This window comes from Pinus tabuliformis, chromosome 9, assembly GCF_031772625.1.
Source record: "Pinus tabuliformis cultivar Carrire ecotype Pingquan chromosome 9, CPIR1, whole genome shotgun sequence".
Taxonomy (NCBI): Eukaryota; Viridiplantae; Streptophyta; class Pinopsida; order Pinales; family Pinaceae; genus Pinus; species Pinus tabuliformis.
Genome location: NC_142307.1, coordinates 847,059,091 through 847,131,179, shown reverse-complemented (window position 1 = coordinate 847,131,179; position 72,089 = coordinate 847,059,091). Strand labels below are relative to the sequence as shown.

General features: G+C 35.3%; 1 protein-coding gene and 1 pseudogene across 1 annotated transcript; both read left to right on the top strand.

The window, feature by feature from the left end:
* The first annotated feature begins 43,476 nt into the window (after positions 1-43,476).
* On the top strand, positions 43,477-45,594 carry LOC149151433 (uncharacterized). Its single transcript, XM_089445793.1, has 2 exons — positions 43,477-43,641; positions 45,233-45,594. The coding sequence occupies exons 1-2, from the start codon at positions 43,492-43,494 to the stop codon at positions 45,428-45,430; spliced, it is 348 nt and encodes a 115-aa protein (XP_089301919.1). The 5' UTR covers positions 43,477-43,491; the 3' UTR covers positions 45,431-45,594.
* An 8,888-nt stretch (positions 45,595-54,482) lies between these two features.
* LOC149151432 (vacuolar-processing enzyme-like) lies at positions 54,483-59,068 on the top strand (annotated as a pseudogene).
* The last annotated feature ends 13,021 nt before the right edge of the window (positions 59,069-72,089 follow it).

Below are 72,089 nucleotides of genomic sequence, written 5' to 3'. Positions count from 1 at the left end.
ATATATTACATATATATTATATTAAAGTGATTATCAAAGAAGCCATTAGAATGATAGATAAATGTTTATAAGTTACAGGATTCAATGACATCATCTTTTACAACTAATTGTATCTAAATATAACATAACTATGATAGATTTAGACTAGTTTAATTTTCCCTTTAAATAGGTTATATTCCATGTGAATACCATGGGTCATTTTTTTTATATTTTTTATAGGGTTATTTTTATTTTGTTGTGCCGAGAGGCATGTCATGTTTAATATTTAACATGAGGGTAGCTCTTGCGTAAACATATACAAATTTAACATGTCATGTTTAACATTTAACATTTTCAATCTAATGCCGACCCTATTTAAAAATCAATCTAACTAGTATTATTATGTGTAAACACAATATGAATTTAAAATATAAAGAGGTTTAAGAACACTCAAAAAAGAGGTATGGTAAATAAATAAAGATATAAATAAACTATTTAGGTACAAAAACTAAAAAAAGAGGTTTTATTTAGGTGAAGCCTATGGGTCATATGCCATGGGACAAATTATTATTAATACCATGGGCCAAATACCATATTTATAAAAGGGATATTATAAATAAATAAATATAAAAGAGGTATAAAGTGGTATGGTAAATAAATAAAAATATATAAAATAGGATTAGAAAATAGGTTTTATTGTCTCCTTCCTTCTCCTATTGTGTCATCTCTACATCCTTCAATCCTATCCCAAGTTGTCCTTAAGGTGGGATGTTAGGATATTCCGACACATAGGAAGTACAAGTGTGTTTTTTTAGTATGTACTTTTTGTAACTTACAATCCAACGGTCATGATATGTTCTAGACATGAAGTGATCTGACAATTCATTCTCTCCTCAGTATTATTGACACTTGATCCATGACTTAACACCCGATTGGTCAATGATTTATTTAAAGATCATGGAGGGTCATTTGTTAGGTGACCATTTATGAGTGAAGCTTATGTAAATTTTCTTTATTTTACATTAATAAATTGCCTGAAGAGGTCGCTTTGGTTGAGGCTGTGGATTGTTTCCCTCTTTGAGGGATTTAACCACGTCAAAATACGTACTGATCTGTGATCTATTTGTGAGTGGTTTCCTTTGGTATTCTATATAAGGAACTTACTTTGTAAATTCCTACATGGTATCAGAGCTATTTGAGAGCCGCATCCGTTGGTGATCCAAATCTGAAGTCAGTACAACTACATCCAACTGTCGTTTCCTAGGTCTACTATTTCTGACCGCTTTTGGGCTGAGAGGACAACTCTATTGTGTTAGGAGCATCTGTTCTAGTGAGAAATCCCTTTTGTTTCACACGAAAAGATTTCTGGTAGACCTAACTACGTCATTTTTAAGATCTGAAGGTATACAGTGTTTATTTGTAGTTATAGTTATTTATCTTTATGTTTATTTCAGTTTATAGTCATCTATAAATTTTTTTTACCAAATATATACCTTTCATTTCTACGTATGCTCTTTGCTCTGTGACTTTGTGCGATCTAGGTAAACCAAAAACAAAAAGAAATGATTTTTGTCATGCATATGCTCTTTTCTACGCGCCTTAGTGGGATATCAGAAAAGAAGAAACATTGAGAAAAATATATAGTTTTCGGCCAAATCTAACTTTAGGTCGAAAGGCTTAGATACTTTTGCTTGTTCTTTTGGTTTGTATGGTTTTTTTTTTTTGTACGAAAAATGGGGGTTTTGAAGTAAACACGCACTCCAAAGTTTAAGTGAGAAAAAAAAAATAAAAAAAACCTCTTTCCTCCTTTCCAAAAATTACTAACCTTTTAAACCAGCTCACTTGGTGTAAAGTTACTTTATGAGAATAGTGTTGGATTCAAGTCATTCTTTTTGTTGAGTTACTTTTTCAAAAATCACATGTAACTTATGTTTTAAAGTTACTTTATGTAAAAGTGTTCTCGCCCATTATAAAAATTGAGTCACTTATAAATCTAAAGTCACTTTATCTTTTATTATCTTTTATTTAAGTTATAGTTTAGTAGATAGTTCATAAAGTACCATTGTAAAAATGATTTTCACTTATTTATAAAAGTGGGTCACATAAAGTAATATTTTTTTAAAAGTGAGCTAATTAAATTAAGTTTGGAAAGGGGAGAGATTTTTTTTTTTTAAATATAACATTATCATTCACTTCCCAACATTCACGTAGTTCATCGACATCTTCAACAACTTTTCTTAAAAAATCCATAACTTCTTCATCTGGAAACCGTTTTCAGAATCGATTTTTTTAATCGGTCTAATTTTTCAAGACCTTTCCATTGCAACACTTAGTTTCAATATCTATAGCTTCAAATTATTTTAAAATGGAAAGTTTATGCCTAGTTATTCTTGATGGCACCAACTACTTCCAATAACTATCCTACATTGTAGATTTACTTTGAAGTAAATTTATTTAGAGAATAGCCTTAAGTCAAGAGTTTAAACCTCAAGATGAAGATAAGAAATCCAAATGGGAAAATAAGCAAGATCAAGCATGTGGGTTGATAGGGATGTATATTTCTCCAGACCATAGATTCCATATCACAAAAATTGACACCATTGATGAACAATGAAACAAATCAATAAAGTTTTTGGAATTAAAAATGAAATTAGAGCCCATAAACTCGAAAATGAGTTGCTTACGTTGGACCCCAATCATTTTTCTTCCATCGAAGACTTTTTGTGCAAGTTTAATACCCTTAGACTTCTCTTGGAAGGTGTTAAGGTTAATAAAGAAGATGGTAACCTTATCTGTTCTATTCTTACTAAGTTAAGACGAGCCTACTTCGTGTTTGTTTCTACCTTCCATTATACTAGAGAAGCCTTTTTTTCTCAAGGACAAGACTACAAGTCCCCCTCTTTTGATGTCTTTGGTGATTCTTTAATAAAAGAGAGAAAAATATATTACATCTTGATGTTCTTAATAATAGAAGCTCTTTTAAGAAAGCCTTAGCAGACCAACAACAACCAAGTTTAAATAATCCTAAGAAGCAACATCCCAAAAAGAATGGTCCTAAACCAAACAAGGGTCCTAAACAATTTCAGTCTCATAATGAAAAATCAACTCAACAAAATGATAAGGCAACTAAAAACAAAGGGAAGATGATTGATAGACATTGCAACTTTTGTAATCATGATGGCCACTATAATCAAAATGCTTTAAGAAGATGGAATCCTTGGAATAAACAATGAAGAAGCATAATATCCATTTGGAGCACTCTTCAACTTCAACTTCATCTTCATCTTCAGGAATAACACTTTCTGCATATGGTTTTCAAGCATCGCAGTCTGGTTACATTAAATGTATCTTCTTCTTCTCATTCTGATGAGCAGCTCATTGATTCTTGAGCTTCTTATCACATGGCCAAAAACAAAGCCATGTTTTCTTCCTTAAATGATTGTAACACCAAAAATATATATGTTGGTGATGATAGATCTCTTAGTGTTGTAGGGACTGAAACTATTCATCTAGACAATGGCCAATTTAATGATGTATTATGTGTTCCTACCTTACCCTGCAATCTTCTATCTGTATATCAGATAACTCATTCAGGTGAAGGTAAAATCATTGAATTTTCACCTCATGATGTTGTAATTAAGGACCTAAGATATCCTAGATAGATTTTAGCTACTGGCATTGCTGATGATTCTACACGATTGTATAATTTTAACAACTTTGGGTCATCAACTCTTCCCTCGGTATTTGTTGCTCATAATGATGAAGTGAGAAAACTTTGGCATGAGTGATTTGGTCACTTAAACTATCGCTCCCTTAAAAATCTATGTAAAGAAAATATGGTGACAGGTCTTCCTATGGTATCTTGTAGAGATGGTGTTTTTTCTGGATGTGTACTCAGAAAACATCATCGAGATAGTTTTGAGAAACGTGCCTCTTGGCAAGCCTCAGCCCCTTTACAGCTTGTGCATAGTGATTTATGTGGTCCACTTCTAGTTGTTTCATTCTCTGGCTACAAGTATTTCTTAACCTTCATTGATGATTTTTCCAGACGCACTTGGGTATACTTATTAAAACTCAAGAGTGAAGTCTTTAACATGTTCTTGGCCTTTAAGGCCTTTGTTGAGAAATAATCTAGACATCAAGTTCTTTAGCTAAGATTTGATAATGGCGAAGAATATGTTAACAACATATTCATCAACTTTTGCACTGAGCATAGAATTCAATTACAACATACTGTTCCATATACTCCACAACAAAATGGTGTAGTTGAAAGGAAGAATCACACCTTAAAGGAAATGGCTAATTGTATGCTTTAATCTAAGGGACTTAGTCTTAATTTTTGGGCAAAAGAAAATAATTGTGTCAATTACATAGTAAATCGGAGTTCTACAAAGGTTTTAAAGAATATCACTCCAAAAGAAGCATGGAGCTCAATTAAACCAGATGTAAGTCACTTTCGTGTTTTTGGAAGTGAAGCATGGGCTCATATTCCAGATGAGAAACATAAAGCCTTAGAACCTAAGAGTGAAAAATGTATTTTTGTTGGATATTCTGAAGATGTCAAAGGATATATCAACCTAAATCCAAAAATGTTATCATTAGAAGAGTTGTAAAGGCTACTGAAAATATATCAGCCTACAAGCCTAGTTTGGGGAATGTGCCACCTCTCTCTATCCCTTCTACTTATGAAAATATTCCTTCTTTAGATGATGAAAGTGAGTATGGCAATTTTCCCCAACCTTCTCGGGATCCTCCTTCAACTCCTCAGCTTCCAAAAAGGGCCCGCGCTACTCGAGATGCAGCAGATGCTCTTGCAAGTGATCCAACAGATCATCGGCATGCACTTTCTCAATTCGATAGAGCCTCTTCTTTAATGGCTCAAAATTTATCGAATTATGATCCTGACACCTTTATAGAAGCTTCTAACTATCCAGATTAGGACGCAAATATGAATGAAGAATATCATTCACTATTGGCAAATGATACATGGGACTTTGTTCCTCTTCGAAAGGGACGAAAACTTGTTAGGTGCAAATGGGTTTACAAAACCAAATTTGGACCAGATGGAAAATTTGATAAACATAAAGCTCATTGTTGCTAAAGTTTTTCCACAATTTGAAGACATTTACTATACTAAAACCTTCTCCCATATTTCCAAAATTAACTCTATCCACCTTATTCTTTCCCTTGCTACCTCTTTCAAATGGGATGTCCATCAGATGGATGTTAAATCTGCCTTCTTGCATGGGGGCTTGCATGAAGAAATCTATATGGAACAACCTTTTGGCTTTATACAAACAGACTCCAGCCTTGTATATCAGCTTAAGAAATCCCTTTATGGTCTCAAGCAAGCCCCTTGGGCTTGGTATGCCAAAATGGATAGCTTTATTTTAGATACTGGCTTTTCTAGGTTTCATTCTAACGAGACTGTCTACACCAAGAAAGAGGGTAAGTATGTTATCATATTTGTTTGTTATGTTGATGATCTTATCCTTACTGGTAGTGATCCCATCCTTATAAACCATGTGAAGTCCAGCCTTAAAAAGCAGTTTGAAATGACAGAATTAGGACACTTGCATCATTTTCTTGGTCTTCAAGTATTGCAATCCAAAAAAGGTATTTTGCCTTTCCTAGTCCAAGTATGCATGTGATATTCTACGCCAATTACACATGGAAGCCTATAAGCCAACCCCTTCTCCCTTTTAGTATGGATCCAAACTTTCAATCACTTGTACTTCCCCTGAAGTTGCTGCAACCTTATACTGTCAGCTTGCTGGAAAATTTTTGTATTTGACCCATACCCATCCCAACCTTTCCTTTGATGTTGGCCTTGTTGCTCGTTTTATGCAAAACCCACATGAAAGTAATTGGAAAGAAGCTAAAAGAATACTTTGTTATGTTCAAGGTACAATTCAATTTGGGATTCATTATAGTGCAAAAGTATCTCCTCTATTGGTTGCTTTCACTAATTCTGATTGGGCTGGTGACCCTAATGATCAGAAGTCTACTATAGGTTATGTCTTCACTCTTAGTTCTGGACCTATTACATGGGCTTGCAAGAAACAAAGTGTGATTTCTCTTTGTTCAACAAAAGTAGATTATTGTGGCACCATTGAAGCTAGTAAGGAATCTTTGTGGCTTCGTCAGATCATGTCATAGCTTGGTTTTCAACAACAACATCCGACTACACTTTGATGTGATAATCAAAGTGTCATTCAAATATGAAAAGATCTAGTCCAACATCAGCACAACAAACACATTGAACTACACATGCACTTCATCAGAAAGCTCATTCATGACCATGTTCTTAAAGTGATATATTGTTCAACTGATGATCAAGTTGTAGACATATTTACAAAGGCTCTCATAGAGGCGAAGTTTACTAAATTTTGATTTATGGTTGGATTTCAGGAAGTTGTCACTAAGGGGGGATAGGCTCTAACGTCTCCTTCCTTCTCCTATTGTGTCATCTTTGTACATCCTTCAATCCTATCCCAGGTTGTTCTTAAGGGGGGATGTTAGGATATTCTGACACATAGGAAATACTTAAGTACAACTTGGTCTAGTGTATAGTTAGGTAAAGTGTGTTTCTTTAGCATGTACTTTTTGTAACTTACAATCCGACGGTCATGATATGTTCTATACATGAAGTGATCTGAAGGTCATTCTCTCCTCAGTATTACTGACACTTGATCTGTGGCTTAACACCCGATTGGTCCATGAACTCTATTTAAAGAGCATGGAGGGTCATTTGTTAGGTGACCGTTTATGAGAGAAGCTCATGTAAATTTTCTTTCTTTTACATTAAGAAATTGCTTGAAGTGGCTATGTTAGCTCAGGCTGCGAACTATTTCCATCTTTGAGGTTTTAACAACGTCAAGCATACTGGTGTACTAATCTGTGATGCATTTGTGAGCAATGTCCTTTGGTTTTCTATCTAAGGAACTTAACCTGTAAATTTGTTATATTATAATATATACTAATATATCATGATATATATTAACTTTAGATATATGCGGGAGAGAAGAATAAAGACATAGAGTGATAGAGGTGGAGAGATAGGGGGTGACAAGGGAGAGATAGAGATAAAATGAAGGAGAGGGGAGAGGAGGAATGAAAAGAAAGAGATAGAGAGAGGAGTGAGAGAGGTGTAGAAGGGTAAGCGGGGGTGAGGGAAACACAAAGATGGAGGGTGGACAGAAAGAGAAGGAGAGAGGGAGGGAGATAGTACGAGGATTAGATGAGAGAGAGAGAGAGAGATGGGGGAAGAGAGGGGAAGCTAGGAGAGAAAGGAAAAGAGAGGAAGGATGAGATATAGGACTTGAGAGAGAGGAGGAGAGAGGGAGGGATAGAGATATGGAGTTGGAGAGGAAGATAGGGAGGGAAGAAAAAAGACATAGAGAGTAAGAAGTGGAGAGAGAGAGGGAGTGACAAGGGAGAGATGGAGAGAGATAGTGTACATTTATGGGTGAGATAAAGATACAAAGAAGAAGAGATAGAGATAAGGGGGGAGAAAGAGAGAGAAGGAGAGAGGAAGGTATATAGTAACATAGAGAGAGAGATAGAGAGAGAGTGGAGGGATGGGGCGGAAGACGAGATACATGACTTGAGAGGGAGGATTGGAGGTCAACGAGAGAGAGAGAGATGGCAAGAGAGAGAGGGAGGTAGGAGAGAGAGTGAGAGAGAGGAAGGAAAAGAGAGAGGACTTGAGAGAGAAGGAGAGACGATGAGAGAGGGAGGGATAGAGAGATGGAGTTGGAAGGGTGGATAGGAAGGGAAGAAGAAATACATGGAGAGTGAGAAGTGGAGAGAGAGAGGGAGTGATGAGGGAGAGATGGAGAGAGAGTGTGTATGTTTGGGGGTGGGATAAATGTACAAAGAAGGAGATATGGAGATAATGGGGGAGAGAAGAAGAGAGGGAAGGATATAGTAAAAGAGTTGGAGAGAGAGAGAGAGAGAGAGAGAGAGAGAGAGAGTGGATGTGAGAGAGTGGAGAGAGGGAGGGAAAGAGAGATGGATTTGGAGGGGAAGAGAGAGGGAGGTAAGAAGAAATAAATAGAGAGAGAAAGGTGGAGCGAGAGGGGGGGGTTGATAAGGAAGAGGGAGAGAGGACAACAAGAGGGAAGAGAGATAGAAGTGGGGGAGAGGAAAAGAAGGGGAAAAGAGAGAGGGAGAGTAGGAGGGAGGGATAGATAGATAGATTTGAGAAAGAGAGTGCATGTTTTGGGAGTGATATAGAGAGACAAAGGGAGATATAGAAAGGACAACATCAGTGAAGAGAGATAAAAGAGGGGAGAGGAAGAGAAGGGGAAGAGAGGGAGAGATGAAAGAAGGAGGGAAGAGAGATAGAAGTGGGGGAGAGGAAGAGAAGGGGATGAGAGAGAGAGAGGGAGAGGAGGAGGGTGGAATAGATAGATAGATTGGAGAAAGAGATTTTATGTTTTGGGGGTGATATAGAGAGACAGAGGGAGAAAGAGATATAGATGGAATGTGAAGAAAGGGAAGAAGGGAGAGATAGAGAGAGGGAGGGAGGGGTAGAGAGATTAATAGATATGGAGCGAGAGAGCATGTGTGTTCGGGGGGTAGAGAGACAAAGAAGGTGAGATGGAGGGAGAAATAGATATAGATGGAGGGGGGAGAGAGAGAGAAGAAGATTTATTACACTAGATGCATTGATTTCAATGTAGATTATTTATAATCCTATTTGATTGTTTGCACTAAACGCATTCATTTTAGAGAAAATGATGATTTCTAATCCTAGTTGATTGCTTAAACTAGATGCACTGATTTTAGTGTAGATGTTGGTTTCAAATCCTATTTTCTTACTTGCGCTAGATGCATTAATTTGAGTATATATGTTGATTTCTGATCATATCTGATTTCTTGAATTAGATGCATTGATTTTAGTGTAAATGTTGTTTCTAATGTTATTTGATTGCTTGCACTAGATGCATTGATTTCAATGTAGATGTTGATTTCTGATTTGATATAATTGGATGTATGATGGCACATTAATTTTAAAGTGATTGGATTAACATTGTGTATTGATTTCAGTGTAAGCACAAAAAATTATTGACAATATACATTGATTTGTGTGTTATAGTAATTCAACTTATTAATATTGGAGAGCAAGAGAGATAAGGTACATTGATTTTTGTGTTATAGTAATTCAACCTACTAAAATTGGAGAGCAAGAGACATAAGGTATGATGTTTACTACAACAACTCGAACTAAAGATTTAAATGGGTCACAATTTCAAATGTCATTTTCATATAATCGATATGAAAAGATGACAAAAGTAATAAGGGTGACAATAAGAATAGTAGAAGAAAATATTAATCACAATGAAGACTATTTGTAATTGACTACATTATTATTATTCACATTTTCTATCATTCAACACTATTACATTGTGACTTTGCATTCAAAATTTTTATTTGATCATTTTTCATCATTAAAGTTATTAATAATATTTATCATCTCAACAAAATGAGGTAACTAAGAAAATTTAAAATTAAAATGACCAGATTAATATGAGACATAGTTAACATATTTTAAATGATTATATTAATATTAGATGGATTTACATATTATTGATCAAACTAATCATATCCTCGATAGATTTTCCTTGGTTGTACACTATCGAAACCAGCCTAGATCCATCTTAACTCTGGATCTATCAAGCGTTGAAAGGGATCAAATATCTTGAGGTGCAAACCTCTTTTTTGATTGCAAACCTTGAGGAAATGTTTGCACCTCCAGAGATTTGATCCTTCGTAGGTGCTTGATAGATCCGAAGTTAAGATGGATCTAGGCTGGTTATTTTTGGTTTTACATTAAGTTGCACATCTCTACCATATTTTAATTTTATTTTTACTAAGTCAAAATGTTTACACTACGTTACTTTATGTTACACATCTCTAGCATACTTGTTTGAGCACCTCTCAACCTAATAAAAATCAGTAATTTTGTTATATATATATATATATATTGTATTCAAAAGATAGAGTCCAAAAGCTACGAGCACTAAATTAACTATTTTACTTTAACTATTAATTTATTTTATAAATTTTATTTTTATGTTTTTATAGTTTGACCTCAAAATGTTAAACAACACAAGGCATTACAATATCTCTACCATATTGAGCTAGAGTGGCTCTCGGTACAATTATTAACTATTAATTTCATTTTTTTTGTTACGTAATTTGACTATTAGAGAACAATATCATAAACAAAACTATAGATTAATAAATTTACTATTTTATCTAAATTGAAAATAAATCTTTAGATAAATATTTAAATAATTTTTCGTTATAATTAAATATATATTATATATTAAATAAAATAACAATCTCCATTCACATAGTTCTAAAATTTTAAAAATCCATATTCACATATAATATAATATTCACATATTACATATTAATAATATAATTACTTTAAATTTATTTTAATTAAAATAATAATAAATAACAATTAGATGAATTATCTCTAATGTAATTTCTTAGAAAAATAAAATAAAAATGAAAAATTTAATTAGATATCATTTTTGGGATTCAACTGTGTTAAGTAAGTCATTCATGTATAACCATTTCCATGAGAGGTAGTCGTAACTAACTAATTTCTCATAATTTTTGAATAGTTCACTTACCACTCATTATATCAGGTGATTGTGGAGAAAACTCCATAGTTAAGCGCGCTTGAGCTACAGGCGATCTGGGATGGGTGACCTCCCTGGAAATCCTGGTTATTGGGTGAAAGCCCCAGAAGTGATGATTGACGCTATGTGATTCATTTCACTATTTTCAATCCCACTTCTTCACCCCCTTGAGCATCACCCGATGCAAGTGTTAAGTGAACTATTCAAAAATCATGAGAAATTAGTCAGTTACAACTACCTGTCATGGAAATGGTCATACATGAATGACTTACTTAACGCAGTTGAATCCCAAAAATGATATCTAATATAATACACTATAAACCCTTTAATACTAAAAAAATTCAATACCTAATATAATTACTTTTAATTTAGATTAAAATGTTCATATTTTTTATACCTTTAAATTTAATAAAACACAGATATTCAAAAGAAAATAATCGGTTTACAGTCCATAAATTCAAAGTTAACATTTATTTACGAAACGGGTTTTTAATACAAACCGCATGATATCCAACCATTTTATTTATCAAATTCAATGCTATCATCTAAAATTTCAGCTAATCCATAATGGTAAGTGAACCCGATTTCCAACAATTTTCTTGACGAGAAGGTCACACCATTAAGAACATTGTCTTTGATAAGAAATCTGCATTTCAAATTGCCAAATAAGTGAATGAATTTCTAAGAATATCTATTTAGAAATGGAATAAAAAAAATAAACAAAATATGAAGTAATTGATTACTTGAGTGGGAGGGAGAATTCTCGCATAGGGATGCTCCATCAAGAATATGTGAGCATTACAAGCATCCTCAGTGTGGACTAATAAAATGGAGCCCATAATATCATGAAGCTCTCTTAACCATTCAAAATGGTCAGCGTTGTCTGAGAGCTGTGAACATTAGTATAAGATTAAATAAAATGGCCATTGTTATGTTTATGGCAGATCTCAAGATTATGCTCTTACCCATTGGATACTAAGAATCAAAATTTTCAGCATTGATACAGAGATGTGATTTGTGACTTTAACATAAGATAGGATGAAATAAGATGAAATGAATATTTTTATGTTAATTGCAGATTTCGTGTATCTTATATAGTCGAGGTTTATTCTACAGTTGAGAGACTTATTCTACAACCACTATGATGTGTATCTCTGTCAGCCCATCATCAAAGTTGAAATTTTGATTATGTCCGCCAAAATAAAAATTATAGAAAATTTAAAAATAAAAAAATTAAATAGCTATAAAAAACATTTAAATAATATAGGCTCATAAAACAATTTGCATGTGAAGAAATTGGATCCTCTCGGCTCATGTCAAATAAGTATTTAAAATGAATCTATACTAGTTGATATGAAACAAAACTATACTTATACCCATAATATCCTAAACTCAAAGAAATAAAACACTCCATAAGAGAAACACCAAGCCATGAAAACTTACCAAAAGAAGATCAAATCTCTAATGAAAGCATACCATACCTATGATCAATGGCAACATTTGTTCAATGCTGGTCGGAAGTGTGGGTGTAAGAAAAGGTCATGCAACTATAATTGGCGATATCATCACTACTTCAATACCATGATCCTCTTACCCATATTGAAGAGTTGCTTTCTCTGCTAATGTTTTGGCTACATAATACATCTTTAAATCAAGTGATTCATTACTCTTTATTGTTTTGACCAAGTAAAAATTTATTTATTTTTTAAAGAGATTTGTATTTCAATGTAATGTTGAGAGGCTCATTCTATAGTCTAGTATGCAGAGTATGAGGGTTATGTGCGATTCTATTCATATTTATCCTTTGGGGATTATGATGATTATATGTTATTCCAATAAATACTTGTCTTTTTAAAATCAGCCTAAATTTATCCAACTCTAAATCTACCATGAACAAAAAAAAATTCCTTCCAAATTCCTATTTGCAAGAGTCGTGGGCCGATTCAAGCTAACCAACTTGCAGAGTTGTCAGAAAAGAAAATTATATGTCATTATAATGAATAAAGGCCCAAGGCCAAGAAATCAGGAGCATTGAAAGGAGATATACTTGAGCACGATAAGATCTGAAAAATTAAAGGAAAGCCATGTTTTAACTGTTTTTTCGTTATAGTTTTATTTAATTTTACTTGGGCTAGGTAAAGGTTATTTCTGTAATTTAGAAAGAGAATTTATAGAGAGGTATTTTGCAATTGTTCCATAACTCTTCATAATTATGTTAGTGGAGAATTTCACTATAACACAAAGGGGGTTTTAAGACAATTTTTGGGTAAATTGTCTTAACTTAAGACAAAAAAAAACTTGTGTATTGTCATTAAGCAGGCATCCCAAACTAAACTGTCTTAAAATATTGTCTCTATAAAGAAAATAGTTTGGATTAAAGGCATATTGTCTTTAAAGATACAATGTCTTTGATCCTGACTATTGTCTCTTTAGAGATATTAAAAATTACATTCAAAGATAATACAACATCACTTTTGTCTCTTTAGAGATAATATAAAATAATGAATCTAGAAAAATATTTCAACATTGAAATAAACCAATATTAAAAGTATTTAATTAAAATAAAACTACAATATCATTGATTAATTCATATTAGGACACAATGGAATCGAACCACCAACCTCCTGCTTATAAAGCACATTCTCTTCCATTGAGCTAGCACCCTTCAAAAAATCATGTGAGAGTTATGGTAGTCCTTGAAATCGCATATATAGGCATTGATTTTAAAACCAACAATTGCACTGAAAGGTGAAAAGGAACGCTGATAGAAGTGGGAACGTGGATGCCAATAAGCAAGTGAAATATATGGAAAGTGAAATACAATCGAAATTTGAGTTTCTATATATCTTCTAAAGCATGTAGCAAGGAGGTTAAATTTAAGAAGAAAGTTACACTAACATAAATGTCCTAGAACATTGGAAATCTTTACAGGCACAAAGTATATCAGTGTCTCACAAAATCCCAAAAAAATGGAAATTTTGTAGAGATGTTACACAAATCCAAAGGAACAATGGAAATCATGTGTTTACTAATGTTGGGGATGTCCAATCCCCCTTGATCACTTGGTAAAGTGAAATTACAAAAAACTCAAAGACACCATATCAATCCTTTTTACCCCACCTTGCTTGCCCATAAAAGTTTTAGAGTACTTGTTTCAACATTTTACAGGCTACTTGAGAAGAAAAAAATACACGTAAACCAATATGACCCATTAATAGAAATTTATCAACAATTGCAATATTCTTGGAATGTAGTATGTCAATATTACTCCAGGCTTGAATTTTTCATTTTTTTAAAACTTGGCTATTATCCATCTCCAACAATCAACAGTTGAAAAACTATTTACCGAAGGACCTGCCCAAATAATAAATAGTCTCCCAAAGATTCATAAGCTTTCATTTATGATTCAGCGAAGTAATGGATTCATCGTTGCCAAAACAAAACCTTGTTTTTTCCTTTCTAACAACTGCTCTTGCTCCTTTTGCAAAAATGTCCGAGCAAAAATTAGTACCCTCCATAAACTGTTGAATCAACGAATGTGTTAAATTTGAGCCATCTACAAAGTGGAAATTTGGGTATATTACAATACATATCCTGAAATTTGATATCATATGAATAACTTACATAAGAGAAATAATGAAAATCTTTTACAAGTGAAGTTTCGATGGTCGAATGTCAATCTCTAACACCTTTATTAGAGGTAATAATACTTCAATATTTTTTCCAAAGAATATCTAATACTCAAATAATGAGGTGGAGATTACAAGTTACCTTTAAACTAGCATTCATCACTCATTCCAACCACTGAAATGGTCTATATATCAATGCATGTTTTTTACATGGTAAAAGTGGTCAACTTTTAGGAGCTCTTTCTGGTGGACAAATTCTTGGACTAGCCCAGTGATATTACAAGGGTGTGAAAGGCTTCACCTAACACTCAACTCCATTGCATGCATCCCATCAACATCTAGCACCATTTTGTGATATTTCTTCAAGAAGGTATCCAATCTTGCAAAGGCTAAATACTTCCCTAAGATTGTATCTAGGTACAACAAATCTTGTTGCTCTTTGCTTTTTCGTTCGACAAACAAAAGAAAAGAAACAAAATTTTGGAAAACTATCTTCTACAATGGTAATTGTGTCCTCTGACTCTAGGTAACAAGATACTATAAATAAAAGAGAACAGTGGGGCATGAAAAAAGATCACAATAGTGCTTGCCAACAGCAAGGCTGACACTACCAAGAAAATACAATTTTACATTACCCGTATCTTCTCAGAACGACTGGTTAGCATTTGATCCTAAATCTAGCAAGGTCAAGGATAATATTTTTGTTAATTTAGTGTTGATGATCTTCCAATTCTTGGAGTATACATTGTATATGCAAGAGGCTATAGATTAGGAATCAATCAATTTTCCTTGTAAGAGGGAATTCCATACATATATTTGTCTCCTATTTTAGTATTGCCAAAAATCCCCACAAGAACACATTCCATCCTTGAAATGATGATACCAACTGACATCCCTCACAATAAGTTCTTGCCCTGCAATTTTAGAAATGAGTTTGGAAGTAGTATGACAATCACCACAAATGAAAAGATTCTTGATGATTCGAATAGACATTCTCCTAGGAATACTAATAAGCCCAAACACAATCGCCAGTTTCTCACTATGATAGGATAAAAAATGTTCTTTCTACTCATCCTCTACATCATGCAAAACAAAGTTTGTATTGGGCACATACCTTTCCTCCTTCATCAACTTGGTTAATTCCTCCAACTTCTCATAGATCACTTTTATTTGTGGATGCCTTCTATCTTTGACAGTGAAACTATGCACCCTACCTTTGACCTCAATCCAACTGACTCTTGGTTACTTTTTTCAATCCTTTCTCTTTCATCTTTTTCCTCACATTTGCGAGACAATCCCACTTTCTAGTTGCAACATATATATTAGACAAAATCACATATGCTAGAGCATCTTGTGGTTCCAACTTGAGAATATGTTTTGTTGCTTGTTTCCCTAAATCCAAATTTCCATGGATTCTACAGGAAGACAACAAGGTCTGCCATACCAAATTATTTGGTTCAAACAACATTTTATTTATTAAATCTTCAACCTCATTCAATTTCACATTCTTTCTAATGTCACATCTTATCTGCTACATGGCTATAAGGTATGGTCACAATGAGCTCAGATTGTGCGCTCGATAATCTAACTGAAGCAAACTTCAGTTGTGTGCATTGTAATGTTGAGACTCGAGAGCAATGGATGGAACAATATCAAATGTCTGATGATGTGATGGAGTAGTGAATTAACACTAGTAACAGAAAACACCCTATAATGTTAAAAATCATCAAAAGTTTGACAAAATAGAACCCACACACAACAAGTCAACTTGGAGGGGGGCCTAGAATGCAAGTCACTTGTACTGATGGCATGGAATGAGGGAATCATGAGAGTGGGTCTAGGCATAAGCACAGTGCAAGCAATAACAAGGATAACTAAGAAGCTCATGAATGAACCCATCTAAAAATGAATGATGACGAGGATAGGCAAGAAGGTCATAAATGAATCCATGTGAAAACCAAAATTTTGTATTACATTATTTAAATTCAAGATCTAATATGTGACTACATAAAGCCTCCAGGATTGTATGCAAGAAAATGCCCTGGGATTTTTATGAACCATTTTATAATGCAAAAAAGCTTGCAAAAGATTGCTACATATGCTCACCTGCATTCTTTTTATTGTCTCCAACTCCTCAGTTCCTCTGCATCATCGTGCTTCATCCTGGATCTTTCATTAAATGGAGACAATCTAAGCAAGAAATTTATTATATCGAATTAAAACTTTGGAAATTCATTGGAATATATATGTTGTTACATGTACCTTTAACTTTTGCTCTGTGCTATGTTTTCCACAATATGCTTTATGTTGAACCCTTCCACCATGAGTACTCATAGTCATGTAAAACCCAGAGTCTCTTGCACATAAGGGATGAAAAGTACTTTGGTAGTGGCCAAAATTGCACTGTGAAACCACAAAATATTTCTGTCAGTTAGTGCAGAAACAAAATATAGATTCTGTGAGAATTACCAAGGATAGAATAATCTACTAACCCAGAAAGTGTTATTATAAGTTTCAAACTTTCATATACATTGAATCCTAACCTTCAAACAGGCACCTTGCCGATGAAAAATATTGCATGGAAACATATATCATTCTCTAAAAAGTATTTCCTAAATTTCATAACATACCAATCATTAATTTTAACATTGCACAGATCCACCTTCATCAATATGTTAATGACCAAACCATTCAGTGAGATGCTAATAGAGGTCTCTAACAACATCCCACTAGACAGAATCCAGATGCAACAATCATGCACAGAACAAGTAAAACAAAATAGTTCAACATGCTCAAACTTATATGCATTACTGGTAGTGAAGCAACATCTCAATTTAAACATACCAGCCCTTCAACAAGCTCCATTTGACCCCTCCTGAACGTATTCTCCAACAGCCACTATAGGTTCACAAAGGAAATGAAGATACCGTAAGGGAGAAAATATATTTTTCCTCACACGATAAAATCATAAATAAGATTTTGTATAATTAACTACTTGCATTCTTCTGAAGTGAACACCATTCAATCAGATATTTTTACCTCAACACAAAATACATGACGCCACTGACCATCAATAGTCCTCTTGAAAGCACCACTCAAACCACCACATAGAGCAGAGTTCACACCACAACCAGGCATACCATGGCTAGCTACAGTTGGACTCCTCATGCCTTGGAGTTGGTATTGCCAGCTTAAAACTTCACATGGATGAAAATACCATCCTCCAAAATAATTCCCTAAAATACCATAGCAATCTTGGTGAATTTCTATGTGTAATATAATGTTGACATGGAAATTTTAAAATACCCAGTATAATCCATTGTAAAAATACTGCAGTAAATAGAGAGATAAAAATAAAATAGAGAAACGAATAGTTAGATTACCCTGCAGTAACTACAAACACAAATCTTGTTTGAGCAAGTAGATTCTGGCAATCTACAAATATCGCAAAAAAGAGATTCTTCTCTTGGTGAGCTAGATGACACCTCATAATAATCAAAATGCCTTTTCAATGGAACTTTTGCAACAAGGGGCTAGGACATTGTCTCTTTAGCCCGAAACATTGTTTGAGACGAAGATCTTGGGTGTACAGTAGTAATGTTCCCTTTCAAATGTTTCTACAGTGATACTTTCATTGGCTGTGATGTAGAAAATATGTTAGAAAAAGCAGGTTTCACATTATTCCAGTCATCCAAGTGTGAACACTTTCTAGGATAGCTAACTTGATGCAGACTGTGCTCTTTAAATGCATCTCCAATTCCATCCTTCCTCGATGAACTAATCCTAGGAGAAGTTGCAGTTGATGCCATGGCTACAACTAAGATAACTTTTACTTCCTTATGCCTCCTCTCTTTCCTACGTTGCTTCTTAGCTTCTCTTTCTTGATTGAGGTAATCATTCACTAGCAATGCATCACATCTTTTCTTCCACACTGCCTACTACTCTTCAGAAAAATTCATTATCACCTGAGAATTAAATTCTGTGTAAATATATTCATGGCAGTATTATTATCAAAACAGACAGGAAAAGAGATATTAAATCAAGATATTCACTAATCTAGAAAAGAATGGATGTGAAGGGTCCAACTAGACCAAGCGTGATTTTCCCTTGCATTTTCAAGAAGGTTGTTTTGTAAGAATATAATTTCTCCTTCTCTGTCATCTTCTAGTGCCATGTCTAAAACTTCTGTATTACCCGCCTCAAAAATATGCTTCCAGTAAGAATATTTTTAGATCATTTTAGCATTAGACAAGATAGAAACAACAATTTATTTCTTGGAATATGGTATTCCACAAATGAAATTTTCTTTGGTTATTCCATCTCCTGGTTGTTCTGCTCCAAAAAAGCCGAGATAACAAAATTTAGTAAGCAAACATGTAAAACATGATATTGTTAAAAAACAATGAAATAGCATGAAAAAAAAATGTAGACTCTATCAGTGCAGTACGTTATTTGGTCTCCTTTTGAAAGGACCAGACCCTTTTGAAGTTTCAATAATCTCCTCTGTATGTAGGGATGCACATAACACTCGGGTGCCCCCCTTCCACATCTGCATTTTGGTGATAGAAATTCTAGTGTCTTTGAAGTAATGTCTTGTTCTCCACAAATTAGTGGGAGAAAATACCAAAGACTTACATTTACTAGGAAGCTACAAAATAGAACAATAATAATTGATGATGATGTACCAGGAAGCTGCAAAATCTCCAACAAACTCAATTATAATTTAAGCATGAGTGCTTGCTCACTTCATACTAGTCTCTATTGGTACACCATCCTCATTACAGTTTTTTGCTTAATCTCCTACTAAATTTGAACCAACAATATATCTTTCCATTAATTCATTTAGCTCTTCCCGAGTTGAGCATCCATTCAAAGAAATGTAAGTACAATATATTTCAGTATTCCCCGACTATGCAAGCTCCATATGTTGAGACACCTTCATAGCCTATACTTTGAAGGAAGCATGCTTTCAATTACTGCGCTTTTCAACAATAGAATTGTTGATTCCCACTGGAACATCTGACACACAACAAAAGCTTCACTAAACATACCCATATTCATAAATATAGGATGTGCATATGATCACCCAATGGCTATGGTGTCTTTGACACTCTCATCAAAATCCTGGATAACTTGTTATCTATCATAGAGAAGAATCAATTTATTAATTTTACCATTACCAAGGTTGATGTTTTTTTCCTAGTAAAACATACCTTCAGCTTCAGTAGGATACCCTTTTAAATTATCCTTCGGTTTTGTTGTCATAGGCCCTACTTGTTGTTGCATTCCCTTATTATCACCCAGATACATGGTATGCATCAAAAATCTATTATTGCATGCAAGAAGTAGACATAATTATTGTTGTTGAAATTTACAAAACCCCAAGTAAATACCTAAGAGAGTTTGTAATTTATCATTTCAACAATGATATATAGATGCTACAAATAGGAAAAATAAAACACAGATGATGGAAAGTAAATGAAATGTAAAACAAAATATATCCTCTTTGATGTATATGAAAATAATATATTGCAGACAAGTTTTATAAAGATATAAGCAACAAAAGAATCTGGCCCTAGCAATCGGCATAACCCCACCTCCCCCCCCCCCCCCCAAACCAAAGAGCCAAAGAGCTAAATTGTGTTAATTTTTCATTCCTTCATACGTTAGTATTTAGTTAAAAAACCTTAAAGCAATGTCAACAATGATTCAAATGATGATAACTTGAAGCAATTTCTTCAATAATTCAAATAGTGATACTATGAACCATGAAATTAAGTGTGGCAAGTCCTACTTATAAAAATAACATTGTATACATGCATCATAATGCGCATCCCAACATAACAGTATGTAGCTAATAATCAGTCAACAGTGGAAATAGCCTACAAAATAACCACATACTTCAAGTTTGGGAATATTTCTGGAACCCAAATTCATAATTATCTCAAACCCAAAACCTAGAAGGAAATATGCCACAATATACTTCAATAATACATGTCGAAAAGTCACATTATGGCAATTTTTCTAAATCCTAACTATTACCAAAAGCCTTAACATAAACTAGTTTTAAGGAAAATATGAAAACAACTTCTAGGAGTGAAGAGATTGATTAAAAGGAAGTGTAAAGAGGACAGAAAATGAACCTGCATATTACAGAAATCCCCAAATGAAACACCTATTCACATTCTGCATCGTCCAAACTTTATACCCACAAGATGCATCTGAACAAATAGTTTCAGGTCCTCCTTGTCATGACCATTCAGTGTGCATCCCACTCTTATTTCATTCCATGAAACAACATCTCGAGAAAACATTCTGTGCAAATAGAAGTGCCTTCTCTATTTCCCCTAGGATTCAAAATGTTGTAAAGATCAAAATGGGGCATCCCTTTCAAGAAAAAAGGTAATGTAAATGGGGCATCCCTTTCAAGAAAAAAGGAATCAACACTCAAAAATTTCACTTTATAGCCACTCCATGATGATATACAACACTAAATGATAGCCTTCCCACACACTTCTTTGTCTCACATATATAGGGACATGAACAAGGTAGTTGATGGCCTTTCAAAAAGGCATTGGGGTTGGAGCAGGGTGTTTGAACCATTTCAGTTTCTCAGCATGGGCATACAAATGATTTCATTCATGAACCTTAGCTATAAAATTCTCTATAGATAGATACTCTAACTTCTATAATGATGTATTTTTGTTTTTTAAAGCCATGAAAAGTTTGTTTTCTATTGTTGATATAGCTCATAGGTTTTGTGATAGTCGATAGCTTTCAGGGCTTGATTTTGAAAGGTCTAACATATGTCCTTTTAATTCAAGAAACAAATTTTTCTTTTTTTAATTAGCTCATTGATATGTAAGCCATGTATGCAAATTTGTCATGAGCCAAATGTGAGACCTCTCACCCAAAGTTAGGGAGGTTACAGATTCAACTCTCTTGATCCCCTAGCAATTAAGTAACCTTATTAGGGCCACTGCTTTACCGAATTTACCATCCATAGATCGTGGAAAAGTACTTTAAGGGTTTCCCACAAGGTGGTTTCTTAAGAAAAAAATACTTATGAGGTTTCTTTGGAAAAGAAAACAAATATGTGTATACATATCTAGATAGGTAGATAGGTAGGTAGGTAGATAGTGTTATACTCCTATACCAATAGGTGTCATATTTCATGATTGACTTGATGAGCTCTGTAATATGTTCATCCTTTCCTTGTAGTAAAAGTTTCCATATTATCAAAAAATCAAAAAATTAAAAAAATGAAAAGAGGGTATACCCTAAAAGAAAAATCAAAGGGTAAAAAGAATAAAATGGCCAAAAGAAAAAATGAGAAGAAATGAACCCCAAATAAAGAAAGACCAGGAAAGTGTGCAAGTCCAAAATGCCACTACTTTTTCATTTTCTGTAAATAAACATTGCGTGCAGATTGTTAATTTATGCCACAATTGATGAATGGCCAAACAACTTAATCTTGGCTAGTTCATGTTTGAATTTCCTGTTTTAGAGATATAGAATAAAATCTGACCAAACTATTTAATCTTGGCAGATAAGTAGATAGGTAGAAAAGCAAAGGAGCTCAACTGTTAAATCTGAGCCCTTGCATGTTATAAGGGCATATTTAGGTAGGCTTACCATGAAAAGAAAAGAAAAGATTATGAGGGTTTGCCAGTCCAAGTGCAACTAAAAGAAAGAAGAAAAAAAATGCTAGGCAAAGTAGGCAGGGTAGGTAGATTAGTGTTGCAGAATGATATCATTGATGGACTATGTCTCCAAAAGTGTTAATCTTTATTTCTATCACTGGTGCAAAGGTGGACATTGTGCTTGGAAGCAGCTTAAGCGAGGCAGATTTCATGACTAACTCCCCTTCATACTTTTCCCTAAAATTCATTCACTAACTTCCCCAAGGGTATTAAGATCTACTTAATATCACTCACAAATCACTCATCTCATTTCATAAACTCCTTTCCTTAAGTAAATCCCTACTTTACTTGGGAAAATTTATAACATCACCTCAAAACCCCTCTTGTTCATCCTAAACCTAAGTTTAAACTACAAAAGTCAAAATTGTTTGTTAAACTTAAGCGCTTATTATCATTTCATGAGTCATATTAACACTAACTTTTATTATATAAATCCTTTGCTATTTTCCCATCCCGTACTATGTAAATATATAACAAAAACCCTGCATTATTAATTTCCTACCCCCGGTTGAAATATAACCATAAACGTTTGTGAGGGATTAATAGATTTACTTGAAATTTATTAATAACCTAAACCTTCCTCGCGCGCTAATGGAGTTAATTAACCCCCGGTTAAATTAATAACCATCCCCCCCCCTCGACCAATCAAAATAGCCCCGATATGATTAAACATGGTTTAATATATCAAGTCCACAATGTTAACCTCATGCCATCTCTGAAGCCTGTCCGCTGTCAGATCTTTGCCCATCCATCTAATGGTCGACGATCATTTCGCGGCCACCATAACCCCCAAATGTTAACGTGTGGGGAACCGATGGTTTGCCTCCGTACCAAGGACACGCATCACTCATCCAACCTGATCGCTCGCCCTCCGCCCGAAACCACCCAGCCCCAAAAGCGGTGTGGGAAAAACCGCTTACCACCCCCTTCGGCTGACGTCATCTGCTGACATCCTCTGTCCTCTTGCTGGCGTCACCTGCCACATCACCTGCCTCTTACTTCTTCTTACGTCATCCGTCCTGCTTATCAAAAATTCCCGCCAAGCTTCATTTTTGTTGAATAAAAGGGGAAAAGGTCATTTTTGTTGTGTTTTGTTGCAAATGGTGCTCTGGGCATGATATCTACCGGGTTCACAGTTCATTCTTGATCGCCTCCGAACCAGAAAAGGCTCCATCGACAAGCCCCTCCACCTGTCAACCGACCCTCCAGTGTACGGTTTACTCCTCTTTTGACACGGGTATCTGTAAATTTTTCTCAATACATGGCTATCAGCGCATCAATTGCTAGGGCTTCTCAACAATCTCCATAGGAAGTTAGCATACCAGCCACAGAAAGAGCTAAGTGTTATGAATCAAAAGGCGCATAACAACCTCCAGTGCCCCGAAAAGAAGTGTTTTTCCATAGTTACACTGTTACCCTTGGAGAAAGGAAAGTTTTGGCAAAATGCTAGAGAACGGTGAGCAGGGGTCAGTTCAGCATTAAAGATCATCAAAACAAGTCAAAGAGTATCAGTTCAAGCGTTAAAGTGTATCAGGTCAGCAATAAAGAGTGTCAAAACAAAATTAAAAGCAGTAGATCAGAAATAAAGAGCACATTTAAACAGGCAGTCGGCGTAGAGCTACTACAGAAGACAGCTGCAAGTCGAACCCTAAAGGCCTGCCTTCAACACTACATCAGTTAGATATTTCTATTTTTCATGTAAACTATTTTAGGTTAAACCTAGATATTATCTCACAGCTGTTATGAGATATATCTTGTACACATCTTATTGTATAAATACCCCCTCCATTAGAGTAGTGAAAAAGTCTATGGTGTGGAGATTTCCTAGACTTTGCTGTAACATTGAATTTTTGGAATAAAGAGTTGTTGGAAACATCTGTTGTCTGGCCTACTGGATGAAGAATTGAAGTAGAGTACTTGTCAAAGAATTCTTGAATCAACCTCCCGATCAATAAGTCCCCTATATCTCTTGTTTTACAGTTTTCTTGTTTATTATATCATATGTGTTTCATAAGTTGAATAATAAAGAAAAAGGTTAATTTCAGAATTTGCTTGACTGCACTCTGTTTTCAGTCTTTATTACTCTCTTTGTTTTCTTCAGAATTAGAATAAACAGTGAACTCTTAATTGTTCCTGTTTCCTGATTCTTTCATGTTTTTTATTTGCTAAGGAATTCTTAATTGCTCCTTATCTGTAATCATCCATTTTCACTCTTTCAATATGTTGAAGGATTCTTAACTGCCCTTCACCCATTTGAGCCCATTCCATCTGCTTCAATCCTTCATTTGTTCCCTGTTTGACTACCTTGCTCTGTGAAGCCATCCTCTATTAAGAAACCAAATCCAGAAACCATCTTCTTTAACTCCATCATGCCCAATGGACTGAACTATTTTGTTTTACCTCACTGTTCTATGGAATCTCACCACCCAAACTCAAACAAAACCCTTAAACTTCATAACTAGCCTAATACCTTCAAAAAACAAATCTAAATCATAAAGAGAGAGCCCTCTTTGGATACAGATTGGCAAGATTTAGTATCTAAAAGATTGGTCTGTGGTTACCTCGGCATTATTCCCTTTCTTATAATTTTTGGGAAAAACCTGAGTGATAACATCATTGGAGACTCCGTTGGGACCTGAATAATTGTTTGTTACTATTGCTTATTTCACAAGCTACAGACGGAGCCTAAAGTTATCCAGGTATCCTTCGAAATGCTCTTGCTTTGCAATTGCAGAAGTAAATGAATGCTGCTTCAGTCTATCTCCGGTCTAGTTTATGGATTGAACAGTTGGTTTCAAATACTTGATCAGTTCTTCTTTTCAAAAAGTCTTTAGGAAAGTTCAAAACTCCCACATCTAAAGAACCTCCTAGAAGAGATTGTTAAAGTTGTATTATCAAAACTATTTCAAAGAAAAAACCAAAAACACACCTAGAAACTAGCTTCAGAAAGGATTCATTAAACCAGATCACATCCTGATCCAAATCCCCAACCTGTATTTGAAAATCCTAATATGATTTCTAGGATTCTTAGAAGACAAGAGAGTCAAAAAAATTCTGCTAGTTCACACCTTGACAGACATTTGCAGAACTCCATTCAATCTGAGCTTACCTCTAAAAGAACGCCAAACCTTTCTGTGATTACTACAGCTTCTCCAAGTTCACCATCAGCCCCTCCAACTACCCTTTCCACTCCTCCATCTACAACACACATTCCCATTGTTATCCCTACTCTTCCAGTTGTCACATCTATTTCTGCAACCATGGCAAACCGATATACTCCCCTAAAATTACCTGCTAATACAGGGGCCATGCCCCAGGACTCTCAAAGTAAAATCCCTTCTTTTGAAGGTACTAGCACTTGCACATCTCAACAACATATCAATAAAATGAAAAGCTATTTTGAAAGTTATGAGATTGATGATGATGATGTTAGAATGAAAGTATTTGTTCAAAGTTTAACTGGAGATGTTAGAACCTAGTTTAGAGCCCTCCTGGAAAACAGTATCAATGACCCACAAGCTCTTTATCTGAGCTTCTTGAACAGATGGGAAAAGAAGAAAGATCCTCTCCACATTTTATCAGAATAATAAAACCTAAGAAGAGGCACACAAGAAACTGTCCAAGATTACTGTACCAGATTCAATAATGTATACAATTCTATTCCTCATAATCTCAAACGTCCTCCAGATTTGGCCTTGATCAAATTCCCTGATGCATTTGATTCTAATATGGCATACCAACTTATGGAAAGAGCTCCTCGAAACTTAGAAGAGATGCAGAGTATAGCTGTCAGTGTTGAGGCCAACCTGATATCTAAACAATCTAGAGCCAGAGCTGAAAGGAGGACACCTTTCAAAGAAGAACCTTCTACCTTTGAATAGAAATTAGATGTCATTATTAAAGGAATGGACAGAATTGGAGATAGAGTGGAAACAATCGAGAGAAAATCCCCTTGGGATGGTCAACCAAGCAATACTAGGAGAAATCCAAATTTCAGGAAGAACCAAAATCCTAACACCGGAAAGGTAGGGCCTGACCAAAATATTAGGCCCCCATTTCAAGAAAATTACGTTCACTACAATAAAACCAGCGATTAGCGTCCCTTTTTACTTCTTTTTTTGCATCTAGAGCCCATTTTTGGTGCTATTTGCATCCATTTATCAAATATGGTGCAAAACTTGACACAAAATTTGCATCAAGTTTTGCACCAAATCTTACACCAAGTTTAGCACCAGGTATTGCAATAGGTTTTGCACCACGTTTTGCACCAAATTTTATGCCAAGTTTTGTGTCATCCTTTACACCAGGTTTTGTTCCAGGTTTTGCATCAAGTTTGGCACCTAATTTTGTTTGACATACTTTTGCATCGTCATTTGCATCCACTTTTTGCACCTACACTTGCATCAACTTTTGCATCGACTTTTGCATCCTTTTTTAAATCATTTTTTGCATCCATTTGTGCATCCCTTTTGCGCCAAGTTTTACATCGTGTTTTGTGTCTAGTTTTGCATAAAATTTTGCATCTACTTTTGTTGCATCCACTTTTCCCTCTTGTTTGGCATCCATATTTACATCCTCTTTTGCATCTATTATTGTACCCACTATTGCATCTAATATTTTTGTGCCACAATTAGCGCCTATTTTGGCACCTCCTTTTGCACCCACTTTTGATTATAATTTTGCATCCACGTTTGCATCCTCATTTGCGTCTAGGTTTTCATCAACTACTACATCTATTTTTGCATCCCTTTTTGTATCCAATTTTGGACCGGGATTTGCATCGGGTTTTGTGTCTCGTTTTGCATCTACTTTTGCATCGACTTCTATTGCATCCACTTTTGCACACAATTTTGCATCCACTGTTGCACCCATTTTAAATTTCACTTTTTGCATCCCTTTTTACATCTTCATTTGCATCATACTTTGATTCTTTTTTTGCATCTATCATTACATCCACTTTTGTTATGCCACAATTTGCACCATGTTTTGCACTCACTGTTGTATCCACGTTTGCTTCCAATTTTTCATCCATGTTCACATCCTCTTTTGCATCAAATATTGCATCTATTTTTGCATCCACTTTTATGTCAGGTTTATGCATTGGGTTTTGCATCTTGTTTTGTATCTACTTTTGCATCTACTTGCATTATATCCATTTTTTGCATCCAATTTTGTTTTGCCTGTTGCATCAATGTTTGCTTCCACTTTTACATCCATTTTTGCATCTTATTTTGCATATTTTTTGTCTATTGTTACATCCACTTTTGTTGCACCATATCTTGCGCCTACCATTGCAACCACATTTGCTTCCACGTTTGCATCCCCTATTGCATCCACTTTTGTTTCATCCATTTTTGCATATACTTTTGTTTCCGTTGTTGCATCCACATTTGTTTCACCACAATTTGTGCCAAGTTTTACACCTACCATTGGACCCATGTTTGCTTCCACTTTTTCCTTCATGTTTGCATCCAAGTTTGCATTGACAACTGCATCTTCTTTTGGATCCACTTTTGTGTCAGGTTTTTCATGTTGTTGTGCATCTACTTATGTTGTATCCACTTTTCATCCAATTTTACTTCTATTGTTGCCCCCATTTCTATGTTCGCTTTTGCATCCCTTTTCCAACACTCATCATATTTTCTGCATTGATGATATTCCTTATGGCATTGACAATTATGAACAATTGATGACAATGTCAATAATATTGACAATGATGAAAATGAAGATGATGGCGATGACATGAATTGTGATTATGATGATAAAGACGATAGTGGTTACAATGACAATGATGATGATGGCAATGATTATGATGATGACGATGCTAATGACGTTGGCGAATCTTCCCAATTTTAGATGTTGTCATTGTCATAATCATAAGCATTATCTTTGGTGTCATGATCATCATTTTCATCTAGGTCATCATCAAAAACAATAATGGCATGAATGATGATGATGCATGATTACAACAATGTCGATATAAATTACATTAATGATGATGATGGGGATGATAAAAATGACAATGACGATGATAATGGTGGTGATGATGATCATCATCGATCATCTGTCAAAAATAGAGTTGTTATTTCTCTTACGTATATCAATGTGTCCTAAACAACCCTTTTCTAGCACTGATCACATTTTTTGGGTTGATGATATTTCTTACAACATCTACAATTATGAACAATTGCAAACAATGTCCATAATGATGATGATGATGGCATGAATGGTGATTATGATGATAATGTAATGATGGCAATAACAATGACAAGGATGATGGTGATGATGATGACAATGATTATGATAATGAGAATGACCTTACAATCTTATGGATTCGTGAACAATTACTAGTTTCAATACCATCTTCTGGATACGTATTACTATCATACTTTTTAAATTTTCTGTCTCTCTTGAGGTATCTTACTATAATGGTGTTGTCAACACTAGAAAGATATCTTGTTGTAATGGTGGTTCTAATGTTAGCACTAGCAAAGTTTAGTAGGGAGGATGCTACTACAAGAGGAATTCCTTCTAAGTGACTATGGCATTCAAAATGAGGCTTTATGGGCTGCTTGTTAACACATGTTCTCATGCTCATATAAAATTAATGTGAAAAGTTGCTTTAATTGGTTCCCATGCATAATTGATATTGATAATGGGGTGGTATAAAATTGTAATGGGCATATCCGTTAGTTAGTTATGATGGGTCAACAACATTGAAACCATCCAAGTGACATTTCACCTTGGAACAATCGTCACTCGTGCGAAAACACGAAGTTTATGTAAATGAAAGTTGTGATTGTAGTGGAATTAAAACCATCGAGAAATATCAAAGAAGACGCTGCTTACCAGTTTTGAAAGACAACCAAGGCATTGAACAACTATTTGCATTAGGATGTAGTGAGGGAATCGAAGGAAATTTGGCAGCCCTAAGTTGCCATTACTATTGCCAATCACACATTCAATAGTAACCATAAAAGGTAGCCACATATAAACAGAACCTCGAGGTGTTGACAGTCAGAATCTATTGTAATAGCTTTGACGTATATATAGTTTTGTGTTTAGATGAGAATGAAGTGGGCTTCATCCAGGGTTCGGCTCAATCCTCGTCCATTCCATGCAGTGGTGTTTAATTCGCCAAGCAAGAGAATATTACGTGAGTGTTCAGAGTTAAATCAACAGAAATCAAGGACGTGTGATTGTCAAATTATTGCTCCTCCCTTATGATTGAGCGCTTGATACGATGGTCATTATCCTTGGGTGATACTTTTATTCCCCATTTTCTATTGACAAAGTAGCGTTTTTCTGTTCGATTATGATAGGATTGGATGAACGCCGGTTTGGGTGGATGTAGACCCATGTTTTTTTGTGGTGATCTTCAAATGTCTTGAGGATAAGAAAAAAATCCTTGACCAAGGTCCATGGTTTTGGGGATGAGTTGGTCTTCTAGTGAAGCCATGGTTTTCAACTTCAATCCTCTCACTATGTTGCCGATGACTACTCTAGTATGGGTAAGATTCCTAGTTTTCCCATTCACTTTACCCATCTAGATCTCTTAGAAAAAGTGGGCAATTTTATTGGAAGATTCGTCAAAGTAGACAGGGAAAGACTTTTGAAAGGCATTTTCACCTATGTTTGCATATGTGTTTAGGTAGATCGCAATGAAGTTTTGCGAGATAAAATTGAGCTCAAGTGGATGGGAATTGTGTATTCCCAACCCCTGGACTATGAAAATACAACTTTTCGATATAGGAATTACCAACAAGATAGACACCTTCAAACTGTCTGTCCCTTTCCAATAGGGGCTTCCTCCTTACAATCATCTAAGAACTCTAGCTGCAGTTGGAGGGATCTTAAGGAAAGAGAGGGATCCAAAATGTAACACCCCTCCCTTGTGTGTCAAACTTTGCAAACCTAAGCTAAGAAAAGCTAGGTATGATGTGTAATATAAAAAGTAAATACATTATTAATAAATTAATCACTTGGAAAAGCAAGACACCAAGAGATGAGATTCTTGCCAAATCACATTGGTGAATGGGAAAGGATAATTCTTTCATGGTAAAGCTTCTCGATTTAATTCTAGATAAGTTGGATGGATTGGAGATAAATATCCATTGAGAAAAACATAAAAGTTGTGTGGGAGAGAAAGGAAATCTTCTATGAGGAAAATCCTCATGGGAGAGAAAGGTGAGCTTTTATGAGATAAGCCTACGCAAATGGAAACCATATCATGAAAGAAGGTATTAAATACCCATTACATAGATCAATTGGAGGCAGTTGATCCATGGCAAGAACCTCGACTCGGTGGTGAACTGAAGAGTCATTTCTAGGTTGGGTAGTGGTGCTCTGTTTTCCAAGTGTCGTTCTCTCTTTTGATCTAGTTTGACTCACTTGCGTGGATTGTTCTGTATGTTGGTTTCTTACCCTATATGTTATAAATTCCTTAGCATATGAGAGAATTTGCTTGAGTTTTAAATGCACTGCATGTGGCGTTAATGAGATGATTTTATGGATGCACATAAATGAAATTCTAATCACAGTCACAGTTTGTGGATCTTATGTAGAATTGGTGTTAACCTGTCTTTTGTTAAGATAGTAAATAGTCGTGCTTGAGCCGCTATGCAAATTTGTTAACTGTGGTTAAGGCTCGACTGTATAAACTATGGTACAAGTTATTTGTGCTATGCATCCAATGCTGCACTTCTGATTAATTGTGCATAATCCCTAAGATACACATGTTAACGTGTCATGCAACTGTGGCAGACGGATTATTGATTATGTATGATAAATGATTTTGTTTTGAAACGGTAGAGCCTATGGTTCGGGTTATCTAATATATGCATTATGCATTATAGGATGAATTGCATCCATTGAGGCGTTCTAATTATTTATTCGTATTGCATAAGATATATGTCGGTGGTACTTTCGGCCATGACAATAGGAATATGAACATGCTATATGGCAAAGCTAGTTATTGTAAATGGATGACCTGATCTCCATAAATGTTGGATTGAATCCTCAAAGGAGGGATACTCGAATGCGGGATATTGAATAATATTGATTGATTCCTCCTCTGTGATGTGATGTAGGCATGGGTAGAAGTGCTTGTGTTAGCTTTGTTATGAGGTAGTTGTATATGAACGCGTGTGACAACCATTACATCTAAATTTATTACAAGCTAAAATTAGTAAAGGAAACCAATATGTTGCCTTTAATACTGTGGCTAGGAAGTGTCTACTAAAAGAGGACCCAAATTTGATCATAATTCATGGAACAAGGTACCAATCAACCTTAAGCACAATGCAAGAATAGGATGAAAAGCTTAAGCATGACCACCAACTCATCGAATGGCCTTGAGGCTACAATATGCAAGAAGAGGATGAAAAACATTGACTTTGAAAGCTTTTACAACCAGAGAACCTTAAAACCCCAACTCCCTCCTTAGGACAAGTGTATTTGAGTTTACCAAGAGTTGGCTTCCAACACACCCAACGCTCAATGCCAAACATGACATGGTACACTAAAACACAAAGACCGTAAAACCTTTCAACATATTGACAAAGTACACATTCTTCCTTGAAATACACATTCTAAGGAAACCCACAAATGAATTCTCCTCATTTTGAGGATGGTACCTAAGTTAAATTGGATTGCATAGGGATTTCTTAACACAGGGTTCAAAATTATTACAACAATATACTCATTAATCACTAAATATGTCATTTGTAGGAATTGCAGTTAGGTGGGGAGGATAACACTCCTATCCATTTTTAAAGCTACACCCAATTAATAAGTTCTCCATGTGCCACAATAAATGCAATTTTTATGACTATAGTGACACATCCCTCGAGATTTCCTTCCACACCAACACTTTTATCCATGAACTAAAGAGTGACTATTTCATTATTATATTATACATACATGTTAATATAAGCATTAAAATTTGTATTCCTTTGTAAAAAATGCTAGTCCAAGAAATACATTTGATCACCTTGTCGTGTATCCAATATCCAATGTTGACCCCTATATCCTTAGATCTAGAGTGAAGGTTTCATTTCTAATGTTGTGTTTGAGCTTAAATTCTAATTAAATATTTGGGTTAGCCAAGGTCATTACTTAACTTAATGGCTTTGCAATATACAATGTATCATATTTTTTTTAAGTTCAATTGGTGAGATATGTCTGGGGGATTGAACTTTCAATCACTTGGATACACAAGGGCTTGCCAACATTCTTTTTTCCAATTGTGCTACTACCCTCAGAAAATATACAATGTATCATATTAACATCCACTTAAACCAAATTGACTTTTGGGACACATGTCTCTTTGATGATGAAGGGAATCCAATTATGTGATGTCAAACACATTCCCTCACAAACACTCACAAAGACCCTACACTTTTTAGGGTTCGAACCTAGGTTGTCTGTTATGAAACCAACTCACAAAAAGATAGAAAAGATAGATCAACAACTTAGAAATCAGCCTCTTCGAGGGGGCAACCTCCTTTACATTACACAAAAGAGCAATTATTGGATGATACAAATGACAAAGCCTCATTTCTATATATAGGAGTCTAAGGGGTCACAATATAATCAAAGTCAACATAACAATAATAATATAAGGGCACAAAAATAACAATAGTGGGCTTCTATGGGGCACAATAATAACAATATGGGGACAATAAGGGCACAACAATAACAGTAAGGGCCACAATGACACTAGTAATGGGGGAATCACTAGTGTTATAGGGACCTAACATTGTCTATATGGAAACATTGTATAATTTTGAATTTATTTATTGTAGATTTGTACATAGATGGATATTCCTTTCTTTGCATTTATCTTTTAGACTTCTTGCTTTCACCAATTGATTTAGAGCTTATGGAGTCTCAAGTAGCACCAATCCCCTTGCTTCTATTGGATTGAATAACATGATTTCTCTTTTGAAATCCATAATATCTCATTCACATGCTTCCTATTTCTCCCATAAGACTTTAGCACAGACTCCATGATCATGTTTGTGTCCCTCTTAATAACGCACTCCTTGGAAGGGGCCATAAAATCTTTTATTAGGACTAAACTTGGATGTCTCTTCTTTCTTGCCCTTTGATTCTTCATTCAACCATACCACATATCAACTTGTTATTTTTCCATTTTTCTTATAATGACCTTTGTTGTTGGGAAGGTGCCTTTCAAGTATTTTGTCTTTGCATATAGATACACATAAAGTATCATTATTTTAATCTAATGGACGTGGTTGTTAAAATCACCAATATTTAATTAAATATGCATTGTTATACCTTTGCTCAAGTCAACTTCAATTCAAATTCTAACACATGTGTGTATACCCTTCCTTGCTTAGTTTGTATATTGTTGTAAGTCCCCAATATATTTATGTTGGCTTTTGAAAGATCATCTCATCCCAAAATAAGTAGGGGGGATTCAATATTCAAATCCGGCAGAGTGGGGTTGAAGAAATGGATATTGAAGATGGATTCAATTATAGAAACTATCTTTTGAAAAAAGGTTAGTTTTGCCCCAAAAAGAAAGTCCCTCCTTTGAGACCTTGCCACAACTTCCATAGTTGTGAAATTTTACAATAATAGAACCTCTAGAGTAGAGTTTTACCATATACTTAGAACTTAGGTTGGAATTGATTTGATTCTTGAACTCTTTAGATGATGACTACAGATCATTAAATACATAGTTTGAAGCATTTGCTTGTAGTTATTAATGAACTTGTTAACCATCCATAGATGAATACTTCCCTTGCACATGTGCTTGATTTTGTCAATAATGAAAGAATCCTACTATGTTTTTGGTATATTCGACAAGACTACATCTTTAAAATAAAGAAGATTCAATTCTTAATGCTTTGCAATCCTGTAAGAGGGAGGGACAATCGAAGTCACGCAGGAGGAGGTATTCCCTTTGTTTAGCGAAACTCTACAGAGATAAAGCACTAAATGCAAGATTAACCCCTTGTTTATGTGATAATTAGGGAATATATATCTATTCTCTCAAAGATTAGTCTTATATATTCAAAAAGAATTTCTCATTTATTCTAAATAACACTTAACACTGTTTATAGAATAATTTCTCACCATTACAATCACAATAATCATTTTTCAAGGCAAAAACTACATCAAAACTTTTTGAATATGCAAGTAGATAATCTCCACAAATGAAGATGAAAACATATTTTGAGCATGTTTAAAGTGGATTAAAATATAATAATAAAAGACACAACAAAAATCTTGATACAATAATAGCTCAAATAATTATCTTTAACAAAAATCTATTAAAAATTACTATAAAATTATAAAATGAAATTAACATTAATAAATAATCAATTAATTTATATAAAATCCCAATTTAATAATGAATAATTACTTAATTCTTTAAGTTCCACTTCAAAGAAAGCATTGACACATCAGCTAGAGAAGGGTGCATTATTGTTTTGGAGTAAGAGAAGGGTGCATTATTGTTTCGGAGTTCTATGTCCGTCGCATCAATATTTTATTTGATGTGCCCAATTATTTTTCCAAAGTAAAACTATTATTCAACTTAAATAATAGAATGTATAATATTTCAAATTCTATAAAATGTATAATATTTCAAATTCTTTGAAAATCCGTTTTACTGAAACACAAATATATGGCCGTCAATGACATGATCGGACGGTAGATATTCTATCCCGCCTTTAAATTCAAATCCTCTTGGTAGTTTGGCGCCATTGCGCGTATCCCTCTCAACGAGCTCAGTAGCTCGCATATGAACAATCATGGTTTGCAATCGCATAAACATTGCCCCAGAATCGATCCACGAGCCACCAGATCTCTCTCTGCATGACTTCCAATAGTTCATCTGCGTTTCTTCGTGGTCAAAACGATTTTAGAAAAGGTATTTTTCTGCAAGAGAGTGCTTAAATTGCAAAGCGCCATTATTTTCTTGTCGCCGTCATGAATCCTCTACGCCTTGTCCTAATGAAATTATTTAGAGTTCTTGATTGGAAAAATTTGCCATATTTCAACTTTCTGGAAATATTTCATTAAATAAGCTACCGTATTATCTAAAATAAATCTGAAGAAAGAGGCCGTGCTCAAAACAATGTTTTAAGCAGCAAATTTCACAAGGGTTATTTCTGGTTCAGTTATTCTGAGCTTTCAATGGAAAATTTTGACTCTATTTTGGCTTACAGGCAAGATTTCATAAACTAACACTCTCTATAAATGGACTAGACAAGGTTGTGCTCAAAATTTTGTTTAAAAAATGGCAGAGTTTGGGAAGAAGTTCTGTAAGTTAATGGATCAACATTCAGATGCATTTCGAGTGGTTTGATTGAATGATTTCTGTCTCAGTTCCGCACATTTAAAAGTTTTGGAGAATGGGAATTGATAATTCTGGTATTTGATGGTGTTCTATTCAAATTACACAGAAGAAGATAGAAAGCTAGGGCTTTTAGAGGCTAAGCGTACACAATGGCAAATCTTTACAGGTTTTCGTGAGATTTTTCAGACAGGCAAATAGGATAGAAAATTAGGGATTTCACTAAGCCAAGAAAGCTAATGCTACATTCTTTACAAATTTACTTCAGAGTTTTGAGACTGAACATTTTTGATGTTCAAGTGGTTCGTAGATATCTTCATGCGGTTTCTATTTCCATGGAACCAAGAATTTGATACCTCAACTTGAAATACTGTGCTCCGAAGGGTTTTCCCTTCCAGCTCATCTTTGTGTAATGGAATAGAATCGTTAATGCTCTTTAGTGTCTGGAGAAGTCAAAACTAATGGATCAGGAAGCAGGGGCTATTGGAACGGTTAGTAATTGAGGGAAACACTATCCTTCACAATATAACAACGTAGAGGAAAACTCATGGTACATTTTTGTAGTTTTGGTCAGATTAGGCCATCCAAACACGCCGTTAGAGATTTCAGAGAGAAGCTCTTTGTTTTCTTTAGCATCGGCTGAAGGGGAGAACTTTTGCCACATTCCGGGGTCATCTCTGTTCATTATAGAAGGAGGTCTTGTAACCTGCTCCAAATTGCCAGTTTCTCTCTTTGAAAGTTTGTATTGAAAACCAGCGCTGGGTCGAAGGTTTACTCATATGAAGGATGCAGAAAATGAGAGTCCTTTAGTGAGTCCATGAAAAAGGCTTGGCGAAGATTTGGGGCAAAATGATACCTGCAGCAGAGCCAACAAAGTTCCAAAATTAGAGCCAACCTCACCAATTAAAATCTGCAAACAACCTGGAATCCTATCTTTAGGACGAGATTGTTTGAAGCACCCCGAAAACTCAAGTATGTTATTACTATGCTACCTTTCTATAGACTGGAATTATTTCTTTTATTGCTGCAATATTCGTGATATAGTCCTGGTTCAAGCAATTGAAAGATAGACCACAATTAGGAAATGCTACAACCACTTTGTATCTATTGGCATTGGATGGACTAAAATCTAGTCAAACTATCAATATGTATTGGTCTAGAATCTGCGGTCTTCATCAGGAAAACCCTAAAACTTTGGTTTTCTATCAACAATAACTCCATTTCCTAGGCTCTGATTTGCACAATTTTTTTGAAGCTGGGTATTTTTCTAGAGGAACCCAGATCTACAACTGGTTTCTTCATATTTTAAAATTTTAGAATATGATTTGATTTTTGCTGTCCTCTTTTTCCTTTGAAAAATTTATATAAAAAAATAAAAATTCTTCCACTTTGTACCTCGAAAAAGCTTTGATACCACTTCAAACTGAGCCAAAAAATCCAATAATCTGCTAACTCAGCTAATATTTTCCATTTTTTGGTGACATTTTGTTGATATATCAGGATATTTTCAAAATATCATGATATGTTCAAAATTTGTAAAATTCACAACTTTTTCTGCTGATAATATCCCTGAGCTGAGAGAATCATGATATCTCATGATATTGACGATAGATAACCAATCTTTGCAACACTGTATTGGACAACAGAGCATTAATTGAAGATTTTTTGTCTCATTTCGATGATTCTTTGAGCATCAATACATTCCTTTGCCTTTGGTACTTTTACATACAGTTTTCCATAGCCACCACTTTTTCCCAAAAGTGAGTGTGGGGTAAGATGTTATTATTTTTGCCCATTAGTAATTAGAGAATGGTTACATAACGGTAGTAGTTAATTATTATTAAACTAAGAGCGTGAATCCTTTGTTTATATTCGCATCTCCTTCCACCCTGGAAGGCACAGAAGGGCAAGTGTTATTATAAATTTTCTGCCACTTATTTCTTGTTTGTGGATTGTTGGCTTGACATATTACAGGCTATTAATTCTCTCTTTTTGTTGTATTGGGCATGTTTCCTTTTGACTAACATTTCAACTGATAGACGATGGATGGTAGCCATGTAAAAAGTAGCTAAATTTTAGCAACAGATTCCTTTGAATTATGTATGTTGAAAATGGTTGTTATTGATGTCAAAGGATATCCAAATGAAAGAGAGTTATATAGTCAAAGAACATATTTTGAGACCTTTCCAATGATATATGACACACCTTCTTGAAATATTGTTTTTGGATTTTTGATGTCCCATTTAGGTATCCTATCTTTGAATGCATTTTTACTCCAATTATGGAACATGATATATATTTGGATTTTTGATGTCCCATTTAGGTATCCTATCTTTGAATGCATTTTTACTCCAATTATGGAACATGATATATATATATATATATATATGGTTGGAAAGCTTATTCCAAGATTTTTGCAACATTATATGGCACTCCCCCTAACTTCTTTTGGTTAAAGAGATGATTTTTTTCAATATTATAGTCTGCCAAGTTAGTCTAGCCAGTGGGCAAGTCGGCCTTGCTTTTGGTGGTCAAACACACTATATATAGGTGTTATGTGTAGGGACCTAGGACTTACTCGCTCAAGCCAATTCAGGTTTGTCTAAGCAAGCAAAGGAGTAATTCTAAGGTTCATACCTCATGAACCAAGTGAAGCATAGTTGGAGAGTTTTCTTGTGGGAAGGGTTTTTGGCACTCTTTGTGAAGGTTTTTGGTCCTAGTTAGAAGGTGAGTTGCAACGCTGTTCTAGAGGCCGAGTTTTAGCCCTGTTGAAGGCCGAACTTCAATGTTGTTGAGGCTAAGTTTCAGGTTTGTTCTGGTGGCCAAATTTCGATGTTTGAAGGTTGAGCTTAGGCCTAATTTGAACTTTGAAGGCCAAGTCTTGTAGTTTTGATGGGAAAATTCAGGGTTTGTTTAAGGGTTCAATATAGGGTTTATGTGTGGATGAAGTGCAGAAACCCAGGGAACTTACCCAATGGTGGGCATGCAGCCTTGTACTTATCTTCATGGCTTGTGGAACTTATTGGCAAGATACCTCTTCTTGATCCAACTGTCTGATGTGAATGCCATCCTTGAGAATAGGCAATGATATGGTAATGGAGGTGTAGTTTATATGGAAGTTTTCTTTCAAGATTCAAGGGACACATGACAAGAGTGCTCGTTCTTGTCCTATTTAGGTCAAGATAATACTATATAGAATGTTCAAGGTAAATTTTTACTGTGAGTAGGGGCAATATGGCAATATCCAGCTGCTTGAAATCTCGCTGACCCCAACAAATTGAGGTGACCAATATGCCAGCTGAAGAAATATACAACAACCCAAATGGTAACTTGCTGGTTGCATACGATCAGAGTCTCATTTCTGGCCCTAACTAAATCAAGGCAAAAGCTATGTAGCAAGCTTCCTTACTAGTCCCATGAGATTGAGGAACAAGATACATTCAAACAAACATTGTAGTAGTAAGGTTTCTTGAATATATCTCTGCCTACACATTCCTTTTGCAAGTGTGTAGTTGGTTATACCAGCTTATCATATAAGGATCAAGGGAAAATTGCAGAATGTGCAACGTGCAGTATCTAGCTAGTTGCACCAATAAGAAAAACCATAACCAACAACATCATCTTCTTATCTATGAAAGTGAGATGGTTGGCAGGGGCAAGTTGAGAGTTGATGTAGCTTTAATCCTCAGCAAGAGAAAGAATAATTTTACTCCATTTGACATATCATGACCCCTCTTTGTTTTCCCAAGGCAATCTGGTTCATAATCCAATTAATTGCAAGCTTCACATGTTGGCTAAATAAAATGCTGTCATCTATGCATAGGTATATCCCTTGGCAATTGGCACTTGAGCTCTCATTTTACACAATTGATGCATGTATGTATGTATGATTGTATGCATGTGTGTATGGATTGTATGCATGTATGTATGCATAGTACATATCCATAGATACATGTATACAATCCATACATACATGTATACAATCCATACATACATACATACATACAATGTATGCATGTATGGATGTATGCATGTATGGATGAATTTTGTTTAAAAAATGGCAGAGTTTGGGAAGAAGTTCTTTAAGTTAATGGATCAGCATTCAGATGCATTTCGAGTGGTTTGATTGAATGATTTCTGTCTCAGTTCCGCACATTTAAAAGTTTTGGAGAATGGGAATTGATAATTCTGGTATTTGATGGTGTTCTATTCAAATTACAGAGAAGAAGATAGAAAGCTAGGGCTTTTAGAGGCTAAGCGTACACAATGGCACAATCTTTACAGGTTTTCGTGAGATTTTTAAGACAGGCAAATAGGATAGAAAATTAGGGATTTCACTAAGCCAAGAAAGCTAATGCTACATTCTTTACAAATTTACTTCAGAGTTTTGAGACTGAACATTTTTTATGCTTTTAGACCCACTGCTTTATGTAATTGGATTTATAAGATAATGGCTAAGGTTTTGTCTGTGAGATTAAAATCACTACTTTCTAACTTCATCTAACCAGAATAGTTTGTCAAATCTATGACACAATTGTTTCAGCACAAGAGGGCCTCTACACTATTCAAGTCAACAAAGTTCCAGCAATGGTGATCTATCCATAAAAGCACTTTTGAATGTGTTTGTCCACTTTCCATAAGGACAAGAGTCCCAATCCCTATGGGTGGACTGTGGAGTTCTACCTGGGATTTGTTGAAGTGTTGGGAGACAACTTACTTCAGGTAGTGGAAGAAATGAGAAGCTTTAGTAAGGCTCCCTGGCTCCTTCATCTGGACCTCTATTGCACTCATTCCAAAGGTGGATCAACTTGAGTCTTTTTATGCTTTTAGACCCACTTCTTTGTCTAATTGTATTTATAAGATAATGGCTAAGGTTTTGGCTGTCAGATTGAAAGCACTACTTTGTAAGTTCATATAACAGAACCGCTTGGTTCTCTAGAGGATCGTCAGATCCATGAAGCAATTGTTTCAGCACAAGAGGGCCTCCATATTATTCAAGTCAAAAATGTTACAATAATGGTGATCAAGTTGAACCTCTCCAAGGCTTATAAAGGGTGTCTTGGCTCTTTCTGATACTTCTTTTTATCCATATTAGTTTCAACTTACCACTGGTAAATTAGATTATGGGATGTGTAATTTAAGCTTCTTATGCATTTTTTATAAATGGTTCAGCCTCTAATTTCTTAAGACCCTCAAGAGGGTTAAAACTTAAAACAAGGTTGTACCTTGTCTCCTTATTTATTTCTTCTAGTTGTTGAAGGACTAAGTAGGTCCATCCTAGAAGCAAAAAAAAAAAAACAAGATACATTCAAGGGATTAGCAGTGACTCTTGTAAAGAAGATCATGGCATTGCATAGAACCAATTATTCCCCTGTCCTTGCAACATATCCCTGTGGTTATCCTATTAAAAACCCAGGCCCTAGCAGCAGAAGAAGTGTGTGCCTCATTTAGGCCTTCCTCTCCCATTGGTCGCCCTAGATCCTCACCCCACTTGATTAGGACAAGCAATTCTTCCTCTTTAGATTTACTTTAGATAGAAAAGATACAGAGATAATACAAACAAGAATAGTATGATTAGTCTTCTTATTAGTTTAGTATCACTTGGAATAAAGAATAACTCCTTTGTTTATATTATCTAATCAGTAACTCGCAAAGGCATCAGAATAATAATTAGGAGTTATTGGTTTCTTTTTGTAGTATATGTGGTTGTAGTAATCTATTACAAGTAGGGAAATCTTGGACAAAGAAAGTATGTTTTGGATTACATACAGTTTAGTCTTGACTCCTGAAAAAAGATAGCGGAATGTCTTTGTTAGTAGGAGATTAGGAACTAACAATACGACCGAGACTTAAATTCCTTTTATTGTTTTACTCTTGAGGGATTAGGCTCCTTAGACTTCATAGGCAACAAGAACTACAAATTACATACATCGGAATCATCATCCTTCTTTTTATTATTGGTATTAATGGAATGCTTAAGACATGAGCTTTGAAAAGATGAACAATGCTTTATTTATATATGGGTCTTTGAGAAGAGGACGAGTTAATTTAAAAGGATATTAAAGTAAGTTGAAGAAACTCTTTAGAATACTTTATAGTAAAGATCCATTTATAGTTTATATAGATACAAGCAACTGGAAAACCACCTCACTATGACACCCTTCACCTTCGTTTTTAGAGGACTTTTATACCACTTTTTCTCACCCTGGAACCAGCAGCCCACAACAAAGAGGAGATATCAGATTCCAGATCCTTATGATATATATAGCATTGTCACATTCATCCCCAAGAAGCTACAAACAATAAAGTGAGAGTTATCTTTTAGTTTGTAGTATTATTAGCAGATCAGATCAGGTTGGTCACTACACTCCTCTCTTCTTGTTTCTCCTCCAGAGCCTTGGTTTATATTTGGGTCTTGTTGTGAGAAACGTATGAAGGTGGAAGTATGAAGATCCTTGGATATACAGAAGTTGGATCTAGGATATGTTGGATTAGGATTTAGAAAGTACATAGAGAATAGAATAAGAATTAAGATTGTATAAATTAACATATAGAAAGTCGTGTCCTTTGATAACAAGGAGAAGGAACAGAGTCGTGTCTTTTGATAGTGCATGGGTATTGATAAAATGTGATGGAATGCATTTTTGATGAGATGCTTGACCATAAGATACTCAGAACCTTATGACTGTTTGGCTTGAACAAATGCTGGACTTGGAATTTGCTCAGAAATGAATTCACTGTATTATATATTTACACTTGTAGTTTTGTTGTAATAGCTACAGGCCTATGAGATTAAACCCTGAACATACATATGCATTTATGTGTGTAATTAAGGTGAACAACCTGTATACCTTTCAATACCAGGGCAGTGAACATAGCCCAAAACTTGTAATGACAACCTTGCTGAATTAGTTACAGGAAAGGTATGTGTCCTTCCAACTATACCTAAACATATATATGTGGCATGGGAGTGATGGGATATTGTTCTTTGGCTGCCTTAGTTTCTGTATGTTAAGTGATCTGGACTCTGGAGTATTAAGACTCCTCCAATCATTATTTAAATCATGGAGGTGATGTCAAGTAGATCTGAGTGAGATTCTCTAAATTGGATCTGCTCATCTAGCTGACTGTTCTATTAATTATTCTTGAACACCTGAGGATGTGCATTCTAATTGATAGAAATAATACCTTGTCAATTTTGAAAGATAGTCTCCCAGCCAGGCCTGCTTCTACTTTGGTTTTGGGTGAGGATATAGGTAACCTACCAGTGCCAAGAGGGCTAAAATCAGGAAAAGTGACAATACATCTTACCTGGATTATCATATTGATATTTACTGTGACTAGATTGATTCATTATCCTTTTGGCTGTACTTACCCATGGGTTTTATTTTGCTCTTATTACATTCCTGAAAGATTTGCGGAAGATCTCAAAGTGCTCTTCTTTGTTTAATCCGTCTGTAATGATTGTTTTCCAAAATATGCTTGCAAAAATATGCTTGAGCTATTTTGACATATTTAATGTTAATTTTAAGATATAGGAATGGTATTGGGTTTTTCCCTCATGGTACAGAAATGGAAAGAAGATGAAGTGGACAACAATAATTAGAATTATTCTTAGAAATTAGTTAATGGTTGGTATTGAAATAAAAATAGTTATTGTTTTAAAAAATGTGATTTTATAATAAATTAATAACAATGAAATAATAACTCTCTTGTTTATATTCAGCCTGTAGGCTATTCAATTCCATATCATTCCATTATTATTTACAACTCATTTAATTGTCAATCTCATGCTATGATATTGGCTTTATCCCCAATCCAACATGTACTGCAGATTTACCTTGATCTTCACTTGTGTTATTGTATGTTTTTGCAATTTCTTGGAAAGCTTTAATGCATTTGGTCTTTTATCGACTCCTTTGTAATGGTGAGATTGTACTGTGTAATAACTGTTCTCCTGTAGCTTTCGTATTTTGGATATGGGGCATTATATCTCGAGAAACACAGATAGACTAACACTCTCTTTATTTTCCTGTAAATAAAACAGAGAGTTACTTTTAAACGCATTTTATTTATATTGGATATATTTTTTAATTCCATTGATTTGTTTGTATCATCATTGGTTGAAGATCAGCAAAAGTAATGTGGTGTCCGTGGCAGAAGATGAGCTAATGTGCATTCTCATATTGATGCGAAACTTTGTGCCTGGATATAAGCAAATTGTTGAGGGTGATTGGAAAGTGGCAGCAATTTCTTACAGGTCATATGATCTAGAAGGGAAAACTATTGGTTCTATTGGTGCAGGGCGTATTGGCAAAGAACTACTTAAGCGTTTGAAGGTATTCATTCTTAGGATCTAGTACTACTTCATGATGTTGCAAACTTCTTTTCAAAAATCAGTGCTCCATAATTCTTACGCATGCATGCTGTTTGTTTCAAAATTTCAATCTAATAATAATAAACATTACATGATGTTGAATTGAATTGCATTCCTTTGTACAACCCTTCAATTGTAAGCTTCTTTACCACGACCGTCTTTCTATTGGACCTGAATTGGAAAAGGAAACTGGAGCAACATTGGAGACAAATCTTGACGAAATGCTACCTAAATGTGATGTACTTGTCATTAATATGCCTCTTTCTGACAAAACTAGGTGCGCCTTATCACAATTTCATAAATAATCTCTCCCATTATTCACTCAAACATCAATAGCACCTATATATTTTGTACAACTTGTGAACAAAAACCTAATTATTGTTTCTCTTGCCCTTTCCTTTTGGTTACAGTAGGGGAATGTTTAACAAGGAAGGTGTTCTCTACCAAGCCTAGCTTTTCTCTCAGAATCTTAACATCCCCTTTGCAAAGGGTTTCATTAGAATGACAACAACCCGCATTTAAAGCATTTCTCCACCCATCCTAATTAGAAATACAATTTTGGGTTCTCTACTAATTTTCTCCACACCCATTTAATCTAACAATGGGCATAGAGCATGTATATATATACTTGTGTGTTGGAAATACCATTTTATACTTTAATGTTTATTATTTTTGTTTTATTATTATTACTTGAATTTCTTCTTAACAAGTGGTTGTGTTTCTTTTGGTTTTAGTGAAAGTATGGGCTCCAATGTTGGCTCTCTTATTATGGAGTATAATTCATCTTTGAGAATTTTTCAATTATTAAAGTAGGTTAGTCAATTGCTTAAAATATTAAATTTATTTCAAAAAGTTTTTGTTACTTTATAGGTTAGACACTGGCTTGAAATATTAAACTTATTTCAAAATGTTTTTGTTACTTTATAGATAAGGCGTAGATTTCTTGGCTCTATGATGAAAATAATGAAGGGAAAATACATGTTAATATGTTACTTGTGCTCTTTGACTGAATAATACACGGTGAGAGAAAAATGTATATTATGCTAATTGAGGAATGTTTTTCACTTGTCAAACTTATAGTATTGAATTTAACACACTAACACTTTACAACAATGAACTAACAATATTCATGATGAAAATAGCAATATGGAAGATTTATCTGCATAATGAAAAAGGCAATATGGAAGATTCCGATCACGTTCCAAGGCATTTCTTAAAATGTGGATGTGACAAAAGGTTGTTGTGGAAGTTGTTGTTTGTATATGGAAAATTTCTTGATCATTGTGTATAATCCTAATGTTGATAGATATGTCTACTAAATGCTTCCAGTTAATGGGGCATTGATTTGAGCATTCAATATATTTTTATTCTTTATTAAAGTATTCTTTTGTTGTATTTGTATTTTTCAATTTATGCCTTACGGCGTTTCCTTTGCAACATCTGGTGCAAATGCTAGTATATCTTACCTCATTTTATGGTTAACATTGTATAACAAAAACATGCGTTGTGTTATGTAATTAATACTAACATGTAATATTGATTTTTTTTGTCAGAATGCTATAGGTAATTATTGCCAAGACGATGATCCAAATTATGTTCAACATATATCAGGAGATGATGAGGATGAGGATGAGGATGATGGTGGTGAAGGAGGAGATGATGATGATAGTTGCGGTGTTGGTGATGATGTGGATCAGAGTAATGAGGATGGTCAAGATGATCATGAGGATGATCTTGGTGGTGGTAGCTAGGCATGCACATGCATTGTTTTTTATGAAGAAATTATTGTGTAGAATGACATTGTTATGTTTAGATGGGTGTTGTGAATTTACCCTATATCAATGAGACATTTTGATTTTGTAATCATACGATGAGTTTGATTTATGTATGTTGTTAATTTATCGTAGAATAACGATATTCATGAAATACTTTGATTTGTTAATCATATTTGAATTTCACTTGTTTTGATTAAAAATAATACTGATTTTATTAGTATTATGTTGCTATTTTATACATGTTTTGAAAATTGTTAATGACACATTGTTATTTTTTTGGATGGATGTTGTCAATTTCTCTTAAATTTCTTGACAAATGATTTTGAATTGTGATATCTGCTTTAATGATATTTAGAAACTATCATATATTTCACTATGAATCTATAAAGGGGGTCATATATGTAAAGAAAAATATACTCTATATAAGAAGTCAAATGCGGATGTAACCATGGATGCAAAATTGAAAGTAAAATTGGATGTTAAACTAGGAATTAATACAAAATGCAAACAATTGACATACAAAGTGTTTTAAATTAGAAGTGAAAAATTGTGCAATAGTTGACACAAAGAAGGGAACAAAACATGGCATACAAAAGGATATCAAATTGGGCAAAAACAAGGACACATAAATGGGCACCAAATTAGATGCAAAAAAGGACAACAACTAGATGTAAAATAAGATGCAAAGTTGAGCGTTAAAAAGAAGCAAAAAAAGTTACAAATTAATATGCCAAATGATGATGCAAATAATGGTGTAAATTTGGGATGCAAACTTGGGTGCAAAAAAGGAAAAAAAAAAGATGTAAGAAAAGACATAAAACAAGATGCAAAATGGGGCTGAAAAAAGGTGAAACCAAGGATGCCATATTGGATGTAAAAAATGATTCCTAATCACATGCAAATTTAGGCTCGAACTCAGACACAAAATTATATGCAAATGTGGACACAAAATGAGGCAAAAAAAGATGCAAATTTGGATGGTGAAAACGATGTAAAACTAGACACCAAAAAAATGCAAAATTGGATGAAAAAGTCGGTGTAAATAATGGTGCAACATTGGACACAAGTAGACACAAAAAAATGGTGCAAAAAGGGGCATAAAATAGCTTAAAATTGGATGCAAAACTTGGTGCAAAAACAAATACAGAAGTAGACGTAAAAAATGGCTCTAAATTGAATGTACCATTAGACACAAAATAAGATGCAAAGGTGGACACAACACATGACTCAACATAAGATGCAAATATAAATGCAAATTTGGATGCTCAAAATGATGTAACATTAGATGCAAGAGATGGTGTTAAAAATGATGCAAAATTGGATGAAACAAATGACGCAAAATATGGTGCAAAATGAGATGGGAAAAATGGAGACAGATCAAACGTAAATGTGGATGTAAAAAATGGTCCAAAAAAAGATGCAAAAATGGGCACAAAAATGGATGCAAAATTTGGTGCTAAATCAAATTCAACACATGGTGCAAAGATAGGCACCAAAGTTGGTGCAAAAATAGAAGCAAAAACTAGTGTAAGACTAGATACAAAACCTGGCGTAAGACTAGATGCAAAAACTGACACAAAATGGATGCATAAAAAGACGTTAAATTGGATTCAAAATACAGTGTAAACTTGATGCAAATGATGGTGCAATAATGGAAGCAAAGAATGACACAAAATAGGAAGCAAAAGAGAATGAAAAATAGATGCAAAAAATGACACAAAACTAGAAGCAAAACCTGTCATAAAATAAGATGCAAATCTTGGTTCAAAATTTGACGCAAAAAATGATGCATAGTTTGGTGTAAAAAATGATGCAAAATCTAGCGTGAAAAAGGATGCAAAATCAGGTGCAAAAAAGGACGCTTTAAAAATTGTACAATAGAGCCAGATTTAGTGCCAGGTTTCTCATCACAATTACAAAAAAAATGCACTAAAATCTGGCGCTAAATCTGGCGCAAATCGCTGGTTTTGTTGTAATGGTTGAAGCCTCAACTTCTGATGAACCAACAGAAGACACTCAAATTAATTTGACGGGACTCAACAATGAACAACAAGTTTTCTTGACCCAAGAGGATCAAGAAGCCCACATTCTTAAACAATTCCAAACTCAGTCAGGTGAAACGTTTGACTTTAGGGAGGGATATGATACAACCATTTATGAAGTCCACAAACAATACAATCTGAGGAGTAGAAGTATACATGTCCCTGAAACTAGTAAACAGAAAGATACCAAGCAGCCTATTAAAGGTAAGATCAATAACCCCCCTGTACATATTCTTTCTAAAACAGATCCTAACCCAAACAATCCAATTGTTGAAGATATATCAGACAATCAGCCACGCAACAGACAACCTTCCACTTCCATTCCTACTAAAGGAAACGTAGGAGAGCATCTAGAACTTGATTTGAAAACAACTTCAACCCATAATTCGAATCTTGAAGAGGAGAGAAATGTAGAAAATTCAGCTGTCCAAAATACAAGAACTCAGATCGAAAAACCTTTCAATCTTGAGATAGAAGTAGACAAACTAAAGATAGTTGTTCCATTATCAGAATTAGATAAACATGATGTCTACAGAAGTCAAATCAGTAGATCACTCAAAATTTCTGTGAATGAAGATTCAGTAAACGTTTTTTATTACCAGCCTGAATTGACATTTGGCCTTGGAGTAAATGCAAAAACAGTAGAGGGAGAAGTTCCTCCTTTCTATGTGGGTTTAAACATACATGATAAAATACTCCATAATGCCATGTTTGATTCTGGTGCTTCCCATAACTTAATGCCTAAATTTGTAATGGAGAAACTTGACCTTGACATCACCAGGCCATATAAAGACCTTTTCTCTTTTGATTTAAGTTAGGTCAAATATTTGGGTTTAATCAAAGACTTATGTGTGTCACTAGTCCAATATCCTGCCAAAACCATTTAAATAGACATAGTAGTTACTGATATCCCACCAAAGTATGGTATGTTATTGTCTAGATCTTGGGGTGCAAACCTTCAAGGATCTCTACAGTTAGACATGTCTTACACTACTATTTCAGTGTTTCGTCAACCTAAGAGACTATACAGAGAAACCTTAATGAGGTATGTAGTAAGTAATCAAGGGAAACCTCAAAATTTCCGTATCTACTCTGTACATTCAGATATGGATTATTTTATCCTTTACAATGCTGAAATTGATCCCCCACATGAAATAAAAGTTCTGGCAGATAAAATAGAAAAAAATAGTGAATGAAAGGTCTAGGGTGTGAATCCAAGAAATTTCTGAAAATCATGAAACATCAGACAAACCAGAACAAACTCAAAAACCAAATCTCCCTCTTAAACAGATCCCTGAAACTCCATATACTAATTATAAATAGGAAATCCTTTGGTACTTAGAATTTGATGGTTCTGCCAACAAACTAGGAGCAGGAGTAGGAGTCTGGGTGTACAATATTAAAAAAATCATGTTGAAGGTCATGCCTATAGATTAAACTTTAGATGCACTAATAACATGGCTGAATATGAAGCCCTGTTGCTAGGTCTTAAACTGGTCAAGAAATTGGGGGCAAGTAGGGTGTCATTCCTAGGAGATTCTGATTTAATCATTCAACAGATAAAAGGGAAGTTCTTGACAAATGATCCCAGATTGAGAGAATACAGAGGAACAACTATAGAGATCCTCAATACATTTCTAGAAACTCAGCTTGCCAAAATCCCGAGAAAACATAACTTGCAAGCTCATAGCCTAGCAATGTTTGCCAGCACCTGTAAATTACCATTTGAACCAAATCATCAATTCACAGGTGAGATTAGACACACGCTAGCCATACTTGATAATGTAAAGAACTGGCAAGTGTTTGATAGTGATAACCAGATCAACAACTTTTAACCCTAGAAGAGGAATTTTCCAGCACTAACGTAGATGGAGATACAGTTAGTGAGTTTGATCCAACAAATTGGATAGAAACAGACATTTCAACAGAAAATGCAACTCAAATGCTTCATCCAATGAAATTTACCGAAGAGGAAATACATGATCTTAAAGAAACAGATGTTGATGAGATTATTAAAGGAGAAGCTGAAATTATCAATTTGAAAGACAATCATTTGCCCAAAGGATTAACTTCTTTGGAAGATCTCTTTGATTTTAACGATATTCCAAAGAAGCCTCAGATGGAACCTCCAAAAGCAGACATTAAAGACTAAAACATAGGAACTGAAGAGAATCAGAAAATGGTAAAATTGTCCAAAACTTTGCCCCCTGATCAAAAACTTAAGTATGTTGAACTGATCAAAGAATTCCAGGATGTTTTTGCCTGGAGCTATGAAGACCTGAAGTCTTATGACACCTTCGTAATTCAACATACAATACCCCTCAAGGAAAATAAAAAATCATTCAAGAAAAAACTCAGAAGAATCAACCCTGTACTACTTCCTTTAATTGAAAAAGAAATCAAACGAATGAATGATGCATGGATAATCGCTCCAATCATATTTTTAGAGTGGGTGTCTAATTTAGTGCCCACCAGGAAGAAAACAAGAGAAATCAGATTATGAGTTGACTTAAGAAATGTAAACAAGGTTTCTTTGAAAGACAATTACCCTATGCCTAAGATGGATCATATTTTACAAAGGGTAGTATGTGCTTCTAGGCTTTCACTTTTGGATGGGTTTTCAGGTTTTAATCAAATTCTGGTACATCCTGATGACCAAGAAAAGACTGCATTTACAACACCATGGGGTACATTCAAATATGTTAAAATGCCATTTGGACTTAAGAATGCAGGGGCAACCTTTTAGAGAGCAATGGACATAGCTTTTGCAAAAGAGATTCATGATTTTCGGGTTATATATATAGATGACCTCATTGTGTTTTCCAAATTAGATCAGCAACATCTACATCATTTGAGACAAGTATTTTTAAAATGCAGAAAGTATGGTATTTCATTAAATCCTAAAAAATCTTTGTTTAGTCTAGAAAAAGGAAAATTGTTAGGCCATATCATCTCCAAAGATGGCATCAGAATTGATCCTGCTAGAATAGAAGCTATTCTACAAATACCCAACCCCAGAAATGTCAAAGAAATTCAAGATTTCTTAGGGAAGATTAACTTTTTGAGAAGATCCATATCTAACTTGGCTAAATTAATCAGATTGCTGACCAATATGTTAAAAAAGGATTCAAAGGTTAAATGGACAGAAGAAGCCAAGAAAGCATTTGAAAAAATTAAAATGGCTTTGCCCAGAACACCAGTCTTCACAAGTCCAAAGTTTGATAGAGGCTTCATAATTTACTCATTTGCATCAGAACACACTATAGCGGTCGTTTTACTGCAAAAAGATGATCAAGGATTTGAAAAACCCATAGCATTTTTTAGTAAAGCACTTAGAGATGCACCTTTGAATTACAAAATCATGGAAAAATAGGCTTTTGCACTTGTGAAAGCTATTCAAAACTTAAGAGTCTATACATTCTACTCCCATGTAGTAACTTATGTACCAAATGTTGTTGTCAAAGACATCCTGACTCAGGATGGAATTGAAGGCAAACGAGGTAAATGGATTGCTAAAATATTGGAGTATGACATTGAAATAAAACCTACAAAGCTTATAAAAGGATAGGGATTGGCTAAACTCATGACTGAAACAAACTATCAAGCCTTGGATATTAATGAACTGGATAATGAACAGGAGATGGCGACTCCACAAATCAGCCAGGCCTTCTTAGAATCACCTTGGTATGCTGATATAATTCATGTGTTATTAAACCTGCAAGCTCCTCCAAGGTTATCCAGAAGAAAGAAAAGGTTTCTAAAGATGAAAGCTTCAAAATTCTGTATTTTAGATAATGTTCTTTTTTGGAAAAATCATGAATGTATTTTATTGAATTGTTTAATAAAAGAAGAAGCTGACAAGCTTCTTAAAGAATTTCATGTAGGGGACTGCGGTGGACACCTTTACTGGAAATCAACTGTAGACAAAATCCTAAGGGCTGGATTTTATTGGCCAACCTTGTTCGCTGACGTAAAGAAGTTTGTCACTGCTTGCCACAAATGCCAAATTTTTGAAGGCAAAAGGAAACTATTACCCTTACCCTTGAGACCAATTTCCACTAAAAATCCTTTTCAACAATGGGGTTTGGACTTCATTGGAGAAATCCATCCTCCCTCTTCGGGCCAACATAAATGGATTCACACTGCCACAGACTACTTCACCAAATGGATAGAAGACATTCCTTTTAGACAAGCCAATGATACAGTGATTATAGGATTCTTAGAAACCAACACCTTGTCTAGGTTTGGCTGTCCTGAAAAGATCATAACCGACAATGTTGTTGCCTTCAAATCTAAGAAACAGATAAATTTCTGCAGCAAATACCATATCACTTTAGGCCATTCCACAACCTATTACCCTCAAGGTAATGGTCTAGCTGAATCTTCCAATAAAAACTTGATTAATATTATTAAGAAATTGTTGGAAGAGAACAAGAAAAACTTGCACAAAGAGCTTACAAATGCACTATGGGCAGGCAGACTTACTACAAAGAGATCTATTGGAACTAGCCCTTATGAGTTGGTTTATAGCATGGAGGCTGTGTTTTCTTCATCTTTAGGAGTTCCTGTAATGAAATTGCTGCAAGAAGCTCAGGTGGAACCAAATCAAATTCAAAGAAGAATAAATCAGACCATCCATTTGTAGCAGACCAGAGAAGAAGTGCACCGAAGATCCCAAATGTTACAAGAAAAACTCAAGAAAATATTTGATAAAAGGACCAAAGCTGAAGACTTTTACCTTGAAGATAAATTTCTAAAGTGGGATTCCAGGAGAGAAGACAAAGGAAAGCATGGGAAGTTTGACTGGCTCTGGAAAGGGCCATTCATCATCCATGCATTGTAAGGAAACAATACTTACTTTCTGAAGATCCTAGATGGTACAGAAATAGAAGAAGGACCAGTGAATGGTCGAATGCTGAAACATTACTTTGAACCAGTTTTTTGATGTATCCTAAATCTAACAGGTACATACTATATTCTTAATAATGTCACAGTTTGGATTGAATAGTAACTTGCTGTAGTTAAAGCCCAAAGAGAAGGCCCTAAGCTTCACAAGTATGCCTTCATACATGCAATAAATCAACCAGCAAAGGAAGATTTTAAAATACAGTCCAAGTTATTCAGAAGGCCATTTGACCAGCTGTTCTTGACTTTCCACCAGGGAAAGCCATCCCCAAGTGGAGCCACTGTTATACTCCTATACCAATAGGTGTCATATTTCATGATTGACCTGATGAGCTCTGTAATATGTTCATAATCTCCTTGCTGTAAAAGTTTCCATATTATCAAAAAATTAAAAAAATGCAAAGAGGGTATACCCTAAAAGAAAAATCAAAGGGTAAAAAGAATAAAATGGTCAAAATAAAAATGAGAAGAAATGAACCCCAAATAAAGAAAGACCAGGAAAGTGTGCAAGTCCAAAATGCCACTACTTTTTCATTTTCTGTAAATAAACATTATGTGCAGCTTGTTAATTTATGCCACAATTGATGAATGGCCAAACAACTTAATCTTGGCTAGTTCATGTTTGAATTTCCTGTTTTAGAGATAGAGAATAAAATCTGACCAAACTGTTTAATCTTGGTAGATAAGTAGATAGGTAGAGAAGCAAATGAGCTCAACTGTTAAATCTGAGCCCTTGGATGTTATAAGGGCAGACTCAGGTAGGCTTACCATGAAAAGAAAAGAAAAGATTATGAGGGTTTGCCAGTCCAAGAGCACTCAAAAGAAAGAAGAAAAAAATGCTAGGAAAAATAGGAAAGGTAGGTAGATTGGTGTTGCAGAATGATACCATTGATGGACTATGTCTCCAAAAGTGTTAATCTTTATCTCTATCATTGGTGCAAAGGCGGACCTTGTACTTAGAAGCAGCTCAAGCAAGGTAGATTTTATGACTAACTCCCCTTCATACTTTTCCCTAAAAATCATTCACTAACTTCCCCAAGGGTATTAAGATCTGCTTAATATCACTCACAAATCACTCATCTCATTTCATAAACTCCTTTCCTTAAGTAAATCCCTACTTTACTTAGGAAAATGTATAACATCACCTCAAAACCCCTCTTGTTCATCCTAAGCCTAAGTTTAAACTACAAAAGTCAAAATTGTTTTTTAAACTTAAGTGCTTATTATCATTTCATGAGTCATATTAACACTAACTTTTATTATATAAATCATTTGCTATTTTCCATCCCATACTATGTAAATATATAAAAAAAACCCCGCATTATTAATATTCCCACCCCCAGTTGAAATTTAACCATAAATGTTTGTCAGGGATTAATAGATTTATTTGAAATTTATTAATAACCTAAACCTTCCCCGTGCACTAATGGAGTTAATTAACCCCCGGTTAAATTAATAACCATCCCCCCCGACCAATCAAAATAGCCCCGATATGATTAAAACATGGTTTAATATATCGGGCCCACAGTGTTAACCTCCCGCCATCTCCAAAGCCCATCTGCCATTAGATCTTCACCCATCCATCTAATGTTTGACGATCATTTCGCGACCACCATAACCACCAAACATTAACGTGCAGGGAACCGGTGGTTTTGCCGCCGTACCAAGGGCACGCGTCACTCATCCAACCTGATCGCTCACCCTGCGCCCAAAATTGCCCAGCCCTAAAAGCGGTGCGGGCAAAACCGCTTACCACCCCCTCCGGCTGACATCCTCTGTCCTCTTGATGACGTCACCTGCCACATCACCTGCACCGTACTTCTGCTTACGTAATCCGTCCTGCTTATCAAAAATTCCCGCCAAGCTTCATTCTTGTTGAATAAAAGGAAAAAAGGTCATTTTCGTTGTGTTTCGTTGCAAACGGAGCTCCGGGCATGATATCTACCGGGTTCGCAGTTCATTCTTGACCGCCTCTGGACCAGAAAAGGCTCCATTGACGAGCCCCTCCACCTATCAACCAACCCTCCAGTGTATGGTTTCCTCCTCTTTTGACACAGGTATCTGTAAAGTTTTCTCAATACATGGCTATCAGCGCATCAATTGCCAGGGCTTCTCAGCAATCTCCGCAGGAAGTTAGCATACCAGCCACAGAAAGAGCTAAGTGTTATGAATCAAAAGGCATAGAACAACCTCCAGTGCCCCAAAAACAGGTGTTTTTCCATAGTTACACTGTTACCCTTGGAGAAAGGAAATTTTGGGCGAAATGCCAGACAACGGTGAGCAGGGGTTAGTTCAGCATTAAAGAGCATCAAAACAAGTCAAAGAGTATCAGTTCAAGCATTAAAGTGTATCAGATCAGCAATAAAGAGTGTCAGAGCAAAATTAAAAGCAACAGATCAGAATTAAAGAGCACATTTAAGACAGGCAGTCGGCGTAGAGCTACTACAGAAGACAGCTGCAAGCCGAACCCTAAAGGCTTGCCTCCAGCACTACATCAGTTAGTTGTTTCTATTTTTCTTGTAAACTATTTTAGGTTAAACCTAGATATTATCTCACAGTTGTTATGAGATATAGCTTGTACATATTTTATTGTATAAATACCCCCTCCATTAGAGTAGTGAAAAAGTATGTGGTGTGGAGATTTCCTAGACTTTGCTGTAACACTGAATTTTTGGAATAAAGAGCTGTTGGAAATATCTATTGTCTAGCCTACTGGATGAAGAATTGAAGCAGAGGACTTGTCACAGAATCCTTGAATCAACCTCCAGATCAATAAGTCCCCTATATCTCTTGTTTTACAGTTTTCTTGTTTATTATATCATCTGTGTTTCATAAGCTGAATGATAAAGAAAAAGGTTAATTTCAGAATCTTCTTGACTGGACTCTGTTTTCAGTCTTTATTATTCTATGTGTTTTCTTCAGAATTAGAATAAACAGTGAACTCTTAATTGCTCCTATTTCCTGATTCTTTCATGTTGTTTATTCGCTAAGGAATTCTTAACTACTCCTTATCTATAATCATACATTTTCCCTCTTTCAATATGTTGAAGGATTCTTAACTGCCCTTCACCCATTTGAGCCCATTCCATCTGCTTCAATCCTTCATTTGTTCCCTATTTGACTACCTTGCTCTATGAAGCCATCCTCTGTTAAGAAACCAAATCCAGAAACCATCTTCTTTGACTCCATCGTGCCCAATGGACTAAACTATTATGTTTTACGTCACTGTTCTATCGAATCTCACCACCCAAACTCAAACAAAACCCTTAAACTTCATAACTAGCCTAATACTTTCAAAAAACAAAGCTAAATCATAAAGAGAGAGCCCTCTTTGGATACAGATTGACTAGATTATGTATCTAAAAGATTGGTTTGTGGTTACCTCGGCATTATTCCCTTTCTTACAACTTTTGGGAAAAACCTGAGTGATAAAAGATAGATAACATTTTTTTGTAGCCCCAATGGTTAGTTCAAGTGATTTGGCATGCCATGCCAAAGCCATAATGACCACAAAGATCACAAGGTATAATCCACTTGGGTCCCTTGAGGGTTGGCACATGTGTACCAACAACAGAGAACCATTCAGAAAATGTGAAGAAACTATTGGAGGGTTTCCCCAATGAAGCTGTATATGGAAAAAATGATATTATCATCGTTTATGCCAATAATTAAAGAAGAGTTTTATCAAAAAAAGCAAGGGGGAAATAACACTCTACCGTTCTCTTAATTAGGCTTATATTGGAGAACCTAGAGGCAATGTTGCACATGCTTGGAACCTGTTATTACATTTGGGAGTGTCAAAGGCTTATGTTTATTGTTGCTTGTCCTATATTTTGATAATACAACTAGTACAGATCCAATGCTCTGGTGAGTTATCACTAGCATAGTCCCAAGTGGCTCTTTATGGGGAGAGGATGAAATGTACAATTTCCTCCATCTATGGCTTAATGTCACAATATGGAGAATTTCTCAGCTTGTATTCATCTGTAGTACAACTACAATCTATCTAAGAGTTCTCACATATTTTGAAGGCATTCCAGAGTCTGGTTCTCATCATCAGGATCCTAACTTGCAACTAATAGAATGCAATGTTACAACCTATTTGCATTATGCATTTAAAAAACATGGCTGCAAAGTTTTCATAAGACTCATTCCTTTGAAAATATTTGGAAAGGGATTTTCCAAAGAAACACACAATATTTTTGCATATATATATATATATATATATATATATATATATATATATATATATTGCAAACATTATAACAATGGAACATTGTTTATCTTTTCTACAACCCTCTCTGCTGTAATTTGAATATTAAGTGTTTGACTCCTAACAAAAATACAATCTATGACTTTTGATCATATTAAGAAATCAATTACAAGTGCACACTACTGCAATATCTCTTTCCATTAGTTATTTTGCATTGGATGTTTCTTATTGACTGAAAACCTGCGTTGATTTTACTTTTATTTTGCAGTGAAAAAAACAACTTGAAGATTGAAAGTATAAATCAACAATATCAATTGGTAAGTGGGTTTGAATTTTGAAACATATTGGTTTCAGGACCTTTGAGCTTGATCCTAATCTCTTTGTTCAATACAAAATGAAAAGCATGGCATGGGAAAGAAGTAAAATGGCATTTCATCTCTTTGTTCAATCCAAAATGAAGAGCATAGCATGAGACATAAGTAAAATGACATTTAGAAATATTATTATTTCTCCTTGACTAGAAGCAGGGGTCAGGGTTAAAATATTTCTCATGTAAGATACTCTTATATGTTGTGGCAGGTGAGTATTTAGACAATATTTTCCCTAGGGCCATACTGACCATACTTGGGAGTGCTTGCCACTCATAGTCTCACAACTATGATCTCATGCCCGTAGATAGTTAGCCCGAGTACTTATGGGTCATAGTCTGGCAATTATGATCTCGACTGTCCATATATATTTAGCCTTCACTTCTAATAGTAAAGGCTTTGTTCTTCCACATTCATCACATTGTAATGTGGAAGTGCCTTTTCTTTATTCCAAATTTCATTGTCTACTTGGAACTTATTTGTGTTTTGCACCATTTTATACCAGTATATTGATGAGTTGGCTTTTTGCAGGTAAAATTTAGGACATCAGACCATAATACATACTAGGCTGAATCCTATGTGATGCAGTACAGTGACATCACTATCAACAAAAATTCATTTTTTTTAATACATTAGATCTGACCAAGCGAATGCCAATGATACTTTCACCTATGACAACGATTTTCCAGAATTTCGTGATGAGAAGGGCGTGAGAGCTGTAAATCAATGAGATACATATATTCTATATCCATGGCAAAAGGTAGTATATTGATGATAATCCTCCCCATAAAAGTGGGATTGATTCACCTAGCTGCACTCTTTATTCACTTATTTATTATATTTATAAAGTTTGGAACCAGATAATCTTTCAATTCAAAACTGCTTATTTTGTTAAGCTTCAATCTCTTAGTAAAAGTTTTTTTATAAGTTTTCCCCATGAATATTAGGAAAGGAAAGGGATTACATGAACTATCTTCAAGTGTTAGTATATTTTTTTCTTCTCAGTCTGGTGTATTTTTGGACTTTGAGGCAAAAGCCAATATCTAGTGATTCTTATGCTTTATTTTGTAGTATAAAATATCTAAGGAAAGATCCATTTAAAAGTTGGAATCATAGAGACAGATGATGGACTTGATGAAACATCATATGCATGTTGACAAAAGCATGAATCTCATTGGAAAGCTTTTGTTTGGATCTGTGAGGGGTCCTAATATGTTGAACACTGTACAACCACCAGGGAAACCTTTAGTTGATGATTGGGACTGTCTCAAAACAATGGTGATTTTCTAATCCTATTATTCTACTTTACTTTTTTTCACGATGTGTGTAAACACTATTGTTCCATAGCTGGAAAGTTATGAACCCAACTCTATAGCTATGAAACCTAAGTGTGCATCTGCATTAACTTTATACAAATGCCCATTTTTTTAACCTTGCATTTCTCCGATGATGATCATGTTGTAATCCTCTGATTATACTATTGTTATCTCGGATTAATTAGCCATCTTGAAAAATTACACTAATTAAAGCATAACATTCTCCTTATAAGATATAACTCTCAAAGTTCTAAACATAATCATATTTGTATTGCTACAGGTGGGCACATTTGAAAAACATTGTGGATCTCTGTCACAGTATGGGATGAAACACATGCGTTCTCTTGCAAAGATATGCAATGAAGGAGTCACCAAGAATACCATGACTGCGGTATTTGCAGAGGCATATAATCAAATCTTGTTGGATTCTGTTTTTGTCTCTACTCATACACTTTTCATACTAATTTTTTCCTTGTTTTAACTTACAGTGGAACTCTTTTCATGTCATTTTGACCTCCTTGTGCCTGGACTATACCAATTTCCCATCCAAGGTAAAAGCATTACAAATGGTGTTGTTTTATCTATTTTGATGACAAATATTACGTAGTTGAATGTGTTCTCATTTGTTTACTAATCATTATGGGTGATAGATGTGAATATTTCTCTTACAGGGACCCAAGACTTCTGCATCAAAAGAGAATTTTGCACTCAAAGAAGGAACTGTACATAAGGCAACAATCCCGAATTTCACTCTCGGAAATTACACTTGAAGATTTTCACTTAAGGATGAGCAAGGTGGTCAATGTGACCTCATCGAATTAAACTAGGAAGATTGATGCTTCTTATGCATAGCCAGCTTTCAGCCTCCAAAACAAAATTATGTCTTATCATTTAGATCTTGTATAGAAAACTATTGGTTGCTAAGCCTTGATTAGAATGGAAATCAGATTGGCATCTCCATGATTTGATTTTTACTAATTGTAATATGTAAATTGGATTATAAATCCTGTAGAAAACAATGTGGAGAGGATACATGCATACATACTCAGGAATCTAAACTCTTTTGTTTTACTATTGTTCTACTGAGATTTATCAATGGAAATGATCTTTGCCTTGGTTTTGTGTTGAAGAAGAAGTTGTGATTGCAAGAGCTTGTAAATGGTTGATATAGTTATCTGATCCTCTTCATCTTACTGTAAGTTTCATACCCAGTAGTGGCAAGGGCCCTGTTAGGCCCCTATACTACTAGTGTAACCCCCTATTGTTGTTAGTATAACCCACTTATTATATTGATGTACCCATGTAGTGCCCATATTGTTACTATTGTGCCACATAGAAGCCCACTATTGTTATTATTGTGCCCTTACATTATTATTGTTATGTCAGCTCTCATTATGTTATAACCCCTTAGACTCCTATATATAGAAAGGAGGTCTTTTCATTTGTATCATCCAAGAATTGTTCATTTATGTAATGTAAAGGAGGTTTCCCCCTCGAAGAGGCTGAATTCTAAGGCGTTGATCTATCTTTTCTATCTTTTCTTGAGCTGGTTTCATAACATTTGGTATCAAAGCTTTGGATTCTAGGGTTTCGCTGCTCCAAAGAGGTCATCGTTGAATTTTCGCTATAACTTTTTTCTGTGACGTTTCAGAAGTCGCAAAAAAAACCCATTTGAGAAGAAATCGCGCTGAAACTTGGGTCCGAATTTCAGAGCTTTTCACGCGATATTTTCGGAGATATGATCTGAGGAAGTTGGTCTTTTTGCAGACTCCTGAATTACACTCAAAACAGGTGACGTGGGGAAAATCGTCATAACTTTCTTTCTGAGCATCGGATTGAAATTTCGTAAGAAGGTACAGAAAGAGGATAGACTGTAGTTTTATTTTATATATTTTTCAGAGTCAAAGGTTGAAACAGTGACACGTGGCACTTCATACAAGTTCGCTCTACTGAACTAGTCTATAATCAGGTCACTGCGGGAGATTGTGCATAACTCTTTCTTGGAGAATCCAATTTGGATCAGACTAGTGGCATTGGAAAGAGGACACAGAGGGCTACTGCAGGTCACAAATTTAGAACTAGGTGATTGAAAAGTACAGAGTTACAGTCGTTTCAAGGTCGAGCTCCTAAAATCAAGAAAAAACAAGATGAGGAAGTTTGATGGCAAGGATCCGTTAAATTGGATACTTCAAATGGAGCAATATTTTGATCTACATGGTGTACAACTGTTACAAAAGGTATGTATTGCATCTTCATATTTAGAACCAGATCAATTTTTATGGTATGAAGGGCTTTGTTCTCGTAAAAAACTTGTTACGTGGTCAATTTTCACGGAGGAAATGATAACACATTATGAGGATACAAAGAGCAACACCTTTTTTAGAGCAACACCACAACAATTGGAAAGAGTAAAAGGGCTTTGTGACATAATGGAAAGAAAAATTATGGAAACCAGGAAGCATACCCCTCACAACTATAAATATGGAAGTGTTGTTTCTCCCAGCCTTCCACAACCTACAAGGGTTACACCACAACAATTGGAAGAAAAAAGAGAAAAAGGGCTTTGTTACAATTGTGATAGCAAATGCACTAAAGGTCATAGGTGTGCTGAGAAGAAAATATTTTACATAGAATATGAAGAGGAGGAAGAAAAGGATCAAGAAACATCAAAAGAAGATGATATACGCCAGGACACCACCCCAGAGAAAGAAGAAATGAATTAGACCATATCTTGTAAAGCATTGGAAAGAATTACCACTCCTCAAACTCTCAAGATAGAAGGACATATCAAGAAGAAAAAGGTGCAAGTAGTGAAAGATCACATCGAGAAAGAAGAAATGAATCCAACCATATCTTGTAATTCAATGGACGAAATTACCACTCCTCAAACTATCAAGATAGAAGGACACATCAAGAAGAAAAATGTTCAAGAAGTGAAAGATCACATTGAGCATCAAGAAATGAATCTGACCATATCTTGTAAAGGACGGGAAGAAATTACCACTCCTCAAAAGATAGAAGGACATATCAAGAAGAAAAATTTTCAAGCAGAAAAAGATCACATCGAGCATCAACAACAAGTTCTCCAACTTTTAAAGGATAACGCCACTTCGGTGCAAAATCAAACGAAACAACAGGTAGATCAACATCGTAGTGAAAAATGTTTTGATGTAGGTGATTGGGTATTTTTACTGCTACATCTCAAGCAAGCTATTTATGAGAAGGAAATGTTGGCAATACTACATGCACTTAAAAAATGGCGTCCTTACCGAATGAGAATACTCTTCAAGGATGAGGATGTGGAAGCATTGTTTTTTGCTATTTATATTATCCAACCAAATTGGATAAATGAAGCAAGGGATGAATGGAAGAAGGACGAAGAAGTATGGCCACTTATTCAAAAGTTGCAAAAGATCCCAATTCAAGCAATATTGTCAGAAATTGAAGAGGAAGGAAAAATCATATTGGAACTTGGAGTAGTCACAGAAACAAGAACCCGACAGCTACGAAATCGATCAATTTCAGAGTATTTCATCAAGTGGAAGAACTTACCTGCTGAATATTCCACATGGGAGGACAAGAATTTTATACAGAAGCATCAAGAACTACTCAAGCATTGAGGACAACACTTTTTAAAAGAGAGGGGCATGTTAGGCCCCTATACTACTAGTGTAACCCCCTATTGTTGTTAGTATAACCCACTTATTATATTGATGTACCCATGTAGTGCCCATATTGTTACTATTGTGCCACATAGAAGCCCACTATTGTTATTATTATGCCCTTACATTATTATTGTTATGTCGGCTCTGATTATGTTATAACCCCTTAGACTCCTATATATAGAAAGGAGGTCTTTTCATTTGTATCATCCAAGAATTTTTCATTTATGTAATGTAAAGGAGGTTGCCCCCTCGAAGAGGCTGAATTCTAAGGCGTTGATCTATCTTTTCTATCTTTTCTTGAGCTGGTTTCATAACAGGCCCACCACCATTGGGCAATTTAATCCTGTAGCTAGTAGTTGATTTGTTGCTTTAAGTTTTAATTCATTTCTCTGAATTGTTTTGGAAATAATTTAAATCTAGTTTTCGACATTTGAATAATTGTGTTAATTTGTTTCCATAGCATCTGAATCAATTTTGTTTATGTAACAACGTTCTGGCATTTTGGCATATCTTACTTTGGTCTCTGAATGAGCTAGTTTTCATAAGGTTGAATTTGGTTATATGGCAAATGAGTAGATTAATTAGAATTTACAGTTGATTGGATTGAGGATTCACTACAGGTTGATCTCAGTAAAAACACATTCCTTTGATTTCCATTTTCACTTACCAAGAAATAGGCACTCTTTGTTTTCAAAATGAATTAATGGTGAATGTAATGACGTCTGTTCACTTTGTCTTTGATCCAGCATGTTGATAGCCTCAGTTCTCTGCTTCTGATCTGAAACGCATTTCATAACCTCTGCATGATTGTTCCATATGTTGTTTTATTACCTTATCACAACCATATTGGAATAATCCACCATTGTAAGTGGGTCGTTCCCGTGAGTGGTTGATCTCTCCACGGGAGTTTTGTTACACAGCAATGTTGCCCAATTGTGGGCATAACCCAAGTCACAAGCCTGTACGCATGCCTTTCTGAGTGAATTACACATGATCATATAAATTCCTCCATGAAAGCCTGATTACTGATACTTATTTTAGCTTGAAGGACACTGAATGAATGTGTGTGTAAGGTTTATGCAACAAGAGAATTATAATTCACAGTGTGGATTATCGACTTATCGATATCAGAAGATAATTGAAACTTAACATAAAAATCTTGGAACTGTCAAATGAATTCGGTTTTATAATGATAATCTAATAATCCTTGGGATAATTGAGTTGCTGAGATAGTTAATTCCATTCTCTATTTTCCCTTCATAACTTGCAAACAAGTGGAGCAGGTGTTAAGCATTAAAAATTGATTTCCATAACAGAGTTGAAGAATAATTAGTTACCAGAGGATTGTTTCTCTCTTTGATTGATTAGATCAGGCAAAAGATTACTCTTAGCTCGAATTGCTATTGTTTTGAAATAGAGTATAGGTTTGGAGCTACATAGGTTGACCAATTTGAAGACAAGATTTCATTGGTTTGATAAGAAGAGTTGGCATCTCATTTAGTTAGGATTCCTTTCATGATGGTTGAATGCAAGTTATAGGTTGTATTTTGTTAAGCTAGGGTTTGATGGCAGATTGAAAGTTATTGTATCCTTTTAATTTCAGGCATAGGATTTAGATTTGTATGGTACTTAATCAAACAAGCAAGATGATTGAAATAAGTTTTTAGTTGGAAATTCTTTTGAGTTGCACCCAAGAGTGAAGCTTATCATAGATTCCTAAAGATTTAAAGTTATCTTTGAAAAGTTTAGTTTCAAGTCTACTTTCCTTTAGAACATGCTTGAAGTAAATTAGAATTTGCAACCTTTCATTCAAAAGTAGCATAGGTAACATAATTAGGGTTTCTTAGGGTTTTTATGGGATTTGAGTTATTTGATAAAGTGTTTTAATCAAAAGGATTTTTTGCTTAGCATATATCTCGTGATCCAAATTGGGATTTCATTTAAGTATAATAGTTTTAAAGTACAGATTCACTAAGAGTTTCAAAGTTAAAATTTGATTATTGATTCTGCTTGCTAGAATTTGATGAATTGTGTGCTAGATTCAACTAAATCATTTTATAAAGGAAACCATTAGAACTTTGACCAAGAAATGAATTTAGAAAGAGCAGTACAACTCATGTTTACGAGCCTGGATTGACATATAGATGGAAGAGAATTAATACACCCATTAAATCTCCGAACATTTTTGGTGCTGTTGTCGGGGAAGTTGTAGTTTCTTATTTATGTAACTATTATTATTAAAGTTTCAGGGTCTTGCAGGACTGTCGGAGGGTGAAGAGTGTATGGTAATACATGAGTGAAGAGCCATGCATCCACTTTGGTGGGGTTGCTTCAAAGTCTGACCGATTATTGCTTATTGTTGAGTTTCTATTTCCTCTATCTTTATGCGTAGGAGTATAGGTAGAGCTAGAGATAGTAAGGGTAGATTTATTTCTAGTTCTAAATTTCCTGCAACCTTTAGATCAATTAATATACCTCTTATTAATTCTTCCAATCAATATGGAGGACTGAGACAAGAAGAAGGAAGTGTTGATACCAACTTGGTTTCGAATCGAGAATTCTTAGATCAAGGGGAAGAGACCACTCAACAGGTTGTCTTTGGAAACACTGAAGGGATCGAGGTAGAAGAACCAGTAGAGTTGCAAGATAATGTGGATGTGCAATCAACCAACATCAACCATGTTCCAGTACCTCCTGTTCACACTATAATCAACAAACCTCTTCGAGTGCCCGTCATAGATATGGAACACCAAGAAAGGGAGAAAGTAAACAACGAAGAACACCATGGAGAAGGAGAAGGCCCTTGACGCAATGTTAACTTCTTTGGAGGAAACAACTTGGAATGACCAAGGGGAGGACTAGAGGAATACAATAAGGAAACTACCTTCAGATTCCCTATTCTAGATGTGACTCGCAACATTAACATGAAAAAATCTTAATGGCATCTCTTCTGCTATTCTACAGTAAATCATTTGAAGATACCGATGCATTTCTTTTTGAATTCGATATTTTATGTCACAGTTATAATTACTATGAGGATACACATAAACTTAAATTGTTTCCCACTACTTTGGAAGATGCATCCATTAGATGGTTCATGAGTCTAGGGGAACTTAGTATATACTCTTGGGATGACATGAAATCAGTCTTCCTTAAAAAGTATCAAGATTTTTGTAAGAGTAGGGACATCAACGATATCCTTAAGAGGCAACAAATAGAAGATGAAACCCTACAGGATTATCTTGAATGACTCTTATATAATTTTCAAAAATCTCGTGGGTCAAATTTAGACGAAAAAAACTATCAAAATTGTGTTCCTAAAAGGACTGAGGGATGATTGCATTGAAACATTAAACCTTCTTAGTGGTGAGGACATTTATAAGAAGCCATTTGCTGAAGTAGCCGATCTTTGTCGTACTTATTCTGGGAGCCAAGCTAAAGCAGGAAAAAATCTTCGCGAACTTAAAGATAATTCCAAAGACTATGTGCTAAAGAAAACTATGGATAATGCTGTTACGAGAGTCAAACTAGGAAAATTATTAGAAAACTTTAAAATTGATATAATTGACACAATTAGTGACCAGCTAGACACTATGAAAATCAAACAAAACAAGAGGCCGAAAAAGAAACCATGGTCATCTTTTGTCATAAGTGTAGCCACAAACATCCAAACAGGGAATGCCCTTTAAATTCCATTGATATTTGTGGAATCTGCACTCTAGAACACCCAACTGAGAAGTTCTCATCACTTCCTGGCCTACAGGCTATCTACAAAGGGAACACTGAAACCATTGACCAATCTCAAGCCACCAAAAGACCCATCTGGAGAGGCTAGAGTCAGAATGTGTTTCCAGATCCAAATTCCCATGGTTATGGTCAAACTCAGCCTTGGACCTTCCAAACATCTTACCCTCCTTGGGTTACTCTGCAACCACAAAATAATCCCTGCAACCATAATTGGAGGGAAAACCCCTATACCAATGCCTATCAACCGTGGACCCAATTCTATGCATCTTATCCAAACATGCCAAGTACCTCGTATAATCCAAACATGCAACCTTATCAGCAATGGCATAACCCTAACATGTATCAACAACCCATGTTGCAACCACGTCCTTTGCATTAGTTGTTACCTACACCTTCTAACCCATCATCCTTGCAGGCACCTACTACCTTGAACCCACCCCAACCTACACTGTTGCCTACGCAACCTGTACCTAACCCATGTCATAATAGGCCAACTCAACCTTTGCCTAACCCAAGTCATAATAGGCCAACTCAACCTGTACAAAACATTGATATCCAACATTTTCCTACATAGATCACCACCATTCCGATGAATGAAATCCAATTACGATCAGGAAAGACAGTTAACAAAGGAAAATTAGTTGTTGTTATCCAGGAAGAGGTTCCTTCTACATCATTCGAAAACCATTTCCAAAAAGAAAAACAACAACAACCACAGAAAGAAGAATCAAATGAACCACCATACTTGGAAAAACTGATTGTAAAGAAATAAGAGACCCCGCTTGAATATGATTTGGAAAACGAACTAAAGGGATGTCTGCATTAAAATTCCACTTTTACAAGCAATTAGAGACATTCCTATCTATACCAAAATTGTCAAAGATATCTGCATTAAGAAACTGAGGAGAAAGGGGCATAAGAACCAGAACGTCAAAATCATATGCCAAATGTCCATTATGATTTCCAACTTACGTATGAAGTACAATGACCCTAGGAATACCATTGTCACCATTGAGATAAACGAAGTACTTCTGCCAAATACCCTTATGGATTTAGGAGTAGCAATAAATTCAATGACCTATGAAACAATGATATCTTTACAACTACCTAGACTTAAACCCACCCCTATCATTATAGAAATGGCAGACAAATCCATCGTCAAACCAATGGGAACCCTAGAGGACATAGTGGTCACTATTTCTTCTTAGAAATATCCCATAGATTTCATTGTAATTTCTTTGAAAACCTCTAGGCCCAGATACCCTATGGTTTTGGGACAATCATGGCTGGCAATTGATGTTGTCATAGGATGTAGAAGCGAAGAAATGATTATTTCTAATGGTCCGCACAACCAAACTCTGTCTATTTTCCCTCCTACTTAGAGAGCTACTGAAGTACTATTACGGCTTGAGAACCCATATGGAGACAAATATTGTATGTTTTCTTTGTTTTCATTAGATCAGTCTAGAGGTCTCCAGGAGCATTTTGATGAACATGTTTTGCAGTAGTTTTTATCTGATAGTTATTGTATCGATTATCCTATTTCTTTTCATGGTTATCAACATGTGTTTAGTGATGAATTTTAGGAAAATTTCCATCCAGCTATCTTCACCTCTTTTGCAACAATGGAGGAAAGCCATGAACCTGTCAGAGAACCTGTAGAAATATTTGAAGGAAAAATCTTACATATCAGTATAGGATTGATTGTAGAACAAAAGTTAGCAGTTGATGAGTATGATTCACAAACAATCTAGAGCTTTTTCCTAGGATTACTTGGACATGAGGGGCATACATCAAGACACCTGCATCCACCATATCTATACAAATGAAGAAATGAAACCTGTTCGGAAACCAAAAGGGTGTATGAACCCAGCATTAAAAGACATTGTCAAATATGAGCTTTAGAAACTTTTGGCTGTAGATTTCATTTATCCCATTTCTGACAGTAGGCGGGTGTCACCTTTGGTAGTGGTCATGAATAAGAAGAACAAGTGGCATATCTGCATTAACTACAGAGAATTAAACAAGGCCACATTGCATGACTATTTTCCACTGACCTTCATTGATCAAGTCCTCCACACACTTTCAGGTAAGAAGTATTTTTCTTTTCTAGATGGGTACAATGATTATAATCAAATAAAAATAGCTAAAGAAGACCAAGAGAAGACTACTTTTACATGCCCTTGGGGTACTTATGCATATAGAGTCCTCCCCTTTGGTCTTTGTAACGCCCTCGCCACTTTTCAGAGATCTGTACTTACCATTTTCTTTGATTTAATCCATGACTCTGTGGAGGTCTATATGGACAACTTCACAGTTTTTAGAGATTACTTTTCATAGGCTTTGGAAAATATAGGAAAAGTATTGATTCGTTGTCAAGAAGCTAATCTACTCCTTAGTAGTGATAAATGTAAGATGATGCAAACTAAGGGGATTGTTCTAGGCCATCATGTGTCACTAGAAGGAATTCAAGTTGATCCAACAAAGATCGAGGTAATCTCGTGTATCCCTATTCCTAGTTCGCAAAAAGAGGTAAGAATTTTTTTAGGGCACGCAGGTTATTATCGATGATTTATTGAGAATTTCACTAGAATTGCAGCACCATTATTTAAATTGTTAACTAAAGATGTTGACTTTGTATGGAATGTTGACTATCAACAGGCTTTTCAGGTAATAAAGGAAAAGTTGTCCACTGCTCCAGTATTAAGACGGCCAAATTTTTCCTTACCTTTTCATATTTGTATAGATGCTTCAGATACTACACTGGGAGCAGTCTTGGGACAAAGGGAGGATAACTTTAATTATGCTATTTATTTTGTTAGCAAAAATATTTCTCCTACTGAATTAAATTATACGGTTACTAAAAAAGAGCTGTTAGCAGTTGTGCATGCTATAGGAAAGTTTAGGCATTATATTACCGGTTATGAGACATTTGTCCATACTGATCATTCTATTGTTAGATTTTTAATGAATAAACCTATTACTAACGGTAGGATAACAAGATGGTTGTTTCTTTTACAAGAATTCAATATAACTGTAATTGATAGGCCTGGAAGGGATAACTTGGCAGCTGACTTCTTATCTCGTTTGAACATTGCGCAGGGAAGCATGCCAACACCAGTGCCTAATGAATTTCTAGATGAAGCATTATTTGCCATTTCTACTATTACTCCTTGGTTCGCTGATGTCACCAATTATTTGGTATCAGGGAAATTACCTCAAAACATGTCGCTTCGAGAAAAACATAATATAGTGCAACATAGTGCTAAATTCACTTGGATCGAAGTAAATCTATTTTATACCGGGCCAAACTTGATTATGAGGCGGCGTGTGCAGGAAGATGAAATGTATGATGTGTTGGGAGCTTTTCACAACGATCCTTGTGGTGGCCATTTTTCCGATAAAAGGATTGCATACAAAGTTCTCCATACTGGATACTATTGGCCTACACTTTTTAAAGACACCAAGAAGTTTGTTTTGAGTTGTGACACTTGCCAATGGATGGGGTGACCAATTGCCTCCGATGAAATGCCTCTTCAACCACAAATCACCATTGAACCTTTTGAGAAGTGGGCATTGGACTTCGTAGGGCCCATCTCCCCAATGTCAAAAAAGAAAAAGTACATCTTGGTATGCACTGACTATGTCACCAAGTGGGTGGAGGCTAAAGCATTGTATGTTGCCACTGAAAAGGAAATATTAGAGTTTCTGTTTGAGGACATCTTTACAAGATTTAGTGTGCCTCGTGAAATCGTCACTAACTAGGGTACACAATTTACATCAAAGTTGGTCAAGGCACTCATGAAGCAGTATCAAATTAAGCATCGCAAATCGACTCCTTACCACCCCCAGGCTAATGAGCAAGTGGAGTCCATGAACAAAATTTTGGAATCCATCCTCACAAAAACTATTCAACTTCATCATATGGATTGGGCAGATAAGTTACTGGAGGCACTATGGGCTCCCCAGATCACTTGGATAAATGTGGCAGGACACACATCTTATGAGTTATTCTATGGTAAACAAGTGCTCTTGCCCATTGAGTTCCAAGTAAAAACATTCAGGATTACCACCCAGTTGGGCATGAATCTAAATGAAGCTCGAGAGCAGAGGCTGATGCAATTGAATGAACTTGATGAAATCTGACAATATGCCTACCATAGAACCACGTTGGTGAAGAGCCAAAGAGCTCGATGGCACAAAAAATTTATTAAGAAGAAAGTCTTTCGTCCAGGTGAATGGGCCTTGTTATATGATAGTAAGTTTAAGCATTTTAAAGGTAAATTTTCTACTAGATGGTTAGGACCATATGAAGTAAATGAAATTTTTGATAATGGTTCAGTTCATATTTGTACTATCGACGATGATAAGAATTATTTTGTAGTAAATGGTCATCGGCTTAAAGTTTATCACAAACCACTTTCACGTGATCAGTTTTTGCAGGAAGTACAAAAGGATCCAGGTTTGGAGTTGGTTCATGCAAATGACCAGCCTTGCTGGTTCAATTGATTAATTTATATATATAAACCCGTGGGTTGTTATTTTTCATATTTACAGGTGGTTCTCCCCACAACCCATGTAGAATAGAGGAGGAATTCACCAGGAGCAAGTTTATTCCTTTATCCAGGGCTGGTGGATTACTTATGGAAAAGGAACATTTGGAGTCTTCTTTGGAGGCCTTCAGACTCTCTAAACATGAAGCTCCCGAGCATTGAGTGATCCAGGCTCGCAAAATGATATGGACCAGGATTAGTCTATGGATTCCTTAAGTATAGAGTTGTTCTTTTCTGGGATCAAGGAAATTTTTATGGAAAGGAAACCCCCTAGAGTCTACTATGGGCAATTCAAACTCTCCAAACATGAATTTCTCGAGCAAAAACTACTTTAGGCTTTCTAAAACAATAAAGTAGTGGTAGTTTAGGGATCCTTTGGGCATTGAATTATTATTTTTCAGGCCCAAGGGAATAATTACAGAAAAGAAGCCCCCCTTGGAGCTCTCTTTCCAGACATTTCTAGCTCCCTAAATAAGAAATGTCCCAGGCAGTTGTCATCTAAGGCTTGGTAAAAAACCATGAGATGATAGACAAGGTTCTAGTGCTATCCCACAATAGATTTGCTGCCAATTTCTCAAAAAAATTACAGATCTATGTTCTATTTCCTATGTTTAACTAGTTTTGTTCTTAAGTACTTAATGCTAGGCTAGAGTTTTCCTGAGAATCAGTTTGTTTCAAGATTCCAAAATATTTGTAATGATATGAATGTTCAAGTGCTAATCTTGACAACAACACCATCAGTCTCTTAAAAACATATCAGTCTCTCAAAAATATGTAAACTATGCTGCTAAAAGCACCAAGAAGTCTTCTCAGATGTTGGGTCTCTCAGTTCACTGCAAAATCATTATTCTCTGCACAGTGAGGAAACATGTTTCAACCGATGGACCTAGAAGGTGTTCACACTATCGTCTATACCCAAGATCATTACAGTGACATAGGTATTGCACTTAACCTATCTAATTTGGTCTCGGATAGTTCTAATGCTCACCAAACGTAATTGTATTTTACCTAATTTCCTAAAAATATGGGCTCTATTCTTATTTCCACCCCCACTTCCTTACGTATTCCTGGATTTGATTGAACCACTTCCCATTTCGGCTTCCTCATGATTATGACCAGTATCCTCTCCTCACGTATGTTCATAATTCGGGTGTGATTTCCCTTGATGGGCACACCATACACCAATATGTGGGTTGGATGCAGGGTATTATTCCTTAGAGTACGCACAAGTGTTAGTATGATGTGATGAGCAATCTTTGGTTGAGGTCGACGCTGAGTTTATTCCATATCAACGGTCTGTTGCTAGTGTTTTCTCACAGGTATGATGCCGTAATGATGAACAATTGTCACCTCTCGCTCCAAAAGTCGGCCAGAGCATTATTTATCTCAATGGCCATGACTCTAGCATGAAATATACATTCCTTTCTAAGTGCATTACCTTAAGTTCCATTCCCAAAATTTTAATTGCTGCATCATTTCTATTTATTCACAATCACTACATATGAATTGTTCTCACTCCATAGGTATCTCGTAACTTCGATTGGGTGCTAATTGTGGAGTGACATATGCTATAAGAGAGTCGGTTCATTGATGTAATTGATCACTTATCTGTGCCAGCAAATTCTACAAGTGCAATCAAAATTTTACCATGGGAGCAGATAAGCATGAACCAACATTTGGCCAGTTTTCACGGACCCTTGAGTATCAGTCTTGTAAGGCAATCAGCGAAGAGAAAGGATGGATAGTTTTTCTCCAAACGTTTTAGGGGTACAATGATGTAGTTGCTTTGGCCTTTGCCCAAACATTTGACGGGAAGAGAGCCAAAG

What these genes read in the sequence shown, in the direction of transcription:
- LOC149151433 (XM_089445793.1), top strand. Translation starts at nt 43,492, where the DNA reads ATGCGAAACTTTGTGCCTGGATATAAGCAAATTGTTGAGGGTGATTGG. An exon ending in AACTACTTAAGCGTTTGAAG is followed by an intron (nt 43,642 to 45,232) that starts GTATTCATTCTT and finishes TTTTTTTGTCAG; the next exon opens with AATGCTATAGGTAATTATTG.